The sequence below is a fragment of the Rhinoderma darwinii genome, chromosome 11 (assembly GCF_050947455.1).
Source record: "Rhinoderma darwinii isolate aRhiDar2 chromosome 11, aRhiDar2.hap1, whole genome shotgun sequence".
Lineage (NCBI taxonomy): Eukaryota > Metazoa > Chordata > Amphibia > Anura > Rhinodermatidae > Rhinoderma > Rhinoderma darwinii.
The window spans coordinates 21,462,345-21,534,433 of NC_134697.1; the positions used below are offsets into that span (position 1 = coordinate 21,462,345).

The 72,089-nt window shown below is 43.2% G+C and overlaps 2 protein-coding genes across 5 annotated transcripts in view; both read left to right on the forward strand.

Annotated features, from left to right (window-relative positions):
- PTPRE (protein tyrosine phosphatase receptor type E) overlaps positions 1–2,237 on the forward strand; it is a 170,802-nt gene extending 168,565 nt beyond the window's left edge. For all 4 annotated transcript variants that reach the window (XM_075843127.1, XM_075843126.1, XM_075843128.1 and 1 more), the window contains 2 exons: positions 791–926; positions 1,877–2,237. In XM_075843127.1, the coding sequence (XP_075699242.1) occupies positions 791–926; positions 1,877–1,951 (211 nt within the window). In that variant the 3' untranslated portion in view covers positions 1,952–2,237. The remainder of the gene's footprint in view (positions 1–790; positions 927–1,876) is intronic.
- Positions 2,238–17,344: 15,107 nt separating this feature from the next.
- Positions 17,345–47,720, forward strand: MKI67 (marker of proliferation Ki-67). The gene is made up of 21 exons (XM_075843135.1): positions 17,345–17,641; positions 21,570–21,678; positions 21,771–21,852; positions 23,126–23,241; positions 23,323–23,389; positions 23,476–23,506; positions 24,546–25,382; positions 26,958–27,196; positions 27,691–28,960; positions 29,043–29,152; positions 29,234–29,405; positions 30,772–30,903; positions 31,552–32,312; positions 32,688–32,724; positions 33,270–33,347; positions 38,884–39,009; positions 39,951–42,980; positions 43,939–44,166; positions 44,333–44,440; positions 44,527–45,942; positions 47,052–47,720. Exons 2-21 carry the CDS (start codon positions 21,587–21,589, stop codon positions 47,159–47,161), a joined length of 9,042 nt encoding a protein of 3,013 aa, XP_075699250.1. The 5' UTR covers positions 17,345–17,641; positions 21,570–21,586; the 3' UTR covers positions 47,162–47,720.
- The last annotated feature ends 24,369 nt before the right edge of the window (positions 47,721–72,089 follow it).

The window sequence follows — 72,089 nt, forward strand, 5'->3', positions numbered from 1 at the left end:
GGGCCCTACGATGGAGTTTAAGGACCCCACAATGTGTTGGGTTGACCACCGCTGGCCTATACACACAGTGGTAGAGGAGGAAGAAGATGATATACTGTATTGCTGCACATCTGGCCAGATATGTATCAGATTGTGTAGGAAATTGGACAATTTTACTTTAGTGTATGTTGTAAATGGAAAAGCAGGAGATGAATGATTAAAGAAAATGCGCTATAGTCAAATACACTCTAAGATATGACTGTGGGAAGTAGTCACAGAAATAATATTGTAGAGGAGAGAAAAAAACTTTTACATTTTTAAAAAAACGTAGTGAACCATAGTGGCGCTGCTGGTATAAAGTTTAAAAGTAAATAAGAGATATATGGATATCATAAGCGTTAATGTAAGTGGCTACGCGTTTCAGGCCTGATGATGACGCTTGTTCAGCGTTGAAACGCGTAGCCACTTACATTAAAGCTCATGATATCCATATATCTCTTATGGTTCACTACTTTTTTTTTAAAAAAGTAAAAAGTTTTTTCTCTCCTATACAATCCTCCCCAGCGGTAAGTATTCCCAGTTTCCGTTTTTTGGGTACCTGGCTGCAGCGGTTTTATGGACTTTTCCAGAATTATACTAACATTGTGTTCTTGGCTGCACAACCGCAAGATTTTATCTGAAACCTTCCTGGAGATCTGTACCACTATGGCGCCGTGTGTTTCTTGTTGCTCCTTTTAGTTTACAGAAATAATATTGCAGGGTAGAGTACGGTTTTGCAGTTTTGATGTTTGATTTGTTTATTACTTTCTAGTGCTGGAGCTGGCAGAACGGGGACATTCATTGCCCTCAGCAATATCCTGGAGCGGGTGAAAGCCGAAGGGCTACTTGATGTTTTTCAGACTGTGAAAAGTTTACGAATGCAACGGCCGCACATGGTGCAAACACTGGTAATAGGAGGCCCGCTTTACTCATTATTTTTAACTCTAGTAAATAGAATTTCCTCTGTAATCCTAAGGAACAACATTGGTCATTAAGGAGGACTTGTCACTTGTTGAACTGGTCAGCTGACCTGAATAGCGCTGTCTCCAATGTTCCCGTTCCAGAGATATGGCCCACTCTTGTGTTGGCTCCCCATATGCTAATTTGCTGTAGTTAGCCAATGGGGTGGAACTAGCTTTGTTGCATCTGATGCTGAACAATCAGCTGAGGCAGCTTGAGGGTAGTTCACGCCCAGTTTGCTAACTACAGCAAATTAGCCTATAGGGAGCCAACACAACAGCAGGCCATATCTATGTAATGGGGGGGTCCAGAAAAAAACAAAACAGCTGGAATCAGGGAGACAGCGCTATCCAGGTCAGTAAACCAGTTAAACTTATATGACTTAGTGACAGGTCTTCTTTAAGGGACCTGAAAGCCATACACAAGGTAGTTTTTGGTAAAACACTGGCACGATCCTTTTTTCCCCCAATGGCAGAGAATCAGGAAGCCCACATACCAATGAGAAATCTAACAGCTTTACTCAAAATTCAGATATGACTAGAGCTTACATATCACCCAAGTGAAACTTTACATTATGTGTAACTCTACCACCTCGGCCTATACCTAATGCCATGCTAATAAGTCAGATATGTGTTACTGCCCACATCTATAGTTAGAATAGTTGGACCATTAGACACTCTTTGGCCCTGCTCCTAACATACATTTCATAGGTCAGCAAGAAATAGGAAACAGATGGTAAGGATTATGATTACAGAATCAGACTACACAGGGTTTGTAGTCTGTTACCATGGAAACACATACATTTGCATAGGTGCTGTCTGCACAATATAAAATGATACTTTTAATCAAGACTATGTGCAAAGTTGCTTCATATTGACTCCTGTTTTCTCTTTTGCAGGAACAGTATGAATTCTGTTACAAGGTGGTACAAGACTTTATTGACATATTTTCAGATTACGCCAATTTCAAGTAAAGGACTTGAGCCCAGTTTATACAAAGAACTAATTCATATTATATATTTTGTTGTTAATTTATCATGTTTCTGGCTCTCTGCTTTTGTATTCTTCTTTGCTACCAAATAACAAATGCTTTACGCTTCTGGTTTTACATTCGGTATGGTAAGACATACAGATTCCATTACAAAAAAAAAACCTTCCTGGTGTGAAGGAGATAGCAGATAGATGTAAAGTAATGTATATATTTATTTATTTACAATATGGCATGTATATTACCGTACCAGTTTCTTATACTTTAGGTTTTTTTTTTTGGGGGGGGGGGGGGGGTTGGCATAAATGTGATGGGGGAGGGACTGTCTTCTCTGTACAGCCTCTGATTTTCATGCTGCAATTCAGGCGTTCCTAAGGCTCCTCCATAAAAAATATCAAAGGTGGTCCAAGCTTCATCCCCTACTGGAGTCACGTTTAAATTATATATCATTACATATATAGCAATTTTCTAACGTAATTGGCCTCATATATAAGATTTAGAGCAGGATAAAAAGGCGGAGCATTGTCTATAGCAGCCAATCAGGTCACTGCCTTATAAAAATGAGAGCGCCAATCTATGCTATGGGTAATGCTTCCAATTTTTGTCTGTTCTAGGTCTAATAAAATTGCTCCTTTTTAGAAATAGGCTCATAATGGAATTGCAAGTTTCCAGTGACATCCCTGGCGGCCTGACTGCAAATACGACTGTCTGCAGTGCATGGATAGATTAAACACGAACGCATATTTTTGGTCTACAGCAAAATATTCCAACCTGTGGTTCTCTAGCGGTTGCAAAACTATAACTCCCAGCATGGTGGGCATGCTGAGAGTCGTAATTTTGCAACAGCTGAAGAGACAAATGTTGGAGACCACTCGTCTGCAGTGTGAAATTTGCCCTGCACAAGTAACTACCAGAACGCTTCTGTGGCCAGGGCTGGACCTTGGGTAAACGAGGTAGGCTGCCGGCTAGGGCACCATTGCAGGGAGGCACAATATATGGTTTTAAAAGATATTACGAAAACACTGCTCTGCCTGTACAACCAATTGGATGCCATGTCCGAGGAGCTGGGATTTAGTGTTTCCCATTGGTGCATGTAAACGAATGATTGTCCATCTGACAACTATCATCTTGTCTGGTGCTAAAAGGAGCATTTTCAAGAATAACATTGTATTAGGGAATTGTTATGAAAGCAGTTCCCTCGTATTTTATTTAAGGTGGCTGAAAAAGTTGGAGTGTTACTTTTAGAAAAATGACTATATAATATTTTATAGAATAAAGAATGATTATGTGTGTACTTTTATAATAAGTCTGCAGGATATATGCTTACATTCCATCATTCAATGCTAGCAGTTGGATCTAAGTTTTGGCAGCAAGGCGGCATTTTATTTACATTATATCGGTGCCAGTCAGAGCCTAATTCACAGAAAGCCATATATTTATTGTTATTACAAATGAACTATTAAACCCGTCATGTGTCAGATCAGAGGGTCTAGCAGTTGGGACTCACTACTCATCCCACATACAATTAGGTTGGACTTCTGTTTTCAGTATAGAATTTTCCACACATGCTCAATCAACCTGCCGTTGCAATAAATGGAGGTTGCAGCAACCAAAGAGCGATAGAACTCGTAGGTTTCCATTACTCCCATTTATTTTAGTGCAGAGAAAACATCCATGTTCGGCCACCAGTAGCGACAGGGGTGGACTTAGAATTATCTGGGAACCCTGGTCAATTCCATTCACATTAAGAGAGGTCTGGGCCGTAGTGACCTCGTTTCCATTGTAAAGTCACAACTTATGGTTGCATCGTCCATTTGCTGCCTCTGGACTTTACATGCCAACGGACGCAGCATCACTGCATTGAAAGTAAACCAAAGCTTACAGCCATTGGACAAGACAACCAAGTGACATATGGACTAGTACAGTGGATAAGTGATCATATCAGAGGGCAGTATATTTCAGACTTTTTTTTTTAAGGTTGGCAGGGGGATTTGTGGTCCCAGAAATCGCACCATATAAATTTATAGGGGATTACAGATGTTATTCTTATACAGGGCTCCAAACCCCCCTGCTTCTCTTCACACAGCCAGAGTTAAAAATTGTGATTGCCTGGAGCCACCACTAGGGGGAGCCGAATGGATATGGATTCATACAGCTGCTATTGAACTCAGTACTAGATGTATAAATCTGTATGGGGAGAGCCCCCTAGTGGTGGCAGCAGGCAGACAGCATGTTATAATTTAAACAGAACTCTGAGCCCCATAAAGATATTTGGTTCAGTTTCTTGGTGGTGCGCGGTCAGCCCCTCCAATGCCTTGGGCTGTACTTGATTGACCGAATAGTCAGTCTGCGCCTGGTAGCAGGACCCGCTCTTCTTAGGATAGGTGGGGTCTCTGCTACTTGTCGCCCCCCCCCCCCTCGCAAACTGACTTTTATAACGTGTTTGATTAAAAAGTCCATTCAAAGGGAAAAAGTATAGAGAAAATGTCAATTTCTACAAACTGATTGTGTATATAGGATTAATGTTATAATAGAGTAATATTCTATTTTATTATATAGTAAGGTAGCAGAAAAGCAGAGACAGGTTGTTCAGTCTCACTATGATCAGGATGAAGAAATATTTTTAGAAGTTCTAGTTTAGCCCAAGTGGCATCAATGTTGGGCTCTATTCACACATAGTTCAGAAATATACGTCTAACGTAGCCTTTCTATTGGTCAGACGCGTTCCAAAAGAGTATCCTTATGGCATACAGTATACGTCGGTATATCTTTTTTTATCAACTGTATATTGGTGTATGTTGTTTTATTTTACATTGGAGTCTATGGCAGAAGTATGCAGCAGCACCGAGGTCTAGGTCTGGGACATATTCAGCAGTTCTGTTCAAATGTAGAATCTGAACTTAATGTGAACAGAGTCTCAGCTGCAAATTTGCATTTATTACAAATCTGGAACTAAAAACGTTATAGGTGAAGTCATTTTCTTACCAACAATATTCCGCTATAGTGAGAAAAGAAAGTTCCTAATTATTTAAATCTACACTCTCCGAATGGATAATAAAGGGTCACAGGCCAATGTAAATGAAAAGAGGATAAAGTGATGATATAATTATACTGATGAAAAGCACAGAATTATGAGGATAAGCAACGTATTCGGGAATGTTGTGGGAGGGCAGGTTATAAACGTGTATTCAAAGGAGACCAAACACGATCGATTTATAAAAAGCCCTTTAGTGTACATTAGAAATGTATTCTTTTACTTTTATTCTGCAATATAATTGTTTGAAGTTATAGGCCCAAAGCCTGAGGCTGCACTACTGAGATATTCTGGTGACAATGTGTGCCCTTTCGTATTTATATCAAGTGCAGTGTTGTTATGGAGACCATGTGTGGATCCAAATCACCAATCATAACTGTATATAATATCTGGTTTCTACTTTGCTTGAATAGATGATGATTTCAACCCTCAGTAGGTCTCCATGACAACACTGCAGCTGACAGAAATCAGAAAAGGAGAGGTCATTGGAATCTCAGTAGTGCAGCCTAAGGGTATGTTCACACGGCCAAATTTCAGACGTATACGAGGCGTATTATGCCTCGTTTTACGTCTGAAAATACGGCTCCAATACGTCGGCAAACATCTGCCCATTCATTTGAATGGGTTTGCCGACGTACTGTGCAGACGACCTGTTATTTACGCGTCGTCGTTTGACAGCTGTCAAACGACGACGCGTAAAAATACAGCCTCGTCAAAAGAAGTGCAGGACACTTCTTTGGACGGTTTTGGAGCTGTTTTCTCATAGACTCCAATGAAAACAGCTCCAAAAACGGACGTAAAAAACGCCGCGAAAAATGCGAGTTGGTAAAAAAACGTCTGAAAAGCAGGGTCTGTTTTCCCTTGAAAACAGCTCTGGATTTTCAGACGTTTTTGTTGACTACGTGTCAACATACCCTTAGGCTTTAGGCCTATAAATTCAAGTCATCATAACTCAGCGTGTCGTGACATATAAAAAAATGGTTTTCATGTTTTTAATGTACAATAAAATGACTTTTATTCTGGCAGGTTTCCTTTAAAAAGGGATCTATAGGGTAATAACTTCATGTTTCAATGAAGTATGCTTCAACATAACTGGTTTGGGAGACTGGTATCTCTAGTTTTTGTGGGGGCCGTGCTTGATACAGGGATTCACTCTTTGGTGTTCCTGTGTCATGCTCCACCCCCTCAGAACTCCTTTAAATCTAATATGAATGTGGTAAAACTTGTATGTTTATCTGGATGGTAAAGTAAAGGATAGAAGGCAAAAGCTTAGCGTTGTAGATAAATAGCTTGGTATTGCCGTGCAGAAGAGAGAACATATGATGCTAGAATTACTGTTACATCCCTGTAAAGAGAACTAGATAATACTATGACTTTCTGGTACCCCTAGTGCACAATATTATATGGACCTGACAAAAGTTGGGGAGCGGGCTAAAGTGCTGCTGGTTGGGGGAACACTGATCTCAGAGCTCCTGGGTCCCAATGCATAATCTGAAACAGGACCCCCACCTACCATTTATAATATACTGGTGGCTTTTTATGTGGCAGATAGGCTTCCGGGCACCTCAGTCACCTATGCACACGCATTACTTTGTTCTCCTGACTGATCTATTATAATACTATTATAAATTGACTGCTTATCAAAGCTTTACTTGTTAAACTTGCAGACAAATTATGCATACAGCAAATTTTATATAAAAAATATTTATTGACAATTCTCCCTTAGCATAGTAAAAAAATCAAAAATAATACATACATATTAACAGCACAATATATTGTTTTATTCTCAGACCCTTTGATGTATAGAGCAATTCAGTGAACCTCAAGTATGTCGTTTTTGTTGATGCATTTTATTTTTCAGGTACTTTTATTGCATGTCGGTGAGGTCACGTCTAACATTTTCAGGACAGTGCTTTTTGTGCCTGTGCAGTAGCGTTTTACAATAAACTGTAAATTACTGTAACATAGATCTGAAAGATTATAAAAAGATATATTTATTGCAAAAAAAACAAAACCAAACGTCTAATTATGTTGCGAGAAGTGTAAATTGGGATGATACCACTAGGTAGTGCCACTTGCCCTCTTATTACATGACCGTGTAGCATGTTGGTTGCCCAAATAAGGATTTTTCAGAGAGTTTAAAGTGAAATCATATAGGTAATACATGTTGGGACTCCCTTTCCAATGGTCAGAACATCCAAATGAATGTCCAGTATTCCCTGGAATTTAATTCTAAATTTAATTCCATATTATGACATAGATATCAAGCTGAACGGCACTAAAATTAACCATTAATTGATCAAATCGAGAGCTCCTGCTCTGATTTTTCCTGTATTCAAATGACCAATGCCTTACGTTGATTTTATCAGTCATTTACTTCACTGCCCCTGCACATAAGCTTGGTCTGAGTGTGTGAACCAATGCAAGTACCTGAAAGGCTTATGTCATATTATTCCAATGATTCACTATGTACATCCAGCCTAAATCTGTGGCTCTCCAGCTTCTGAACTACTACAAATCCCAGCATGACCCATAGTTCACACCTCATGTACAGCCAGTTTACTTACTCCTACATTGGAGCACATTTATACAGAACTGATGTTTTCCCATCAGTTTCCGCAGGATTATAAAATATGCTTGACTATTGGATGGTCTATCGGGTCCTAATAATAAAGAGATCTACTTAAAATGTATTTCATTACCGGTTACGTCCACATGCAGGGAACCCCAACCGATCACTAGAATGGGGGTCCCAAGCCCCGGTTCCTCCTGCCTGCACAATTGCAGTAAGGAGGATTTTCAGTGGAGCAGCAGGCGCACACATCCACTGCCGCTCTAGTCAATATCTATGGGGCCGACAGAAAGAGGCACAACGCACTAATATTTCCGTCATGTTCAGTGGAGGTCCCGGTGGTGGGCCCCCAAGCTATCATATATTTATGTGATTCGTGGGAAAACCCTCTAACTACTACAGATCCCTTATACCCCTCAGAGATTTCTACATCAGGACACTGGTGTCGACGCAAAATTTCCACCCTTAATAGTACGCCTGTAGTAGTTAAAACGGTTTTCTCGTGAAGACCTATGTCCATATGCCCTACTAGAGAATATCAACCTCATAGGGAGGTTCCCCTGCTTGGGACCACCCTCGATTTGCCACACTAAGAGCGGCTCTCACTCTGGCAGACTTGGCACAACCTTGCATTACATGGATCTCCATTAATCTAAATGGTCGGCATGTAATGCTACATCTCCCCTGTAGTAGCTGCTGCAATGGAATTGTATAGCCAGGAGCAGCTTTCCCTGGCATAAACAGCTGATCACCATAGGTTAGGGAAGACTGATCTGCAGCGATCAGTTGATCTCCCACCCAGCTTCCATTCAAAAATTGGTTGTACCCTTCAGTGTAGACCCCTGCATAGGGACTCGGTAGAATTTAATTCATTTTAGGCAGATCTATTATTATTATACTCACCAGGTCCCTCTCCCCAGTCCACCTGCCGTAAGGTTACAGTTTGGATAATCTTGTTCCAAACAGATTATCGAGATTTCTGAACCGTCGGGTGCCGTATTAATGAAATTTTACTCATTACACATATGCCTTTACTGTTACAGTAAGCACAAAATCGTATTAGAATGGCCCACGTCTTTTAAGAAGAAAAAGATGATAAAAGGGATAAACTTTTTGTAAAATAGCTGTACATTTAAAACCACATTTTGCATGGGATTGCAATAATTCCAGATTGTGATTGGAAAATGTTTGTTCTGATCTGTTCGCTATTTTTTGGTCACTGGGTGACTAACTTTTCACTTTGGTTTGTATTAAATACTACAGAATGCACATTGCAGCTACCTGTGTTCATAACGTATAATATTTTATGTAACTATTATGGAAATCTGTAGGGAGAAAATGACAAAAATCTGTCTGCAATTATAATACAAGACTCCATACTGTTTCAACGCCAGTAATGAACTGTCTACAATTTGTTGGTAGATGGGGGTTTGACCCGTCCCATACTTTTTGCTTCATTGCCTTGCATGTGATTTATATGGGGCTTTTTAATATATAATATTGTACTATATTTTGGACTTGCATCGATCGTTTTACTTTTACATTTGTAATTTGAATCTTGCCGTGATCATGATGTGATTTTATTGCTGGTGGGGTGTGATCAGAATTCCTGTATAATAAATAAATGAGAGATCTGAAGCATTATAAAGCAAAAAATAAACCGATATGTTCATACTTCTGTGTTGTTATTGGTACAATGGCTGCCTTGTTGAATTTCTGTGTATAGCATTCTGTAGGTAGACAGATCTATATATAGATAGATAAATAGATAGATATTAGATATATAAATAGATATGATTAATATGTATTTATTAAATAACATTGCAATATTTTCTTTCTAAAAATATAGGAATATTTGCAATTTAAAGAAAATACAAAGTGAAAGGTAATAAGAAGGAATAAGATAAGTAACACACTGTACTTTCTAGTCTCAAACCCATGATATTGTGGCCAAGCTCTAACAACTGTCCCATTCAAGTAAATGGGACAGTGCTGCAATATATCGCACAGCAGCTACGAAAGAACGACCCATGAATGTACAAACAGAAATTAAACTTATGTAAACAATGAAGAGGACCCAGCGCTTGGCAGGGGTGCCAAGAGTTGGACCTCCACAAATCTAATATTTATGGCCTCTCCTAAGGACAGGCCATCAATTTTAAAATCCCAGGTAACCCCTATAACACAGTTGGATAAGCCTACAGTTGGGTGACAGTAGTCAACCAGAACTGGGTATACTGTACGGTATGTTCACACGAGGTCATTACGTCCGTAATTGACGGACGTATTTCGGCCACAAGTACCAGACCGAACACAGTGCAGGGAGCCGGGCTCCTAGCATCATAGTTATGTACGACGCTAGGAGTCCCTGCCTCGCTGCAGGACAACTGTCTCGTACTGAAAACATGATTACAGTACGGGACAGTAGTTCCACAGAGAGGCAGGGACTCCTAGCGTCGTACATAACTATGATGCTAGGAGCCCGGCTCCCTGCAGTGTGTTCGGTCCGGGACTTGTGGCCGAAATACGTCCGTCAATTAGGGACGTAATGACCTCATGTGAACATACCCTAACAGGTAATTCAGCAGGGTAGTCAGATGAGCCGAGGATTCGTTAGTGGTTTTTCAAGCAGTGCCAGGTTTGTGGTACAATAGGGAGCGAGGCAGGAGGGGAGTCAATCCATGTCAAATCTAGAGACAAAATAAGGGCCGGTTCACATCAGCGTTCGCTTTCCATTCAGGGGTTCCATCTGAGGTTTCCATCGGGTGAACCCCTCAACGGAAAGTCAAAGGAAACCTTAGCTTCTGTCTGCATCACCATTGATATCAATGGTGACGGAAACATTGCTAATGGTTTCCGTTTTTTCGATGGAATCAATAGCGCAGTCGACTGCGCTATTGAGTCCGTCACAAAAACGGGAACCTGCCGGAATGGTGACAAACGGAAACCATTAGCAATGTTTCCGTCACCATTGATATCAATGGTGATGCAAATGGAAGCTAAGGTTTCCTTTGACTTTCCGTTGACGGGTCCACCCGATGGAAACCTCTGACGGAACCCCTGAATGTGAACCGGCCCTAAAAGGAACTCAAATTCATTCTTGGTTGCATTGACATGAATAATTTGTGCAAAAAAAATAAATGGTGCCCATCGTCATTAAATTTGGAACATTTACAACACCTCTTCGACGTCTCATCTATAGAGGTAGGCGTAAAAAGTGTCTCAAACGCATTATGTATTTACATGTACTACAGGTCTTTTTTTTCAATTTTCAACAGAAATCTGGCACATTTCGCTTAGTAAATCTCTCCTATGTCTTTATATCTTTCAAACAGCTTTGTAAAATACGTGTCTGCCAAGCTAGGGCTGCTACTCTGATTTACAAGTGGCAGGATACTCAGTTGGGTGCAGCGCCATTCAAACTCTAAACCACATTATTGAAACCCATCACATACAGCACATCGTTGGGCAGTTCCGTATAAGGTTAAGGCCACACGGAGCGGCCCTGACATGGTCGCAACGTGGCCAACAACCGCGCTGGCATGTAGGAGCGGCTGTCAAATACCTCGTTAAGGAGTATTCCAGTTACATGCGCACTGCCCGCCCAAGTCCGGAGCCGACGCTAGCAGCCGTTATGGCTGCTACAACGTGACGCCACTGAACACTACAGCAGAGCAGGGAGGTATCTCCCCGCTCTGTCATTAAAGGGGTTGTTCCTACAAAAGACATGTATCCCCTATCCACAGGATAGGGGATACATGTGTAATCTCTGGGACCCCCAGCAATAAGAAGAACGAGTCCCCCGATGTTCTCCATGAGAAACCTCGGACTTCCGGGGTCTGTGTCAGCAGCCCTGTAGAAATGAATTGTGCACCGGTCGCGCTTGTGCGCATGCATGACCAGCGCTCTTTTTATTTAGCTGCGCAGACCACGGAAGTCCAAGGTTTCTCATGGAGAACTTCGGGGGACTTTCGGTCCCCCGTTCTCCTTATTGCTGCCAGCGATCACACATGTATCTCCTATCCTGTGGATAGGGGATACATGTCTTTTGTAGTACAAACTGTAGACCGTTCTTTTGGGAGGGGTATGGCGTTATCTACAAGGAAGGGCTGTATGGCGTTATCTTCAGAGGGGCTGTATGACGCTATCTACAAGGGGGGCTGTATGGTGCTATATACAGCGGGCCGTATGGTGCTATATACAGGGGAATCTATAGGGAGGCACTATCTACAAGTGGGGGTTGTGTGACACCCAGGGGAGCCCCAGTCAAAAGTTTGCTATGGGGCCCAGTCTTTCCTACTTACGCCCCTGTACATACTAATACAGTTTCATACAAAGGGAAACAAAAGGAATCACAATCCGCCCATGTTTACAATATGAAGAGAAGCTGCAGAAAGATGTGACTGTAAGGCTGGATTCACACGAGCATGTTACGTCCGTAAAGGATGGAACGTATTTCGGCCGCAAGTCCCGGACCGAACACACTGCAGGGAGCCGGGCTCCTAGCATCATAGTTATGTACAACGCTAGGAGTCCCTGCCTCGCTGCGGGACAACCGTCCCGTACTGTAATCATGTTTTCAGTACGGGACAGTAGTTCCACAGAGAGGCAGGGACTCCTAGCGTCGTACATAACTATGATGCTAGGAGCCCGGCTCCCTGCACTGTGCTCGGTCCGGGACTTCTGGCCAAAATACGTTCCGTCCATTACGGACGTAATGTGCTCGTGGGAATCCAGCCTTAGGCTTCGTTCACATCTGCGTTGGGGTCCCGTTCTGACGTTCACTTGGTGAATCCGTCAGAACGGAACCCTGAACCGACACAAACATTTCAATGGTGACGGATCCGGTGCCCATGGTTTCCGTTTGTGTCTGTTGTGCACTGGACCCGTCGTTTTGCTGGAAGCAATAGCGTAGTCGACTACGCTATAGCTTCCGGTAAAACGACGGATCCGGTGCACAACAAACACAAACGGAAACCATGGGCACCGGATCCGTCACCATTGAAATCAATGGTGATGGAAACCTCTGGTTTCCGTTCGTGTCTGTTCAGGGTCCCGTTATGACGGAAAGCTCCGACGGAACGTCAGAACGGGACCCCAACGCAGATGTGAACGAAGCCTTAAAGTATTGACACCTTAGCAATCGTAATATAAACATGTAGCTGTATGTCCTCATGCACACGACCATAATTTTTATCTGCAATTACGAATCCGTAATGGGCCACGGACACCTTCCTGAATATTTACTGGCTTGATAAAGACCCATGTTGGGTGGAAACATCGCAACTGTTTTTATGCTTGGTGAATAAAACACATTTTCGTTGTATTATCCTGAGAGCTGCAGTTCCTTTCTTCAGTTTGTATACATTTACTTCCCTTGGACCGGCGATTCGCTCTGCTGCGTGCCCCACTCATGAATGGGGAGTTGTCCTTTCCAGGTGGAAATTGACCGGGTTGTGCTGCTGATCTCGAACACCCACGTTATCCCTATGTCGTATTACACAGTGCCTATCGACATCAACGGCCAACCCTGTATTACATGATTGTGCCAGGACCATCAGGGGAGAGACCACTTTGCAGACGCTTTCTGCTCTAGCTAAAAGATGTTGCGGTCAATTCACATTTTTTGCTAAATCGCAGCAAGCCGACTTAGTTTTGCCAGGATTTTCTGAAAATTGTGGCAAAGAATGAAAACTGATCACGACGTGTGAACACAGCCCAGCACGGTATATGGGCACAGGTTATCTATAAAAAAATATATATCTCTACGGTATTCTACAATCATTACAAATTACACATATCATTGAATGCATAAGTATTCATTCCCTTGTAGGTAGGATTTAGCAATAATAAATGCACACGCAAACCATATATAAATATCTATCACACACATACTGGTGTATACATACAGTGAAGGAAATAAGTATTTGATCCCTTGCTGATTTTGTAAGTTTGGCCGCTGTCAAAGACATGAACAGTCTACAATTTTTAGGCTAGGTTAATTTTACCAGTGAGAGATAGATTAAAAACAGAAAATCACATTGTCAAAATTATATATATTTATTTGCATTGTGCACAGAGAAATAAGTATTTGATCCCCCACCAACCATTAAGAGTTCAGCCTCCTCCAGACCAGTTACATGCTCCAAATCAACTTGGTGCCTGCATTAAAGACAGCTCTTACATGGTCACCTGTATAAAAGACTCCTGTCCACAGACTCAATGAATCAGTCTGACTCTAACCTCTACAACATGGGCAAGACCAAAGAGCTTTCTAAGGATGTCAGGGACAAGATCATAGACCTGCACAAGGCTGGAATGGGCTACAAAACCATAAGTAAGACGCTGGGTGAGAAGGAGACAACTGTTGGTGCAATAGTAAGAAAATGGAAGACATACAAAATGACTGTCAATCGACATCGATCTGGGGCTCCATGCAAAATCTCACCTCGTGGGGTATCCTTGATCCTGAGGAAGGTGAGAGCTCAGCCGAAAACTACACGGGGGGAACTTGTTAATGATCTCAAGGCAGCTGGGACCACAGACACCAAGAAAACCATTGGTAACACATTACGCCGTAATGGATTAAAATCCTGCAGTGCCCGCAAGGTCCCCCTGCTCAAGAGGGCACATGTACAGGCCCGTCTGAAGTTTGCAAATGAACATCTGGATGATTCTGAGAGTGATTGGGAGAAGGTGCTGTGGTCCGATGAGACTAAAATTGAGCTCTTTGGCATTAACTCAACTCGCCGTGTTTGGAGGAAGAGAAATGCTGCCTATGACCCAAAGAACATCGTACCCACTGTCAAGCATGGAGGTGGAAACATTATGTTTTGGGGGTGTTTCTCTGCTAAGGACTACTTCACCGCATCAATGGGAGAATGGATGGAGCCATGTACCGTCAAATCCTGAGTGACAACCTCCTTCCCTCCACCAGGACATTAAAAATGGCTTGTGGCTGGGTCTTCCAGCACGACAATGACCCGAAACATACAGCCAAGGCAACAAAGGAGTGGCTCAAAAAGAAGCACATTAAGGTCATGGAGTGGCCTAGCCAGTCTCCAGACCTTAATCCCATCGAAAACTTATGGAGGGAGCTGAAGATCCGAGTTGCCAAGCGACAACCTCGAAATCTTAATGATTTACAGATGATCTGCAAAGAGGAGTGGGCCAAAATTCCATCTAACATGTGTGCAAACCTCATCATCAACTACAAAAAACATCTGACTGCTGTGCTTGCCAACAAGGGTTTTGCCACCAAGTATTAAGTCTTGTTTGCCAAAGGGATCAAATACTTATTTCTCTGTGCACAATGCAAATAAATATATATCATTTTGACAATGTGATTTTCTGTTTTTTTTTTTTATATAATCTATCTCTCACTGGTAAAATTAACCTAGCCTAAAAATTCTAGACTGTTCATGTCTTTGACAGTGGGCAAACTTACAAAATCAGCAAGGGATCAAATACTTATTTCCTTCACTATATATATATATGTGTGTGTGTGTGTGTGTGTGTGTGTGTGTGTATCCTAAAGGAGGTAGAAAAAAGGGGATATGACTACGGCGCTGCTACTCAATAAAGATGCAGGAATTATTAATAGTGTTTATTAGTAAGAAGGCTACGCGTTTCAATGCCGCACCGGCATCTTCCTCAGGCCATATAAAGTTTATATGGCCTGAGGAAGATGCCGGTGCGGCATTGAAACGCCGTAGTCATATCCCCTTTTATCTACCTCCATTTGATAACATTGCACGGTAACCCATTGGCGTGACCGTTTGGGATTTCGGCAGCAGCACTCTCCACGATCTACATTTAGTTCTAAGCGATTGATCTATCCAGCTGTGGTAAGCATCCATTCGTCATACTCTGACTGTCGTATTGGGTTTACTCACACTATGTGGCGCCGTGTTTGTTTCTTTGTTTTATCTGTATCCTAAAGGGGACACCCAGTGGTTCTCAAAATGAAGGGACAGGCCCGATTTTGCCTGCTCGGAACTCCAGTCAAACTTTTATCTACACGCGCGCGTTGCATATTTTGCTGTGGAAAACAGTTGTTTATGTTTGTTCCTCTAGCCACTATTTTGCCGCCATAACGAAGCCCTCTCGTCTTTGTTTGAGGGAACTGCGCGCTTTTCTCCCTCCTTCGAACATGCCCACCCAAAATTGGATTGGCCACTCCTCTAATCACATGACGCATCCCTGCCAATCGCTGAGCTTCGCGCCGCTTTTCGAACATTTTTTAAATTTCATACATATTCATGTATCCTTGAGCCGCATGAAATAGTTCACTGGGGTGTTATTTATCCTTTTTTGTTACGGGGATCACGTGGATCGCAGGCGCAACATTGCTGATATGGGTAAGTTTCTGACTTAGGGGCTCTCTCTGGTACTTGCCGGACGGGCCCTTTTTGTTCACCATTGGATACATACACGGTATATTCCCCATGTGATACCTGATATGGGGGGTCCCCCTTCTTTTTGTTGGGAAAACCTTTCTAAAAGTCACTAAGGGGGATTTTCATGATATATGGGAACATGTCCAGTGCTTTTGCTGTAACGAGCTAGTCAGTAGACTGTGTGTAACGTACATCTGTGCAATATACGCACTGATCACCTGATCTTCCATTCATTTGTAGTGTCCACTACATACATATTCTTGTGGATGGGTGGAATATATATCTTGTCATGTTTTTGACCAGGTGCTTATATGCATTTTTTCCCTGCGATTTGGCCATTTTGCGACGTGATCCAGCTATTACATGTCATCTTTTAGATACCTCGTTGTGTTTTTATCATCATATATGTTATATTTGATATGTTTATGTATTTATATGCAATAAAAATTGTCTTTTTTATTACATGTAGCCTTGTGACTCATGTTTCTCATTGTTTTTGTATGATATAGTAGAGTCCTGCTACTCTGTGATGTAACAATTTGGGGGTACTTTGTACACATGTGCTGATTGGTACCTAACCACTTACTTGCTCCTGTGAGACATCTATCTATAAATCGCAGTAATGGAAGTAACGTGCCAGCAAGCTGCAGCGACTTGATAGTCGCAATTAAGTCCAGAAAGCTTAGATTACTTGTGATGGTCGCAGCGAGCAACGCAGCCACATCCAGGGATGTACAAACCGAAGCTGCAATCTTTGGACGGAGCATCTATATATATATATACACACACACACACACTCAGCTTTGAACTACAAGTAGCAGCATCTCCTCTAAGGCAGCTGGACCTAACACAAATTAGTTTGGAGACGAATATCTGATATCCGACTCCATCTTTGAAGCTCCACGCGTCCTCGATTTCATCACGGAGGACTGACAGCTCTAACCACAGACCGCCTGTACCCGACCGACACCCGACGCGGGACTACCGTCATATGACGACTCTAAATATCAGCGCGACTGGAAACGTTATAGCAGCTCCGTCATTCCGCGCATACATTGTCAGTCTATTAGACGACATGCGGGCGACACGTTGTTTATGTTTGTTCCTCTAGCCACTATTTTGCCGCCATAACGAAGCCCTCTCGTCTTTGTTTGAGGGAACTGCGCGCTTTTCTCCCTCCTTCGAACATGCCCACCCAAAATTGGATTGGCCACTCCTCTAATCACATGACGCATCCCTGCCAATCGCTGAGCTTCGTGCCGCTTTTCGAACATTTTTTAAATTTCATACATATTCATGTATCCTTGAGCCGCATGAAATAGTTCACCGGAAAGACTCCCCTCACGGCTCCGCTGGACATTATCAACTGGATTACGACTGGCGCGTGTTAAAGGAGAGGATCAGCACCTATCCCAATACGGGTGCCCACGATTCCTTTCCGTTCGTGTCAAGGCTGCCGGCTCGTGAGGCGGCGGAAGGATACGGAGAACGCTAGACTGCGGTGAAACACTTGGCACCGACTTCGCGCATGCGTGTTGTTGATTCCGCGGAGGCGCCGATTTTCCAGTAACGGACGGCGGGCTGTTGGGATCGTGTACGCCGGCGGTAGCCGAATCTCTCCTCATTAATGGACTGAGCGCTCCGCCTCGGAAACCTTTTTCGACTGCTCAGGTCTGTAGTGACGGGTTAGTAGCGGGGTTGAAGTTTGTTATGTTGGAAGGTGGTAGAGAGCCCGCCAATTTGTTTTCGCGATGCCTAGTCTGTCGCGCAGTCTACCTCCAATCTGGCGCTCGCCGTAGGGTTCTTGTACGGAAAGCGGACGGAACCAATATTGTACCATGTTCGTTGCTGAAAGCCTTCCCATGTACAGGTTACATCGCGGCTGCTGGGGGTACAGGAGCTGGGACTCTGCAGTATGTCAGTGAATAGGGCTCTGTGTCAGTAGTGGAGCATGGGTGATGGAAGACATCAGTGGTATGGAACATGTGGCTCTCCAGCTGTTGGGGAACTACAACTCCCAGCATACCCTGACAGCAGCCGGCTGGGAGTTGTAGTTTTAAAACAGTGGGAGAGCCACAACTTTTAGCTGGCTGCTGTCTGGCCGTGATGGGACTGGGAGTTGTAGTTTCAAAACAGCTGGAGAGCCACAACTCCCAGCCTGTCGGGGCACGCTGGGAGTTAGTTTTGGAGCAGCTGGACGGCCGCATGCTGCAGAACAGGCGTTTGTTGCCTAACTTGTTTTTTCAACACCATGGACAGCGTGGTCACAGCCATCAATCTGATCACCGGGGTTTCTGTTGTATTGATTGGGCAACTTTGGCCGCAACCAAAGATCACTGGCCACAACCTAACCTTGGCAGTAAAATCCGAACCTGTGGCTCACGGGCCATATTGACTATTCTTCCGTACGATGGACAGAAGTTGCGCGGCCACGTATCATTATCGCAGTGTTGCGCTGGCTGCATCACCGTAACGATAGTCAATGTGGCTGCGTTACAACCCACAGGTTGCCGCGACACGCCAATTGCAAGAAATCCAAATTTGTAGAATTTCGTAAGACTGCCATGATAAACCTGCGGGTTTAATCGCAGCCACGTTTCGTTACCGCAATGCATCCAGAGCCCTGCGTTGATCCTTGGCCGTGTGAGCCGCGTCGTGGCCAATTTCGCCTTGTTATCCTACCCTTACTGTCACCGACCCATGAGCCAGCAGGTCTGTCAGGCTGGTCGTAGATGCTGATGATCATTGCCCTCCGTACCAATGACTTGCGGGTCTAGGGTGGATGACGGTCGTTTCTGTTTGGTAATCTGGGTTGATCCAGCCCGCTCGATCTGCAGAAGTTTAATTGCACTGGTTTTTCCCCTGATGATCCGTGGCACGGACACCCTCCTGTAAACATACGGAAAGGTGTCCATCGGCCATAGTAATTAATGGGTCTGTAATTACGGACAAAATCTACGGTCAAGTGCATGGGGTCCGATTTCTCTATAAACCTCCTGTCCAGGACACCAGGCTGAGAGCTTTCGCCTGCATTGATACATTGTAACAAACTGCAGCTGTGTGATAGTAGGATTAGGTCTGTACACGTTTCCTTTCACTGACTATAAGTAAAGATGATAGTGGTGAAGAATTGATGCTGACTGTATATTGGGAAGCTGCAGAACTTTCCGTTATACCACTATAGGGTATTCCTTCCTAAGGATTTTTTACCATTCCACTGGATAGATCATGCTAGATCGGTGGTGGTCTGACCACTGGGACCCACAGGGTCGCCAGAAAAGGAGACTCCGATCCCTCCAGCTGCAAGATAGCGGCTAGGAGAAGTTTGACTGGCGTGGCGGCCAGACATGCGCCCTGCCACGTCATTCAGTTTATGGTACTGACGGAAATGGCTGCGTACGTCCGGTAAATAGTATTGTAGGTAATTCTCTTAGCGGGTGCTTTATTGAGGAACTATCATTTGCGGTCCTCCATTATATATCGTGACTATCAGAAGTCTACAGGGTCTCCATGCACTCCAATGGGACGCTCCATGTGAGTTTCATCGGAACGTATAGAGAGCCTTCCAGTCCGCACTGAAGACGCAGGCTTCATATAGTCAGTGTGTGAGTCACGTGATATAACGGCGGACTAACTTTTACCGACTGTACTTTACAAAAGGAGGCAAAAAATAAAATCCTGGAGTGCTTCTTTAAGGAGCTGATTCTTAGAGTTTGGGGAGCTGCTGGCACCATCTGTCGGAGAACAGATAAGTCTGTGGTCATAGTTTATCATAGTGGTTCCTTGCGAAACTAGCACTCCCAGCATGCCCTGACAGGCACATATTAGGAGTTGTAGTTTTGCTACAGGTTGGTGATCACCGGTTTACCAGGACTGGCACAGATATCAAGTGTTGATGTTTGCAGTGTCAGGTTGTGGGCATCTTCTGATTTTTGCCCGGCACGTGCTGTGTTCTGGGCGAGGGCCTGAAGGCTGTGGGCATGTGCGGCGGTGACAGGCCGGTCACTGTAGATGACACTCTATATATAGACTGTGGAGACGCTGCCGAGTCACGTGGACTCTTATCAGTGTCACGTCTGCAGTGTCGTCCCTGATGGCTGGAGAGGATTTCTCATGAGTTCTTCCATACTTTTTATCAGTTCCTGAACAGATTTGGGTTTTCTAATGTGATATTATTGAGCTGTAACTATCCGACTGCAGCCACGTTTTCACTACTTGCAGATAGGGGGGGGGGGGCTCAGCGATTGTCCCTTTCCTACAGTCCCCTCTGCTCTTTTATAAATGTTGGTAATAGTCACACTTGGGTGACGCTCCTGACACCTGGCTGCTTTTATCTATGAAAGTTTTTAGTTTTTTTTCCTGGATATTCAGACCATGCTGGCGCATTGTGTTAACTAATTGCCTTGTAACGTTCACTGTATGTCGTGTATCCCAACCATGGAGATTATTGCTGAAAGATGATTTAACTGTTTTGCTGCTGCGACTTTTTCAATACTTTTTGACATGCACATTAAACCTGAATTAGAAAAGAAAAAATATTGTCCTCCTACCTATATATTTTCTGAAAAAACACCTGGCACATTTTAAAAATGTCACCCAGCACTTCATGCCATTTTTCTTTAGTGTGTAACCTTTGATAAAAAAAAATCATAAAAGGTCATTTTTGTGGTTAAAGGCTATGTACACCTATAGAAGATATATATTTTCATCCATCATTACGGAGTCGCATGATCACTTCTACGGCCCGGACACACATCTGTAAATATATGGAAAGGAGTCCGTGGCCAATAGAAATAAATGGGTCCACAGTTTCATCTGTAATTACGGAGGACATTGTGGACCCATTTATTTCTATTGGCCACGGACTCCTTTCCATATATTTACAGATGTGTGTCCGGGCCGTAGAAATGATCCGCAAAATATAGAACATGTCCTTCCTATTCCTGTCTGCAGTTACGGCACGGACTCACCCATACAAGTCTATGGGTGCTTCCGCAATTGCGGACGTGTAGCCACCGGATACGTATTTGTGGACAGTAAAAACAATTGCAGTCGTGTGCAGGAGGCCTTAGAAAGCTGAGTGACAATCCATGTCGGCTCCTTTGGTGCCCGTACTTGATATGGGGTCTTTTCTCCCACAAAATTACTATAGCTAAGAAATGACTGAAGTGCCGTGGATGGGGTCAATCGGCTGAGGGGGCCGTGACATGGGCATATTGCCCACATCCTGTTTTAAAGATGGTGACTAGCATAGTAGCACCCGCTGGCTAAAATAGTCTACCCAGCGGAGTCCATTAGTGTTTTTGTTTTTAACATGGGAACCTGTGGGTGGCAGGTGTCACTGTATGGCATCCGTTAGACTTGTGTTGGGAACTTTTCCCTGCGTATGTTAAACGAAGGCAAAAAAAGTGATCTAAACATGGCCTTATGTGGGCAACTTTTATACAGCATGCTGTGCTTACTATGCCACACTTGTGGTTTGTGTGACTCTAAAGGCATCAGTACAAATCTCCTACAATACAGAACACAATCCGCTGATGGTTTTAGTTACGTAGACGTGACTAGGTTGAGATCTAATTATTTTTCTTTTTTTCTGTAGGTAAGTTTGTTATAAAGATGCCTCTACATGGTGAAATTGTTGTAATAAAAAGAAATGGTACGGACGGAACGCACTTTCCGTTGACTGCGACGTCGTGTTTGTTTGGAAGGTACGTACGTGTGCGTTGCGGTGTTGTATAATTATGATGTCGTGATTTTCTCACGATTTGGATGAATCTTATGCACCTTCTTTACGTTACAGGAAAGCAGAGTGTGACATCCGCATTCAGCTGCCACATGTATCCAAAGAACATTGTAAAGTGGAAGTCAAGGACAAAGAAAGGGTAACTAATGCTTTCATTTCTGGTTCTTGTAGTAACGCTATCTGGTTAGAGCCTGTTTTTGGGTTGTGGAGATCCCAGATCAGGACCCCATCTATTAGTGAGAGCAGCTAGGACTGGCCCAAGAGAAAGGAGTTGTTAGATGCCCTTAGAAAAACAATTTGGTCATCTAATTTCTCACCATTTCCAAGAGATACTTGCTGTCAGTGAATAGGAACATTCATGATTTACATTTAAAACATGTCCCTACATAATACTGAGTTTGCAACAATTGTATCTAGTGTAGGCAATCCACTGCAAGCTACATAGACCTGTATGATATAAAATGTATCATACCGAGCGATCTGTCTCCGGCTTAATGCACACGACCGTGTTTGGTCCGTGATACAGACCGTATGTCAGACGCATTTCCCGGAACAAACACTGTTCAGGGAGCCGGAGTTCCTGCGCCTCTGCGGAAATACTGTACTGTAATCATGATTTCAGTACGGGACAGTATTTCCGTCAGGGAGGCAGGGAATCTTGGCATTGTACATAACTATGATGCTAGGAACTCCGGCTCCCTGAGCTAGGAACTCCGGCTCCCTGAACGGTTTGGTCCAGGATATGCAGCCAACATGCGATCCGTATATCACGAACCAAACACTGTCGTGTGGATGAGACCTCACAGATCTCATGCTGATTGTCACTATCTCTGTCGTAAAATGTATCTCCCTGGTGTCCAGGCTGGTATTAAGCTCATGGACTGGATACAAGTTTAGTTTCTCTCTGAGCACATACTACTTGTGAGAAGGGTGTTTTTTTTGTGGGACACTATAGGCGTTAAATGTTAGTTATCAACCTTAAGGAGTTTTCCACAATTTTTATACTGATTGCCTATCCAAATATCAGATCATCGGGGTTCGACGATCAACAGAGTGAAGGGGCCGCATCACTCTGGTCAGTGCCTCGTCCCCTTCATTATTTAGCAGGAACATCGCCTCACATTTTGTAGTGGCTGTGCCTGGTACTGCAGCTCCTTTAAGCTCAGTTCCATTCAAGTGAATGGGACAGATGCAATACCAGCCACTGCAGCTACCAAATGTGCGGCGCTGTGCCTGGTAAACAATGAAGGGGATGTGGCGCTCGTCAATACGCTGTGGTTCCCTCTGTCAGCTGATCGGTAAGGTGTTGGGAGTCAGGCCATCAATAGATTGTTTTGGGGGTCCTTTTTAAGGATAGGCCATCAAAACCTTTTTGAAAAGTTTTATAAGACCGTGCTGTTATTTCTCTTTAGGTGTTTGTTACCAACTTAAGCTCAGTAAACCCAACTCGGCTGAATGGAACCATTGTTAAACAACCAGTGCGCCTCAAACACGGAGATGTCATCACCATTATCGATCGCTCATTCAGGTAGGCGGATGCAAAATTGATATTTTGGATAATAGACAAAAATATGAAACTGCTTTAAGTAATAACGTTCTATACTTACAGATTTGAGAAACCTCTTGCACAGCAAGGAAAACGACGGTCAACAGGGCTTGATTCGGAAACCTTTAAGGTAAATCTATTGAGCGAGTCATTTTGGCTCAGCATTTTTAGTGATTTGTGAAGTACTCATTTTTTATTATTTTTTCCCCCCTCCAGGTGTTTGCAAGTAACCAGCCTTCAGACACAAGTATGTAACTTATACTTTATTTATTTTTTACTTAACTGTTATTACATTATTAAAGAAGTCCTGTCCACTTGTTAGACTTTGCAAGTTCACCTTAATGTACGTTTTAAAATACAATGAATAGACTCTGGTATTTTGATATATCTGTGTAACAGACACCATAAAAACGTAGTGATGACCTCTGTTAAATGGATGCCATATAGCGGCATCCGTCACCCTTGGGCTCCCATGTTAAAAAAACGTATACCGCACAGTTAAACAAGCTGGACAAACGCAGTGTGTAAAAGGGGCCTTCTGCAGAGACCCATTTCATTGTTAAGCCCTATTCGCACAGAAGAGCTGTAAGAGGCCACGCAGACCCCCCTACCGCAGCAGCAGTGACTGCCTGGGTTTGTTGGAGATATTCTCCCCTTGAAGCAAATACTTTTGGGACAAGACATCTACATTATGGCATGTGTTGGAGCATGCCACCAGCTTAAAGGGGTTATCTGGGAAGTGACGTTTTTTTTGCTTAGGGGCTACAAATGAAATAAAACAAAGCAGTACTTACCTACCCTTGACCCCAGCGATGCAGCGCTGACGCTCCGGCGGCACTCCTGGTGCTCGTTTACATGCATGTAACATGTAACCGCTGCAGCCAATCAGAGGGTTCAGCGGCCATATGTTGTATTTATTACTATGCCAGACATATGATTAGTCGCCACTGAACTTCACTAATGCCCTCTGATTGGCTGGAGCAACAGCGCAGAATCCCCGAGGGCAAGCATAAGTAAGTATTGCTTTTTTGTATTTTTAATTTGCAGTTCCTAAGAAAAAAAATTCTGATAACCCTTTTAATGCCTCTGTATGAGGTGTGGTAGGGCCCTGTGGACCTCATGGACCTATCCTACAACTTTGTGCAATAGGCCTGAAATTGTTCGTTCACATCACTGTGGGGGGCACTGAAAATACTTCTGTGTTTATATAATAATGCAAAAAAATAATTTGTATGAATGAATATTGGGATGCTGGAATGTGACCAGTTTATTCATATTTTACTTAGATGAAACCGTGCGGATTGAAACTCTACTAAGCAGTAAAACGCACCGCAAATCCGAAGGCAATATCCCCAAAACTACTCATTCACGCCGATCACTGCAGATTTCCTCTTCGTCAGAGCCTAGAAATGATCTGTCACCCTTTGGTGAATTGTATGAAATGCTTAAAAGTGAAGTGGCGTCTCAAAAAGAAAATAGTAAAACCCCTGTGAAGGATAAAAGCAGCTCCCCAAATGTAGCGCTAAAGAGGAATCTACAAATACGAGACCGTTCCCAATCTCCTGTTGCGCCCAAGCGTAATTCTAGGAGAAGTCAGTCAAGCGATAGCCCAACAACACGTCCCAAGAAAGTCGTCGTGGAGCCTAGATCCGCTTCTGCTGGAAGAGTCCCAGAGGCCTCAAAGAGTCCTTTAAGGAGTCCAAGAACTTCCACTAAAGAGTCCTCTCAAGAAGAAGCTGCGCAAGAACCTGAACAGACGCCAAAGAGAAGCTCTACTAAACGGCATTCAGTGTCTCAGGAGCAAGTTGCTCCCAGTGTAAATGGTAACGTAGAGAAACGATCTCCCAGGAGACCTGCAAGCGCTGAACAAAGCAAAGTAATGGCTCCGGTATATTCTACCCCTAATAACGCCAAAACGCCTGACTCTTCACCTCGACGCCGAAGCAGTCCGACCGTCCCTGAACAGCCGCTATTAAAGAACCAAGAGAATTCTCCCCGAGTTAAATCCCCGACTCGAGGACGACTAAGTGCATCTCAAGATAAATCGCCCAGAGGAACGCCAGATAAATCGCCAAGAGGAACGCCAAATAAACCATCTGTGACCGAGGAAAAAATGAGCGAAGGTACGTCTTCATAGTCCTGCTGGCATTATCTTCGGATCTTTGTCTATATCTGAATTTGGATCTTTGACATCTGGTCTTATAGACCTAGTTGCAAAAGCTCATTCAGTTTTGGCTTATTTTTTTTATATATATTTTAGTGTATTTAGTCTGTAAACTCTATGGCACCAGAATAACATGACTTGTTCTCGGTCTCTTGGTTTGCTGTAGTACTATGGATCGTACCATATAATCCACAATTGTAAAAAAAAATACTTGAGCAAGAATTTTTGGATTAAGTTGCATATATCCTGTAGTGTAGGCGCCTCTAGTAACAAGTGTCCTAATAAACTAATCACATCAGGGGCAAATTGGTTAGGCTGTGAACAGCTTCTCTAATGCTTGACTGTTAGGCTGCTCGTACATGTAGCGGTTGTGCTGCCGTGCTTGGCAAACAAAACACTGATTGCTGTGGTTTTTTGTCAAGCACAGGGGAAGCACTTTTTTTTTTTCACCTGTATTTGCTGCAAAACCGCTGCAATTTGCGGTTAGCAGCCTATAGTTTTTTTTCCCTCCGTTCACGGCTGCATGGCAATTACTGCGGCACAGCCGGTATGTGTACGAGCAGCCTTAAGGGGGTTGTCCAGGAATGAGGTGGTTTTTAGTACTAATGACCTATCCGCAAGATAGGCCATCAGTATTTGATTGGTGGGGGTCCGACACCTGGACCCTCCACCGATTGGCTGCCTCCGGACATCAGATGTTATGCAGTGGTCGGCGCCGGAAGCAGATGGCTCCTGTCACAGTATAGCGGCTATGCTGGGTTTACTGCAGCTCTGCATCTATTCACTTGGAATAGGAGCACAGCTACAGCAAGGCTATACTGTGACAGGATCCATCTACCTCCGGCATGGACATCCGGCTGATTCCAGGCAACAAAAAAGCTGCTCGGTGTTGGGTCCGGGTATTGGACTCCCACCGATCATATACTAATCACCTATCCTGTGGATAGGTCATCAATACGAAAAACCGCCACATGCTTCGACAACCCCTATTAAATGGGATTTTACATGGATGGGAATCCTTACTAATCTGGATAAAGGGGTGGCAGTTCTGCTAATAAGTGGGTCTCCCGGGGACCCCCACTTAGCACACATTGGTGGCTTATACTATGGTAGCCAGTAGAACCCCTTTAGGCTGGAATCACACACGCAGTTTTTGCAGCCAAAGCCAGACGTGGTTCAAATTGGTACGAAACGTTCTTTTAAATCCATTCCTTTCTTTGGCTTAAAACAAAACTACATGTTTGATTCCATCCTTCAATGTGTGGTCTCATGACGATCACCCCTGTCTATAAGCCCTAATGCATTGCACATCATGGAGTCGGAACGGAGAGCCATTCTCAACGAGCAGCTCCCATTCAGGCAGGCTCATCTGACGGGGCCAGGAGCTCCGGAGACAACACCTTTAAGTTGGCAAAGACCATCTTTCAGGTGTATGGCCAGTGCTTGGTTTATAGAAGCAATCTTAGTGGAATGGAGTTTCAAAAATCTTTTTGCATTTTAGTGAAACTTGTGGTTTTTTTTTCTTTCTAAATAGCTGAACCTAGGAAATCTCAGAGGAAACGAAGAAGTGAGGAACTTTCCCTTCCTGAACCGCCATCCAAAAGAAAGAGGGTCTCATTTGGAGGACATCTAAGTCCAGAGCTCTTTGATAAAAGACTGCCTCCCAATTCTCCCCTTAAAAAAGGAGCAATGCCTGCCCGACGGAGTCTGTCCCTCCACTCTCCTCGCACCGTTATACGCAAAAGCTTTGGCCTTAAGCAATCTTTAGTAAGGGTAAGAGCTTTTAATAGTATAGACTGTCCTTAAAATTTTAGGAAAATGCTCTAAATCCATCGCATTGTGGAGGATTTCATTATAATGTGAATAGGGAGAAACTCGTTTTAGGATAGACCATCAATGTTTGAACGTTGGGTGGTCTGACCTCCGGGACTTCCACCGATCAAGGGGTCACAAAGCTTTTTCGCCTTCAGTTCTTACACATGCACAGCGGCTTGTTCATACATTTGCTCCATTCAGCTGTTGCTGGTGAGGCTGTAATGAGTCTCGCTAGTTTCACATCTTGTCGACATAATATAGGTATGCTTTTTTTTTTTTTGAGAAACCTGTATATAGCAGCCAGTTCACTCCCTTGTCTGTTCAGTGTTTAAACAAAATGGTTATTTCTTTCAGCAGAGACGGTCAGATATGCCATGCTATTTTATCAGGAAGCTCCCAATGAGTGTAAGAAAATTAGTGGTTTTTTTCATTTATTTTTAACCTTGTTGCAGGAGGTTTTGGAAAAATCAAAAGGCTCACCTGTTAAACCTTCAACACCAGCCAGAGCATCTCATTCATCTAGTCCGGCAAGAAGCTCTTCAGTAAAAAGACAAGTCTCTAAGTCACCGGCCAAGACATCGGCCATAGTAAAGACACCGGCTAAAAGTCCATCTCCAGCTAGGACATCTGAGAAGTCACCAGCTGTAAGAACACCTGCTAAAAAGACTCCAGTTAAATCACCATCCACAACTTCTACCAAGATTTCCCCAGTTAAAAAATCTCCGGCCTTAAAGTCCCCAGTGGCCAAGATGCCTTCTCCGGCCAGGAGGTCCCCGGTGGCCAAGACGCCTTCTCCGGCCAGGAGGTCCCCGGTGGCCAAGACGCCTTCTCCGGCCAGGAGGTCCCCGGTGGCCAAGACGCCTTCTCCGGCCAGGAGGTCCCCGGTGGCCAGGACGCCTTCTCCGGCCAGGAGGTCCCCGGTGGCCCGGAAGCCTTCTCCGGCCAGGAGGTCCCCGGTGGCCCGGAAGCCTTCTCCGGCCAGGAGGTCCCCGGTGGCCCGGAAGCCTTCTCCGGCCAGGAGGTCCCCGGTGGCCCGGAAGCCTTCTCCGGCCAGGAGGTCCCCGGTGGCCCGGAAGCCTTCTCCGGCCAGGAGGTCCCCGGTGGCCCGGAAGCCTTCTCCGGCCAGGAGGTCCCCGGTGGCCCGGAAGCCTTCTCCGGCCAGGAGGTCCCCGGTGGCCCGGAAGCCTTCTCCGGCCAGGAGGTCCCCGGTGGCCCGGAAGCCTTCTCCGGCCAGGAGGTCCCCGGTGGCCCGGAAGCCTTCTCCGGCCAGGAGGTCCCCGGTGGGCCGGAAGCCTTCTCCGGCCAGGAGGTCCCCGGTGGGCCGGAAGCCTTCTCCGGCCAGGAGGTCCCCGGTGGGCCGGAAGCCTTCTCCGGCCAGGAGGTCCCCGGTGGGCCGGAAGCCTTCTCCGGCCAGGAGGTCCCCGGTGGGCCGGAAGCCTTCTCCGGTGGTCAGGACGCCTTCCCCGGCCAAGAGGTCCCCGGTGGCCAGGACGCCCACCCTGTCGTCTCCTGCCACTCCATATATGAAGGGTCGATTCTCTGTTTCACATATAGATACACCACCACAGGAAGTTTCAAGCAAGCTGCCAATTTCACAGACACCGAAGAAAGCTCGTAAATCTCTATCCGTAAAGAAAACTCCTCGAAGAAGCAGGAAACTTGAAGCTTTTGAACTTATTCGTTCCAAGAGGAGAAGCGGTGCCACAGAAGCCAACTTGCTTGGTAAGTCTTTTCTAAGCTTAAGACATACGTAATGGTAAAATTAGGTTTGCTCCTGGCTTCAATTTGGACGTTTAATTTTTAGTGTCCAGAACATGGGCTGATGTGGTGAAAATTGGAGTTGCAAAGTCCCAAAAGAAGATTAATAAACCTGTGCAGAAAGTAGTGGCCTCAAAAAAGAAACTAAAGCATAAGGTATGACCCGGTTTTTGTTTGTTTTTTTTACGTTTCAAATTGCAATTTGTGTGTTGTAAATATGAAATGCTTTGTTTTCAGACTCCAATGAAAAAAAAGAAGGATCTGACAAGCACAGGTCATGCAGACTCTCCGGCCACAATCCTTGTAGGAAGAGCTCATACGAGAATAATCAACCTAACTGGATATGTCCCTAAAGTCATGAGGAACCAGGCTGTGAAACTTGACGCTGCCCACAATGAAAGCTTTAGTGGTAAGTATTACTGTTACTATACTGGTAATGATTTACATGCGAGTCCTGTGTTCACAACAGAAGACACAACTCAGTAGCGCTCCATGCTGTGCTATTCTTGCTGTCAAATGTGACAGAACAGAGCCCCTAATGGCAATGGCCTTAGAGACTCTGTCACCACATTATAAGTGCCCTATGTCCTACATAAGGAGATCGGCGCTATAATGTAGGTGACAGTAATGATTTTTATTTAAAAAAACGATCTATTTTCACCACTGTATTAGCGGTGTTAGATTTATGCTAATGAGTTGCTTAATGTCCAAGTGGGCGTGTTTTTACTTTAGACCAAGTCGGCGTTGTACAGAGGAGAGTATGACGCTGACCAATCAGCATCATACACTTCTCTCCATTCATTTACTCAGCGCATAGGGATCCTTTTAGATCCTTATGTGCTGTCTTATACTAACACATTAACGATACTGAAGTGTTTAGACAGTGAATAGACATTCCACGGGATGTCTATTCACAATCCCTGCACTTCGTTACGGTTTCTATGGTAGTTACAGCAGAGCAAGCGTAATCTCGTTGTAACCTGTCATCTACAGCGTAATCTTGCGAGATTACGCTTGCTCTGCTGTAACTACCACAGAAAAAGTAACGAAGTGCAGGGATTGTGAATAGACATCCCGTGGAATGTCTATTCACTGTCTAAACACTTCAGTATCGTTAATGTGTTAGTATAAGACAGCACATAAGGATCTAGCAGGATCCCTATGCGCTGACTAAATGAATGGAGAGGAGTGTATGATGCTGATTGGTCAGCGTCATACACTCCTCTGTACAACGCCCACTTGGTCTAAAGTAAAAAACACGCCCAGTTGGGCATTAAGTAACTCATTAGCATAAATCTAAAAACGCTAATAAAGTGGTGAAATTAGATCGTTTTTTTTAAATAAAAAGCACTGCTGTCACCTACATTATAGCGCCGATCTTATGTAGGAGATACGGCACTTATAATGATGTGACAGTCTCTTTAAGGTTGTCATATACATTAGATGACTATCAGCTGTACACTTGGATTTCGGTGGGACTGGACAGCTTTCTAATGTGCATGGCAATGTCCCGACTCACCATTGACGGCAGTTTTCAAGGATAAGATGCATCGAGCGGTTGGATTTCTACATTGTTCATAAGGAGCGAAGACTCTGGCAGCCACTTCTCCCTATTAAGAACTCCTGCACGCTTGGCGGGGCATGTGACTATGGGGTCTTGGTAGAAAGGGCTCTTTGGCCGACTATTGCTGGTCAGTTCAGTTTTAGTGCAGCTTTATACTAACTTGAGTCCCTATTTTTGTTTAATCTTCTCTTGCCTTTTCTTTTCTCTGAAGGTGTAGCTGAATTAATGAGCACCCCAGAAAATGACAAGCAGAGGAAAAGTAATCGGCCGGAGATTTCTAAAACAAAGACTCCAAGCCCAGTGGTCGTTGAGATGTCGGCGATGCAGACTCCAGAGGAATCCGGTTGGTTTTCAGAGGGCCGTTGCTTGCATTTTGTTAGGGGAAGGGGATATGTTGTGAAATCCTTCGCCTGTGACTTCTAATGTCAAACTGCGTTACGGTGACAGCTTTTATGGGCTTTTCGAGGGAACTTGTTAGTATATATTCTATTTGCACCACTGTTTGGTTTGTAGCTGGGGTATTTTTTTGTACTATGTCCATAGTTGAATTACTTTTGTAAACTCATATAGCAAGGCTATGCATGCCCATAGCGTCCTGTCCATTTGCCCTGTGAGGGCATATAGACATCACGGTAGCACATATGAATAGCTGCCGTGTAATACTAGAGCTGCTGTAGGGGAAATGTAAAGACGTGAAAAACTCCCCCCAACAGAGTCCACTCCTTAGGGTCTCAGCAGCTGCAATATGGGGGGGGGGGGGGTTGTCTGTGATGAGACAATCCCTTCAAGCATACACTGCAGATCTGTGGTTCAACAATCTCTGCTCAGGAATCGTGAATGAAGGAAACCATAAGGTGGCATTACTGGGGCGTCCGTTGTAAATGGTGTAGAATGTTACAATTAGTGACTGGATATTTGGCATAGGTAAATGTAATGTTTCAATGGCTTATGTTTCTAGACAATGTGTTTAAACTTTTTCCTATTCATGCAGGTGAGATGGTGGTTTCACCACTAGACAGTCCTAATACTACACGGCGTAAGCAGTACAATCGGGACGCCGTATCTAGGCTCTTGCAAAATCCTTCCTCCCCAGAATTGCGTAAGGTTGGCACTGATACATTTGAGTTGGCAGAGGAAACGTCAAAATCAAAGAAGGATAAACGGACATCTGTGGGTCTCTCTGGCATCAAGCACATAATGAGAACGCCAAAACATAAAGGGGGACCTATTACTGACCCTCATGCAATAAGAAAACTGTTGAGGACACCGAAAGAAACTGAGTCCCCTCGGGCTTATTCTCGTAGATCCTCCAACCATGATGTGCTTGGCATTGACAAAATTGTGAAAACACCCAAACAGATGAGTACGCCTGTGGAAGATTTGATTGGTGGTCGAAGAATCATGAAGACCCCTAAACAGAAGGGGGAGCCCTCGGAAGATCTTGCCGGTGTCAAGAGGATCATGAAAACTCCTAAAGAAAAGGTACAACCAGTGGAAGATCTGGTTGGAATAAAACGTTTAATGAGAACTCCCAAAGAGCGTGGTGAGTCAGTAGAAGACATGATTGGAATAAAGCGCATAATGAAAACGCCAAAAGAAAGGGGGCAACCAGTTGAGGATCTCGCTTTACATCATTTAATGAACACACCCATGGAAAATGTCCAATCAACTGAAAGTACCCGTCCAATAGAAGAAATATTTGGAATAAGAAACTTAATAAAAACACCACCAAAGTCTTCTCTTATCAAAAAGGTAATATATACTGGTTATTAAGTCAGTCCTAAAAAAGGGGTGCTCTCATCAAGTCACCCCCTTTCCATATAACCTGTTAAAATATGTCAGAAATTAAGGTCTAAAAGGGTTAAAATATTCGGCTCAATGGTAATATCCCGAGGGGCAGACACCCAATGTTCGTAAGGATGGGCCATCAATGTTGTTTTTTTTGTATTTTTTTTTTCTTCCTCCCACACCATTAAAACTTCTTTAGGCTCAAGTCTCACTAGTGACGGTATATCAGGATTAAATGTAGCTGCTTAGAAGGCCCCTTTATTTTACAGACACTTGTTTGAATTTATGTTCTGGCTTTGTTTGCACTTGAAACAAACACTTTTTTTTTTTTTTTAATAGGTTCTATCAAAAGATCCGAGCAGTCGGTCTGCAAAATGTAAGTAGGACGACCTTATTTATAGCCCATTGATAAGTATATGAAAGATTAGAACCGATTTGCTTTATTCCCTGTTTGACACCGCCATGTTCAGTCCGTGCGACTGTATGTTTTCCATATTTCCTGCACCAAACACAGGTCAGGGACCCAGGCTCCTAGCATCATAGAGCTATGAATCTAGGAGTGCCTGCTGCTCCGCGGGAATACTGTCCTATATTGTGGTGGTGTTTTCAGTAAAGGACAGTATTCCCGCAGGGAGGCAGGTACTAGGAGTTCGGCTCCCTAAACGGTTAGGTCTGGGAAATACAGCCGACATACGGTCCATATCTCATGGACCGAGCACTGCTGTGTAAAACCGACCTTAGAGCAATAATGCTTAGAGGGTATTCCATTTATGCCATAAAGTAGATGCGGCTCCCAGGTCTGTTTGGCTCCTTTAAACGAACAGGTTTATTTTATAGGCTTGTACTGCAGTTGTTTTGTTTTTTTAATAAGTGACCATAGGAAGTCAAGGCAATTTTTTTAGATTGCATTTTTGTCTTTAGCATTAGGAAACACTTCTTCTCCCCGAGGAAGAGGAAGATCTGCCAAGCGTTTGAGCCTTCTAGTTGACACTACATCAGGTATAGTATATTCATTGTATTGCAAGTGAACACAATCCTTAAAGAGTAACTACACTAATCCGCAAACTTTGGATATGTCAGAGACCTATATATCAAAGTTCGGATTGTTGGGGGTCCAGGTGCTGAGAACCCCACGGTCAATGAAATGAAGGTGCAGAAGCGCTCAGCCCTGGATCTTCGGCTGTGAGCGTCGCTCCTAGATAGTCTACAGACCGCTCACATAGACTGGAAGTGTCTGGTGTGAGACTCAGTGGCCAAACTGCAAGATTTTAGGATAATTTTTCTATATACAGGCATTTCTCAATGAATTAGAATATCATCAAAAAGTTAATTTATTTCAGTAATTAAATTCAAAGTGAAACTCATATATTCTATGGATTCATTACACACAGAGTGATCTATTACCAGCATTTTTTTTATTTTAATGTTGATGATTATGCTAGCAGTTATTGAAAACCGTGTCTCAGAAAATTACGATATTATATAAGCCCAAATTAAAAAATGATTTTTAATACCGAAATGTTGTCCTATTGAAAAGTATGTCCAGTATCTGCCCTCAATACTTGGTCAGGGCTCCTTTTGCATGAATTACTGCATCAATGCAGTGTGGCATGGAGGTGATCAGCCTGTGGCACTGCTGAGGTGTTATCAATGCAGCGTGGCACGGAGACGATCAGCCTGTGGCACTGCTGAGGTGTTATCAATGCGGCGTGGCATGGAGGCGATCAGCCTGTGGCACTGCTGAGGTGTTATCAATGCGGCGTGGCATGGAGGCGATCAGCCTGCTGAAGTGTTATGGAAGCCCAGGTTGCTTTGATAGTGGCCTTCAGCTCGTCTGTATTGTTGGGTCTGGTGTCTCATCTTCCTCTTGACGATACCCCATAGATTCTCTATGGGGTTTAGGTCAGGCTAGTTTTCTGGCCAATCAAGCGCAGTGATACTGAGGTTATTACACCTGGTATTGGTACTTTTGGCAGTGTGGGCAGGTGCCAAGTCCTGCTGGAAAATGAAATCCGCATCTCCATAAAGCTTGTCAGCAGAGGGAAGCGTGAAGTGCTCGAAAATGTCCTGGTAGACGACTGCGTTGACTCTGTACCATGCAGTAATTCATGCCAAAGGAGCCCCGACCAAGAATTGAGTGCATATACTATACATACTGTTCAGTGGGCCTACATAGTTAGTATGGTCGAAAAAAGACCTGTCCATCAAGTTCAACCAAGGGACGGGGAAAGGGGAATGGACGAAACAAAAATTCTACACATTCACATAGGAGCTGATATTTTTTTGTTCTAGGAAATGATCTAAGCCTTTTTTAAAGCCATCTACTGTCCCTGCTGTGACGGCTCCTGCGGTGACTATTCCATAGATTCACCGTTCTCACAGTAAGGCCTGGTTTGTCGCCTCTGCAGGTTGAACCTTTTTTTCTCCAGACGGAGGGAGTGCCCCCTTGTTTTTTTGAGGGGGTTTTACATGGAACAGGATTTCACCATATTTTTTGTATGTGCCATTCATATATTTGTAGAAGTTAATCATGTCCCTTAGTTGTCAAGGCTAAATAGGTTTAATTCTGAATGTTTCCTCATAACTTAGATTCTCCATGCCCCTTATTCTCTTCGTTGCACTTCTTTGTATTTTTCCTCCTTTCTATGAACTGGAGCCCAGAACTGAACTGCATATTCTAGATGAGGCCTCACTAATGCTTTGTAAAGTGGTAATATTACATCCCTGTCCCGTGGGTCCATGCCTCTTTTAATACACGACAATATCCTGCTGGCCTTTGAAGCAGCTGATTGACACTGCATGCTGTTATTTAGTTTATGATTTACAAGTACACCCAGATCCTTCTCAACAAGTGAATCCGCCAGTGTAGCGCCCCCTAGGACATATGATGCATGCAGGTTGTTCATACCCAGGTGCATAACTTTACATTTATCTACATTAAACTTAATTTGCCAAGTGGACGCCCAAACACTTAGTTTGTCCAAATTAGCTTGCAATTTATTAACATCTTCCATAGACTGAACTATATTACATAGCTTGGGGGTCATCTGCAAAAATAGAAATAGTGCTATTAACCCCATCCTCTATATCATTAATAAATAAGTTGAATAATAGTGGTCCCAGCACTGAACCCTGGGGTCACCACTAATAACCGAGGACCATTCAGAGTAGGAATCATTTACCACAACTTTCTGGATTCGGTCCTTGAGCCAATTCTCAATCCAATTACAAACAATACTTTCTAAACCTATAGTCCTTAATTTACCCATTAGGCGTCTATGGGGGACAGTGTCAAATGCCTTTGCAAAGTCCAAAAACACTATATCCACAGCGGCCCCTCTGTCTAGGCTTCTGCTCACCTCTTCATAAAAACAGATTAGGTTAGTTTGACAACTTCTGTCCTTAGTAAAACCGTGCTGGCTGTCACTTATAATGCTATTTATTGTCACATAATCCTGTATATAGTCCCTCAATAGCCCCTCAAACATTTTCCCCACGATGGATGTTAAGCTTACTGGTCTATAATTACCCGGGGAAGACCTAGAGCCCTTTTTGAAAATAGGCACCACATTTGCGCTGCGCCAGTCCCCTGGCGCTATACCAGTCACTAGAGAATCTCTAAATATTATGAAGAGGGGGACAGAAATAACTGAACTAAGCTCTTTAAGAACTCTAGGGTGTAACCCATCTGGTCCCGGGGCCTTGTGTACATTTAATTTAGCTTGGACCATATCTATATTTAGCCAATTCAGTATATCAACTGATATATTAACAGCACTGGCACCGGCTACATCAGCTGCTCCTTCTTCAGTTGTATATACAGAGCTAAAGAACCCATTTAGTAACTGCCTTCTCTTGATCCCCTGTGATCAACTCCCCATTACCATTATCTAGGGGTCCTACATGTTCAGACCTGGGCTTCTTTGCATTTATATACTTGAAGAACTTTTTGGGATTTCTTTTACTATCCTTGGCCACCTGCCTTTCATTTTGAATTTTTGCTGATTTTTTTATTAAGCTCTTTATATTTTACAAAGGCTGCAGCTGTACCCTCAGATTTGTATTTTTTCAAATGCCTTTTTTTTTGTCATGTATTGCCCCTTTCACAGAAGGTGTAAGCCATGTGGGGTTTAATTTACCTATAGGAATACATTTTGCAGTATAATTATACAGAGTGGATTTTAAAATCTCCCATTTATCATTTGTCCCATTATTGGACATTAGTTCTTCCCAGTCTATATCCTGAATTGCAGCCCTCATCCTGGGGAAATTGGCCTTCTTAAAATTAAGTGTTTTTGCCCTCCCAGCCTGCGTTTACATTTTACCTTTACTGTAAAAAACAACTATTTCGTGATCACTGTTACCGAGGTTTTCACGATCATTGACATTCCCAACAAGATCTGCATTATTAGAAATTACCAGATCCAAAACCGCTTCACCTCTAGTCGGGGCTTCCACAAACTAGCCCATAAAATTTTCCTGCAACAGGTTGAGGAAATGTCTCCCCTTCACAGTTGTAGCTGAACCATGACACCAATTAATAGCCCGGTATTTAAAATCTCCCATTATCACTACAGTACCTGCCTGTGCAGCCCGCTCCATCTGTTTATATAGCTGAACTTCCATCTCCTCAGTTATATTGGGGGGTCTATAGATTACACCCAAAAAAAAAACTGTTTACCTCCCTTTGTAATTCCACCCACAAGGTTTCAACCTCCTCACAATCTTCACCATCTAATGTCTCTCTCACACTCGCCTTCATATCACTTCTCACATACAGACATACACCAGCGCCTTCATATCACTTCTCACATAGACATACACCACCGCCTTCATATCACTTCTCACATACACCACCGCCTTCATATCACTTCTCACATACACCACCGCCTTCATATCACTTCTCACATACACCACCGCCTTCATATCACTTCTCACATACACCACCGCCTTCATATCACTTCTCACATACACCACCGCCTTCATATCACTTATCACATACACCACCGCCTTCATATCACTTATCACATACAGACATACACCACCGCCTTTCCTATTTGTCCTGTCTTTCCGAAACAGTGTAAAACCCTGTAGATTTACAGCCCAGTCATGAGAAGAGTCCGGCCATGTTTCAGCAACACCAAATATATCTATATGTTCCTCCAGTACCAAGGCCTCCAGCTCCCCCATTTTGCTTGCTAGACTTCTGGCATTTGTGAACATACACTTTAACTTGCCTTTCAAATTGTCACGTTCGGTATCAGAAATGTGATTATTGGACATTATTTGGGCATTTTTTATTTTCAATGCTGTTTTGTCCTTATCATGTTTAGTCCTCTCCCCACAGTCTATATTTCTCCCCCCACCAATATAGTCTGACCCCTCTCTAACCGGACTACCCCTTTATTTTCTACATTGACCTCCCTCCTCAGCCCTAGCTTAAATACTCCACCAGCCCAGCTAGAATTCTCTCCCCCAGCACAGCGGACCCCCTTCCATTTAGGTGCAAATCATCTGCAGAATACAGTTTGTACCCCAATGAAAAGTCAGCCCAGTGCTCTAGGAACCCAAAGCCTTCTCCTCTACAGAGACTTCAGCCATGCATTTAACTCCCTGAGCTCCCGCTGTCTTTCCTGTGATGCGCATGGCACAAGCAGTATTCCTGAGAATACAACCTTGGAGGTCCTTCCCTTCAGCTTGTAACCTAGTTCTTTAAAATTATTCTTAAGGCTCCTCCACCTACCATGTATTCTGTCGTTGGTACCCACATGGACCACGACAGGTGGATCACCAGCCCCTACCAGCAATTTATCCACCCGTTCCACCACATGCCGAACCCTGGCACCAGGGAGACAGCAAACCATTCGGTTGAGGCGGTCTTGGCGACAAATTATTCTATCCGTCTTCCTAATTATGGAATCCCCTACAACTACTAATTGTCTTTCCTTACCTGCATTACCATCCCTCCCTCCTACATTTCGGTTTTTCATTTTTGAAATTGGGCTTATATAATATTCTAATCTTCTGAGACACTCAATTTTGGGTTTTCATTAACTGTTCGTCATAATCAACGTTTAAAATAAAAAAAAATGCTGGAAATGGATCCCTCTGTGTGTAATGAATGTATAGAATAGGAGTTTCACTTTTTTAATTACTGAAATAAATTCACTTTTTGATGATATTCTAATTCATTGAGAAGGACCTGTAGATCATGAAGGGGGAAAAAAAACATAATTCTAGATAAAGAAACATACTAACTTGATTTAAACAATTGGTCATCTTCTGATGACAACTTCCCTTCAAAGGTGACGCTTATCAGACGATGATTTTAACTGTGAGGTCGTCTCCATTACGGATTACTAGAATGATTGGGCTCTATATTGCCTCTTCGCTTTGCTTTATATATAATCTCAAAAGGTCCTTTTAATTCCATTTCTCCTTCATAGTAGTACTAGTCAGGGGACCAGAATACTGGGTTGTGCAGATTACTATAAATGACTTGCTAGGAATAATAATTTTCTATTTATAACCACAGGTAACAACTCCCATGTAGTTTTGCACTCACAGGTTGTGCAAGTTTCTGTTATGCAAAGCAACCAAGAAGTTAAACCTACTCAAGAGAGAGGCCGACCTTCCACGAGCAAAAGCATGTCTTCCTCAGGTGAGTTGGCAGTAACTGTATGTTCCCGCGTAGCTCTAGAAAGGTAGAAACTGTTCTCGGGCCAGATGCGCAAGATAATGCGGGTTTGCTACGCAAATTTTCATGCATTAAATCCGCAGTCTAATACAGTAATGGCAAAGTAAATTAAGTTTAAAGTGATGTCCTCTACAAGTTGCAGAATTTTTCTGCAAATAAGGTAAGTGGTTCTCCACATACTAAGTATTAAGAACCACGTAACAGATAGCTATAAAACAAACCTTCACATACACTTTTTGAAAGATCTTGATTTCGCCTGATCGCAACTCCGGTCACGTGACGCTGCCCACGTCGTAATTCTGGACTGTTCAGTGCTCTTCTGCTCTTCCGTACGAATGCCTCTTCTGGCCGGTGCAATGAACGATGCGTCATCAATGACACCCGTTCACTGGGTTCTCCCGGTCAACGAGGCATCATCTGTATACTTGCGCAGTTCAAAGAACCTCTGAACCAAGCATGCTCAGTAGAGTGAGCTTTGATTACGGCGCACAGCATGTTGGGAAAGAACAAGTGCTTGCTGGGAGCTGAGCTGAGCCGAAAGCAAAAATAGAAGTAATAGACGGATGTAAACAAATTAAGTTTTTATGATGAAAATTACTTTAAAAGTTAAAAAAAAAATAAAGGTTGTGGGGAAAATTAAGGCAGCCAGAAGGGAAATGATTGGAGAGTTGCTTGTAGCGCTCCATTAATTCCTAAAAAAGTTATGGAAATGGCTGAGCAAGTGCATGAGGTGGGTCAGATGACCCCCGTTCTCAAGATTAGTTCCGGTCTCTGGATATGCCATAAATGTATAAGGATGGAATACTCTAAGTGGTAGACTAGGTGCAGTCTTGACTCAGCACAAATCAAGCTTGTTTAGTAGGTAAATTGTCATCAATGTTTTAACACTGATATTTTGTTTGCAGAAGTGCGTAAGGAAGATCTTGTATCTGGTGGTGAAGTGACGTCCCCAAGACGTAGAGGAAGACCAAGCTCGGCTGCTAAAGCTCCTAAAGAATCGCCTTCCGCTTCTGATACTGTAGTGACTTCCCCAACTCAAAGTGGAAGAGCTAAAGTTATGATAGAAAAACTCAAGGAAGCTGTTCCAATTGCTGATGGAAAGGTGACATCGCCAGCACATAAAGAAAGACCCAACACTGCAGCTGAAACTCCAAGTGAGGTGACATCCCCAGGTCGTAGAGGAAGACCAAGCTCTACAGCTAAAGCTCCCAAGGAGTCTGTGGTCAGTGATGTGACATCCCCAAGTCGTAGAGGAAGACCAAGCTCCACTGCTGAAGCTCCCAAGGAGTCTGTGGTCACTGAGGTGACATCCCCAAGTCGTAGAGGAAGACCAAGCTCTACAGCTGAAGCACCCAAGGAGTCTGTGGTCAGTGATGTGAAATCCCCAAGTCGTAGAGGAAGACCAAGCTCTACTGCTGGAACTCCCAAGGAGTCTGTGGTCAGTGAGGTGACATCCCCAACTCGTAGAGGAAGACCAAGTTCTACTGCTGAAGCTCCAAAAGAGTCTGTGGTCACTGAGGTGACATCGCCTAGACATAGAGGAAGACCAAGCTCTACAGCTGAAGCTCCAAAGGAGTCTGTGGTCACTGAGGTGACATCCCCAAGTCGTAGAGGAAGACCAAGCTCTACTGCTGAAGCTCCCAAGGAGTCTGTGGTCAGTGAGGTGACATCCCCAAGTCGTAGAGGAAGACCAAGCTCTACTGCTGGAACTCCCAAGGAGTCTGTGGTCAGTGATGTGACATCCCCAAGTCGAAGAGGAAGACCAAGCTCTACTGCTGAAGCTCCCAAGGAGTCTGTGGTCACTGAGGTGATATCCCCAAGTCGTAGAGGAAGACCAAGCTCTACTGCTGGAGCTCCCAAGGAGTCTGTGGTCAGTGAGGTGACATCCCCAAGTCGTAGAGGAAGACCAAGCTCTACTGCTGGAACTCCAAAGGAGTCTGTGGTCAGTGATGTGACAACCCCAAGTCGTAGAGGAAGACCAAGCTCTACTGCTGGAACTCCCAAGGAGTCTGTGGTCAGTGATGTGACATCCCCAAGTCGTAGAGGAAGACCAAGCTCTACTGCTGAAGCTCCCAAGGAGTCTGTGGTCACTGAGGTGATATCCCCAAGTCGTAGAGGAAGACCAAGCTCTACTGCTGGAGCTCCCAAGGAGTCTGTAGTCAGTGAGGTGACATCCCCAAGTCGTAGAGGAAGACCAAGCTCTACTGCTGGAGCTCCCAAGGAGTCTGTAGTCAGTGAGGTGACATCCCCAAGTCGTAGAGGAAGACCAAGCTCTACTGCTGAAGCTCCCAAGGAGTCTGTGGTAACTGAGATGACATCCCCAACTCGTAGAGGAAGACCGAGCTCTACTGCTGAAGCTCCCAAGGAGTCTGTGGTCAGTGATGTGACATCCCCAAGTCGTAGAGGAAGACCAAGCTCTACTGCTGAAGCTCCCAAGGAGTCTGTGGTCACTGAGGTGACATCCCCAACTCGTAGAGGAAGACCAAGCTCTACTGCTGAAGCTCCCAAGGAGTCTGTGGTCACTGAGGTGACATCCCCAACTCGTAGAGGAAGACCAAGCTCTACTGCTGAAGCTCCCAAGGAGTCTGTGGTCAGTGATGTGACATCCCCAAGTCGTAGAGGAAGACCTAGAGCTGAAGCTCCCAAGGAGTCTGTGGTCACTGAGGTGACATCGCCTAGACGTAGAGGAAGACCAAGCTCTACAGCTGGAGCTCCTAAGGAGTGTCCTGCTGTATCTGATGTAGCAACTTCACCAACAAGCCATAGAAGATTTGCAAGCAAAGTACTAGTACCAGAGGAATCTGTTCCTATTGCTGACATCAATGGTGGCGCTGATGAAGTGACTTCCCCCAGGCGTAGAGGAAGATCAAGCTCCACTTCTGGTATTCCTAAAGAATCTCCCTCTGCTGAAGTGACTTCCCCAACTCAACGTGAAAGATCTAAAGCTGCGGTAGAAAAATCCAACCATTCTGTTCCTATTGCTGATGACCAGGTGACTTCCCCAACAAATAAAAGAAGACTTGGCTCCGCAGCAGAAGCTTCCAAGGGCAAGGAGTCCATGTCTGGTGCTGTCATTGAGGTGACATCCCCAACACATAGCAAAAGATCAAGGACCTCTGCACGAATTGCAAATGAATCTGTTCCCTTGATTTCCCCATCCCGTAGGGGAAGACCTAGCACCACTACAGAAGTACTCGAAGGATCTCTTCCAGTTTCCAAAGTTACTGTCCCAACTCTCCGTGGAAGACCTAAAAAAAGCCGAGCACAAGTACCGGAGGTGTCTGTTCCTGTTGCAGAGAGCAAGTTGACATCCCCAGCACGTAAAGCAAAACTCAACACCCCACAGCAAATCTCTGAGGAGTCTGATTCTGTCAATGAAGTAACCTCCCCAACTCGTGTTGGTATCGCCAAGGTTTCTACTCCAGTGGCTGAAGGCAAGACACGCAGGGGAAGACAAAAAGCCAAAGTAGAGTTGCCGGAGATGGAGGTAACTCGTGGAACAAAGTCTAAAAGCTCTGCTAAAACAGAACCAACTATTGCAGTGGCTGATGAGTTGCAAACCACCCAGACACGCAGAGGAAGACCAAAAGCCTCGTTACTAGTTGTTGCTAAGGAGTCTGCACCAACTCGTGGAAGAAGAACTAAAGATATTGCAGATGTAGCCGGGGAATGTCCTCCCGCTATAGAGGAGGTGACGTCACAGAAGCGCAGAGGAAGGCTTAGAAAGGCGGATGCGCCCAAAGAATCTGTTGCCGTTGTTGAAGTAACTTCATCTATGGAGGAAGCGAATTCTAAAAGCACAGAAAATGGTGTTTCTGGGGTTGCCTCACCCACACGCAAGGGTAGATCTAGAAACACAGAAGTGCCCCAGGAGACACCTGTTTCTGATAATGTTACGTCACCTAAACCAAGACAGAAACCGGAGACTACTGAAGGTGAGTTGTGGTTTTCCTAGAGCTTTTAGTGTTGCACATGGTTTTTCTTTTAATCTGTGCATTTAATTTTATTCTGCACCCAGAAGTAGAATGGTTTTAGGAACCATAGACCAACAGTTGGGGTGAAGACACATTGTGTAACTTTACGACACAGATTTGACTTGTTTTACATGCAGATTTTGATGCAGACTTCTGCAGATTTCACCCATGGCAAGGCAACAGATTTGTTGCGGTCAAATCTATGACGTAAAATTACACCTTGTGTGAATCTGCCCTCAGAGGGGTATTCTCATCTCAGGCATCTAGGTTTATTTCCATACTCCATTCCACCCTGTAACTCCGTGTCCGGAGAGCAACGGGACATGGTAGTACGATGTAGATGGGCAGATGCCACATCTATCAGACATGTACGGCATTGTGGATATGCCATAAAGGTCAGAGATGAGAATAACCCTTTAACAACCGCATGTAATGCTCTATCACGGTGCTCTCCATACTCTTCCTATTGATTTTACACCAACCAATCTGAAAAAACACATGTAGTGTAAAGCATGACACAAAGTTTATCTTTGAACACCACTTAGCTTTTCATGTAAATACTTTGCATATGAACTATAGAGTAACTCTGTAAATACTTTACATTACTTAACTGATACTGATCCTGAGTTGCAGCCTGTTCTATAATCCAGAGCTGGATTCAGAGTTCTGCTAATTGCCATTGGAAATAGTTGACAACCTTCTCTTCAGCCACATCCGTAACTGATTAGCCAATCTCTTGTAATGCAATAGTTTTGAAGCTTTCTCTGCGGCTAGTTACAAAATTCAGATCACCAGGCACAAGCTCTGTGAATTTTCGAAAGACCACCGCAGGATATACACTTTAATGTTTCTAGATGTAAGTATTTCTGTATGTGCGATGCCAAGACTGTTAATTTGACTAAACATTTCTTCTCTGTAGGAGAGTTGGATTTATCTCAAAGACCGTCTGAAGATGCAAATGAAAAGACTGCAAAATCGACTAAGAGAACTGCTCGTCAGAATGTTAAGTCCTCAATGCAGAATGCAGAGGAACTACAGACCTCACAACCTGAAGAGTCCACAGCTCTCCTTGCTGAAACAAAAACCCAGCTACCTCCTGTAAGAGGGAGAAGAAAAGCCACACAGAAGGAACCACTGATATCTGAAGGTAACATGATTTACATTTCTTAGTACGTTCGTTTTTATATGGTGAACTTTACTTTTCAGCGTGTTGGGTACTGAGTGTTGTCCTCCCATGCTCCAACTCTTATGGACTATGCTGATAGTTTGCTTCATTGCTCTTCCTCATTGCTTGTTTTTCTACGTGGTTTCAGGAATTCCTAATTTAAGTTTGGAGAATGGACAACCAGAAGGGTTAACCATTAAAACCTCACCTGTGTCCAGAAGAGGTGGAAGACGTCGCACCGCAGAAGAACATTCAAGTTAGTTCAGATTGCTCCAAATTAGTGAATTTAGACCATGTGTATGTTGAGTTTGCCTAAAATAATTTATATATTTTTTTTTCTAGATATTAAGCCTGATGTTACCAAACCAAAGACATCCAGAAGTAGAGTCCAATCAAAGTCCAAGGATTTAACAGAGGTTGTAAAAGAAAAAACAGATTCAGCAGTTCCAGACGAGCCTGTTGAGATCCCAGAGCCTAAATCTCCAAAAAGACCCACCAGACAAATGTCTGAAGCTCCTGTTGAAAGCCAGCCTAAGGCTTCACGTGGACGGCCAAAAAAAAGTAAAGATCACTCTCCTGAGGCAAATCATTTGGCTAGCTCTGAAATCGTGGTAACTGAAACTGAGGTCCCCCAGAAGGCCGTACCTGCAAGGGGGAGATCGAAGACTGCAAAAGGTGTTAAAATTTCTGATGCCCATGAACAGGAAAAGGGATCTGGTGCCCCAGTTGCCAGACAACAAAGAAGTTCAAGAAGGAATCAAAGTTTATACGAAGACTCCGATGCAAGTCACGAGGAGCAGACTAAACCTTCCACTTCAGATGATACGGACTCAACCAGTGTCTCCCTTGTGGAAAATAAAACATCTGACACTGATGAACCCCATTCATCGCCTGAAGTAAAGCGTAGCAAGAATGCAAGAGGTAAAACTGAAAAAAAATTTGCTAAACAGTCCAAGATAAAATCTGTACAATGGCACCCTCTGCTGGCCACTGTGGTTCAAAACACAACAGAAGCAGAAACTGTTCAGGATTCTGAAGAGGTATCCACCCGAGGTGGTAGGTCTAAAGGAAAGATCCGACCTGATACATCAGAGTTACAAGTCCCTGCTAAGAGATCTCGTAGAGGAAACGTTAATCAGGCAGAATCTGAGGAGGCTCCAGCTTCAACCAATTCGGGATCATTGCCAGATGTTACGGAAACTGCACCTCGTAAAAAAGGAAGAAAGGCAAATGTGCAAGAGAAAGTGGAGTATGCAGATGTGAAATCAACAAGCAAGTCCGACAGCACAGAAGTTGTTCATACAAGTCGTCAACAGGGCCGACGAGGAGCATCTTCTAAGGGAGTAGATAGTGAAAGTAATGAGGTTAGTAATGTTGCCGAACCGTCCACTTCGAGACGACAGAGGGGAGCAGCTATTAGTAAGACGCCTTCAGAAAATGAAAGTACCCAGTCCCCTGTTAAATCTAAAAGCCAGAGAGGAACCTCTGGTAAAGATAAAGCTGAGGAAAAATCAGCGAAGTCTACAAGAGGAGTAAAAAGGAAACTGCCAAACACCGAAGCAAAAAGTGAACGTCTTGAGGAGCCTGAAACGACTTTCCAAGCAAGTGAGTCCGTCCTAGTGGAAACTAAAAATATTGCTGCTGGTCGTGGTAGGAAAAATCAAAGAAATGCCAAGACACAGAAAGGTGAAGCACAAGAAGTATTACCCGAAAAGCCAACGGTGACCCCTGAATCTCCAGCAAAGAGAAGGAAAATGGGTGAGTGCCTGTTAGTTTTGCATAAATCCTATAGACTGGTTAAAGGGTAACTAAGATTTCCGAAAACTTCTGACATCGCAGAGTGACATGTCAGAAGTTTTTATCGGTGGGGATCTGAGCACCGAGACCCCCAATGATCGCTAAAACAAAGTGGCTGAGCCGCTTCGTCTCTAATCGGATTTTTTTTCAGTAAGCGAAGCAGCTGGTGTACGGGCTCAGACTTTCTATTGAGTCCGTACCCCATTACCTGTGTATTCTATATATCTTATCTATTGGAAATGGCAATATCTAGATTTAAATAATGTTTTTGAACTGCTACATCCGTGCTGACAAAGGTGTAGGGATGCCGCCTATTGACAAGGGTAATGGCAATACTCAGTTGCCAACATATTCATACATCTCCAGGAGGAATAAAAGAGGAATTGCTCAATGCAGAGTTCTAAAAAAAATGTTTTCATTACTAAAACCGACCAGTCAGAAGAGCAGACAGATCATCTGTTAATTCCGTAGTTTGTATATTTGCTTTATACTTCATGGATTGCCTTCCCTAGAGGCTCCATGGCCTAGTTAAAACAAGAAAATCATGCGAGCACAGCCTGACCCCAGCGAATTGCATCATCAAAGGAGTAGGAGATTCCATCTATTAGCCCATTGGCGCACCTCTGACACGATCACAGGATGCCAATGGGTTACCGATGCAGCCAGTGGCCTACCAAATGCCCCCCAGGTCTGCCATAGGTATCTGCCTTTATTAGATACAGGCCTTGGGCTGACAAGCATTTCCAGGATTAGAAAAACATGGCTACTTACAAAAAGCGTGCCACACCTGTCCACGGGTTGTCTGCTATTGCAGCTCAGCTCTATGGAAGTGAATGGGACTCATTTGCAATACCACACATGACCTGTGGACAGGTGGCGCTTTTTTTTTCCCAAAGAAAGTGGCCATGTTTTTCTAGTTTTCTAGTTTTCTAGTAATTGTAGACTGGATTTGGGATTACTGCATTACACGAGATCACGGCTTCCCAATCACTTTCTAAAATATGAGCAGGATGAAAAGTTAAATGGAAAAGAGAGCGATTTTTAAAATCTATCTCTTCTTGTTTCTTCAGAGGCGGCTGCAGCTCAGAGAAAGATCTCAAGACAACCGACGTCTAAACTCGAGAATGAGAAGCCTCCTGCAGCGTCCAAGACCAGAACCAGCACACGGAGCAGGAAATAGCCAAGCAGCCCCGGCACCTCGCTCCACTTTTAGAAACTTGTAAATTAAATTATGACGTTTTCAAACATCACTTAAAAAAAGGTCTTAGGTGGTATAACAGATTTCTAGATGGTTTTTAATTCCTTAGCACCACTTCTTAATTGTATTCAATAGAATTGTAAATTTTTTATATTCAAAACTTTTTTTTTTTTTGTCATAAAAAAAAAAAAAGTTTAAGCTTTACATTTTATGCCGGTGATTGTGACTGGAAGAAAGGGAATGAATGCTTCATGACCATTGCCTACATTTTTTTTAACATGGTAAAGTGTTTTTGCAATGTTCATGTTAGGTGGGTGTACATGTTGAATAAATTGAATATGCCAGTCTTTGTTTTTATATATTGCTTTTGTTGTGGTTTATAATAAAGTATTGGAATTATTTTTATTAACTTGTTACATTTATAGTTTTGCTTAAAGTAATGCAATGATTGTAATTTAATCATTCCAGTTTGTGGCTTTCTGAAATCATGCCAAGCACGCTATGTCTTAAGTGTCTCATTCTTAAACCACGTATGGATTTACATTTTTGTTTCTTTTGTATTCTTAATATGGAAGGTTTACTCTCTGTAATATATCTGGACACGTTGGATTTAAAAAAAAAAGTTTCCCCAAAGGTAACAAAGTTTACTGCTGTCTGCCAGCTGATTGGGAAAGTGGGCATGCAAATTTAAAGGGGTTGTCTAGGATTAGATAGACATGGCTGCTATCTCCAAAAACAGTCCTACACATGTCCATAGGATATGTCTGATTTTGCATCTTAGATTCTTAGAAGTAAATGGGGCTAACCTATAATACCATTTTTTCGGACGGAATTTCCGCTGCGGAAGAAAGCCGTTCAGCCATTGAATTTTAAGGGGGAAAACCCGCAACAGAAAGTCAACAAAAAACGCAGAATTAAATTCTGCACCGCATGTCAACCTAACTTTTACGCTGTGTATTTTTGTACCGCAGCGTGGGCATGAGATATTCTAAATCTCATCCGGTTTGCTGCCACAATAAATGCTGTGGACTTTTCGCACAGAATTTAGTTGCAGAAATTCCGCATCGTTTACGCTGTGTGGGAACCCGGCCTTAGTCTCCTTTTTTCTTCCAAGAAACATCACCACTTTTATCCACAGGCTGTGTCTGGTATTGTAGTATTAACCTGTTCAAGTGAATGTGGCTGAGCTGAAATATAAGTCATAGCCCATAAGTAAGCGAGGTGTCCTGAAAATTGTATGAGGACAGCATCCTTCAGCACGCCAGCTGTTGTGAAACTACAATTCCCAGCATGCACTGACAGCCAAGACTTTATTATTTCAGCAAAATGCTGTCAGGGCATGCTGGGAATTGTAGTTTCACAACAGCTAGCGTGCCAATGGTTGCTGACCCCTGTAGTAGACTGTCCTATTGGATAGCCCCGTTAAAAAAAAATATAAATCTACATAATATAAAAAAACAACTCATTTGTAATTTGTGGCTAATGTGATTATTGTGCACAACTTATTTTTTAATTTAAATATTTCCTCAACCGCAGCAATAAAATACGAGGGCAGCCCAGGGATTGTTAAAGGGAATGTGTCGCTAGAAAAATAAATATATATATTTTTTTAGTTAAACAGCTAGTATATAAATGATTACACGTTCTAATTTTTTTCACAAGTCAGGTAATATTATAAATTAGATTCTAATTTATAAAATTTCCCTGTGCTGGTCACTAGAGGGAACAATTCCCAAAATTGCAGCATGGTCACTGTGGTAAAGCAACCTCATTGCTTTATGCTGCAAAATTGAAGAAGACACACTCGTTCTACTGTCCTCAAACAATCCCCCCTCCTTTATCCTGGCTAGTGCCAGGAGAAAGGAGGGGGTTGAATGTTCAAACCTCCTAAACTGTGTGCTGCCATTTTTTGAGTGAATGCACAGTGTAGGAGGATTAGATACAGTGGGAATCAGACAGTATAACACGAACATACACAAACATAACTTACCTGCCGCTGCCTCAGCTTCTAGTCCTTGCTTCTGAACATATGGCCTTAAGTAGTCCTCTTACTGTCCGGCCGCGGCTTCCGATCCACATGAAAATGTCGCTCTGTCGAAGACCTTCCTTTTGGACTGTGTGGGAGCAGCGCATGCGCCGTTCCCACACAGACGGCGTACACTATAGTCAATGAAACGGCTCCCGTTCGCATTGTCTATGGGGATGTATGTGCCGTATTCCATCTCTGTATGTGTCGTTAATCGACACAGAGATGAAAAAAAAAATGGCAGCCCCCATAGAGAAGTAAAAAGAAAGAAGTACAACACACGAATAAATAACAATTATTTTAATGACCTACTAAAAGCAATAACATAAAATTTTTTTTTTTACGTGACCCCTTCCCTTTAAAGAGCAACGTGAGCCCTGTATCCACAAGACTGTAGCTTAGGTCTTTTTACTTCATGTAATGCCTTTGGTTACCATGTGGCGGCCTTTACAATGAATTCACAGGTGGAGCTCTTTAAAAACTGGTGTATTTACAATGCCAAGTAATGGATAACATTTTATTTGTTTTAATGTATTTAAAAAAAAAAAAAAATGATAATTAAAAAGCAGTCTAAAGCAAACTTTATTTATTCTGGATTTTTTTATTTTCTGTCCCAGAAGTTTTGAGAGGAATTAAATAAAAGGCTTAAATGGGTGCAAAATTAGACCAGCTGTTGTCAACACAACATATTGTGAGGACCTCCAAAAGCAGCCCCATCCAAGGGCCACACATCTTCAGCCAGGGTTGGGTCAAAAAGTAAACACTTAATTTTTATATAGCTGTGTATCTAGCTGATTTTGAGGGTTTTCTTTTTTTGTTTTTTTTTTTTTAACTTGTTTTTTGTTTTGTAGCACAGCATGGTAATTAACCCGTTAGTGACCGGCCCATAGTGTTTCTACGTCGGTCACTAACGGGCCTTATTCTGATGCCATAGACTTTTTACGTCGCGGCATCGGAATAAGTAAACAGCAGGGAGCTGTCAAATCTCCCTGCTCATCTGCCAGACGTGGCTGGGAGCGTCCCTGCTCTGCCGGGTGAGATCGATATCCGTATCGATCTCACCCGTTTAACCCCACAGATGCAGTGCACAATAGTGAGCACCGCATCTGAGTGGTTTTGGAGAGAGGGAGGGAGCTCCCTCTCATCCCACCGACACCCGGTGATAAGATCGCCGAGTGTCTGTGTCTCTGATGGCAGCCGGGGGCCTGATAAAGGCCCCCAGGTCTGCCTGTGGTGAATGCCTGCTAGATCATGCCTCTGGCATGACCTAGCAGATGCCTGTCCGCTTTACACGGACAGGCATAATACACTGCAATACAAAAGTATTGCAGTTTATTATAAATGCCATCGGACCATCGCATAGTGAAGTCCCCTAATGGGACTAGTAAAAAAGTGAAAAAAAAAAAATTGAAAAACCCACTTTTTCCCCTTACAAATTGCTTTATTATTTATTAACAAACAAAATATAGTAAAAAAGTTACATATTTGGTATCGCCGCGTCCGTAACGACTCAGACTATAAAGTTCTTACATCATTTAAACCACACGGTGAGCGTCGTAAAAAATGAAATAATAAAACATTCAAAAATTGCTGTTTTCTTTGAATGCAGCCTTAAAAAAAAAAAAATTTGATAAAAAGTGATCAAAAAGTCGCATCTACGCCAAAATGGTACCAATAAAAACAAGTCGTCCCGCAAAAAAAAAACCCTCCTACAATTGCATCGGCGAAAAAATGAAAACTGTTACGGCTCTTTAAATATGGAGACACAAAAACAAATAATTTTGAAAAAAGTGTTTTCACTGTAAAAGTAGTAAAACATACAAAAACTATAAATGTGGTATCGTTGCAATCGCAACAACCCGCTGAATAAAGTTATTGTGTTATTTATACCACACGGTAAACGGCGTAAATTTAGGATGCAAAAAAGTGGCGAAATTTCAGATTCTTTTCTATCCCTCCTCCTCCTCCCCCCCCCCCAAAATAAAAGTTAATAAAAGTTAATCAATAAATAATATGTCCCCCAAAATGGTGCTATTGAAAAATACAACTTGTCCCGCAAAAAACAAGACCTTATACAGCCATGTCGACGCAAAAATAAAAAGTTAGAGCTCTTTGAATGAGACGATGGAAAAACGTAAAAAATTGCTTGGTCAATAACGTCTAAAATAGGCTGGTCATTAAGGGGTTAAAGGGTATGTGCGGACCAAAAATTATTAGCAGTGTAGTCACTGCAGTATGTAAGTGTTCGCTAATATACATTCCGGTCCCTCGTCACGCTGATTGAGATTTTCATATATTTTTATAGCGCTGCCGGGGGATCGGTGGTCTAGTGTCAGTCGTCTTTGATGACGATACGACTGTCATGTGACCGGCCCCACTGTACTCTATGTAATAGATGTACTATTGCTCCTGCTTGTACAGTGGGGCCGGTCACATGACAGTCGTATCGTCATCAAAGACGACTGACACTAGACCACCGATCCCCCCGGCAGCGCTATGAAAATCTCAATCAGCGTGACGAGGGACCGGAATGTATATTAGCGAACACTTACATACTGCATGTATGGCTCTCTAGTTCTATGATAACCAAACGCTAGAAAGGGGGTAAGAAAAAAAACCATAAGTTGTCGTGGGGTGTCCCCAGATCTCAGCATTCATAGATCCAGGCCAAACTATGGTACTTGAGCCTTTGTCTACAGCATCAGGATCCACCCATGAATGTCTTATTGGAGAGACCTGACCCGCAGAAGGGGGAATGACCACTCTGCAGTAGCTCGGGGAGAAGAGCTGGGGCCGTTAATTAGGGCACACCATGTATGTAACTAAAGGTTCAACGGCCAAAGCTTTGAAAAAGTATTGGAGGTCAGAGGATTGGAGCGTCGGGCACTGTAGCTCGCAAATTAGATCACAGAGTCGAAGTATACGGAATGCATCCCCAATAACAGTTTGCAGAAAGAACCTGGGACCCCTCTCAATTGTTTAATGTTGTTTTTCCTTAGTTGTGATTCTGGAAATGGGGCACCAATGTCTTTCGAACAGTGCCCGCATTACTAATTGCGTACGCCTCCACTGTATTTTAGCCCACAAAATATGGAGCAAGCAAGGCGATTCCTGAAATCTCCAGGTGTTGGGCTAGTGCTTCTAAATCCCCCTTAGTGGGAAGCAGTGACATTAGATTTTGAAAGATGTAATTTTAGCCTTAGTAGGCTGGACGTGTTAGGGATAGTAAATTCGGGGGACATCGGTTTTAGTTGGGCGTGTGTCGTGTTGGATGCAGCAGAAAATGTTTGCAATTTCTCCTTGTCTCCTGAGTAAGAGTCATGCGAGCCGGCCAACACATCCGAAGTGCAAGCCAAAGGTTGAGAAAGGCTTGAAGATCATGGTGGCACCAGTGTGTGGAGCTGGTACTTGAGATGAGAGGAGCAGGACCTTCCATGTCATGAAGTGGAGACTACTTTTGTGGTGGCTGTCGGCAGTCCAGAGGAGACAGCGGAGTTGCTGAGGAGGATCAGTCTGATGGATCTCACGGCTGATGTTGGCAGAGATGGGAAGTTGGCCTCATAATCTTTTGTGGTACATTCGTGATTTGCGTGCTTTTCCAAGCTGGTAGGTGGTCGTGAGGGCACCGTTTGTAATCCTGTTTTTCAAAATCTTGTCCAATTTAATGCAGAAAAAAAAGACTTGTTTATTGCCCGCCAAGCCACTTATTTTCTCCAGATATCTAACTAAAAACAAGTTTGAAGGATTTTGAAGAAAATACAGATATTCCAAGATTTGTTTTTGGCAAAGCATGGAGAAAAAAAGATCACATGTATATCACAAGAAAAAAAATGCCTACATAGCTAAATAAATATGCAATGACTTTTGAAGATGAGAGAAGCCAAAGTGTTCCCTTACCAGAGGAGAAAACGTGAACTCTTTCTTTGGGCAGAGCGCTCTGTACAGGAGCACGGCCTGATCATTCGCTTGGGGAAGGAAGGTGTAACATATCTATGTCTTTCCCTGGGAGTTGCATATAAGGAGAACCAGTTGCACGTCGATGGATTAGAGAAAGAGCGGCTGGGGCTACACGGAGACGTATTACTCTGAAAACGTCCATAGGTTTGCATCCGTTCAATTGATATTTGCTTACAGTCAAGTGACTCACTCGCAGATTTTTTTTAATTATTTTTATTTAATATATATTCTTGGTGCGTTTTCTGAGCAATTTTTATAAAGTAGTAACTTCTTTCCCCTCTTAATATACAATATGGACCCAAGTGTATGGACATCTACAGGAGCTTTTATGACATCCCATTGTAAATCCAAATATGTGGTTGGTCCCTCGGCCGCTAAAACACCCTCCACTCTTCTGGGAAGACTTTTTACAAGATTTTGGATTGTGTCTGCTGGAATTTTTGCCCATTCATCCAGAAGAACATGTGTGAGATCAGACACTGATGTTGGCGGAGGAGGCCCGGGCTCGCAATCTCTGTTTTAGTTCATCCCAAAGGTGTTGGATGGGGTTGAAGTCAGGGCTCTGCAGTCAAGTTTTTCCGCGCCAAACTGAATTCAATGATTAAGAGATGTGTCCCAATACCTTTGTTTATATAGAGTATCCTTAAAAAAAGTTTCTTTCTGGAAGTCTAGAGGAATGTGTGTGGCCATCAGGCTTCTCTACCCCCTGCAACCCCAGCCAAACCTCGACTTTGTCGAGTGGTGGACACTAGGGTGGAAGCCAGGAGCAAGACGGCTCTCCCCAAGATTCGATCTCCGACCATCGAAGGCTCTTCTGGTTTAGAAGGTTTGCAGGGACCCTTCTATTTATTTATTTTTCTTTATCAAAGTTTATTAAATTTTCAATACAAACAAATAACAACTTCAATGCATTTGAACGAGTGGCAGTTCAACTGAACCACTTTACATAAGATTTTTGCATACAATGCGAATGTTATACATGTTAACCCTTCTATTTTTGAAGATGGATTGTGACGGACCTCATCCTTGTGCCATTTTTCTTGTTTCATGCTGCCATGTTGCACTTAGAACGTACTCAGGCTTTTTTTTTTAAATATATATATATATATATATATATATATAAACCGTGCTATCTAAAGATGGATCGGTCTTCCTTTTGGAGGATTGAAATATGGAGAAACTGAGCCTTAGACCTCATGCGCATGAGTTTATATCTGCTCTGTAGAATCTTGTACAGAGCCGTAAGACAGCTCTACCGGTGTTTCCTATAGGTGCGGTTTTGTTACTCTTTTAGGAGTGAATATACTTAATAAGGCATCCATATAAAACGACTTAATGCAACACAGTTCCATATTGCGCACCGTATTACAGGCTGAAATGCTTCGTCTTGGAATGTTTCACCAATGTAACATGAACTTTAGCAATATGGAACAGGGACCCCACTGAAAGCCCCCCCCCCCCTCCCCCAGGAGCTCAGGGTTGTGACCCTGGGTACTCAATGTCAAACTTTTCTTCCATTTAGATTATGGCTTCCTTACATCTGAGGGGATAAGGGACGTCCCAGCAGCTAAACCCCTTGCGTTCAGCTTATTTCGAGGCTGGCGAAACCCTGCCAGTTGAATTTTCCAATGTGATGCTGCACTTTTCCTGTAGTGTATTCTTGCCCACGCGTTTCATACCCATTTGTATTTCTAGTATATAACAGAAATTGCATTTCGCGAGTATGCAAATGTCCGATTTGAAATATTAAGACTTTTTTTGTGTCGATTTATACTATTGGTATTTTGAGTGGTTACCCTTTAAATTACGGGGGTTTTCTTTAAGTCTATAGGAAACTTCTAAAGGCTACACTGCAAGTGTTCTGAAATACGATGCAATGAGATATTTTTAATAAGCAAATGGAGCATTACAACTACTGAACAAGGAGGGAGGGAGCCTGGGTTTTATTTAGTAGCTAATGTACAGCATCCTTACCCTGGGGGACTTGTATTGCTACCGTCAATCCCATCCCTAATTAAATAAAAACATTAAACCATCACATCTTAAGTACCTGATGTAATGCTGTGTAATTACAATGCATAATCTTGGCCAGTGTTAGCACGCAGTTTGTTTCCTTCCATGAGGGAATGACCTGTACAACTTAGCATTCGCAGTTAGAGATTTATCGGAATAAAAATGATCCCACAGGGTCCCGGCACATTGTAATTTAGATCACCTGGTTTCTGAATCCTGATCTGTAGTACAAGATTTTGCACAAAACTGCTCATTGTAGTACAGTCAGGTTCAGAGCACTAAATCATATGGGAAATGTATATTTTACCAATAATTAAAGCAAAATATGCTCTGTTTGCAATTAGCATTTATTTTTCCTTTATACTCCTCTTAATGGATAGCCGAGCAGATCAGAGTTTTATTATGTGCTGGAACTGTGGCTCATCTGGAAATTTGCATTGTATAGTAATACACTGAAGGGAGCTAGTGTAGCGTACTTTATACTTTATAGCAGCTATGATACAACATCCATCAGAAAACTCTTCCCTACTAATAACCACCGCGATGTTCATCCATCAGAAAGCCCTTCCCTACTAATATCCCCAGCGATGTTCTATCGCAGTATATCTCATAATGGCTGAACTGGTGGAAAGTCTATAAGGCTGCACTACTACTCTCACGTAGAGCATTGCCACCTGAGTACTCGACCTATACTGATGAATCTTGAGAGTTTCGGAGTCTGTATATCAGTGTTCCTCAACTTTTTGGGCCCTCTGCATGTGGCTCTAAAAACTTATTGTGCCCACGTAGCTCCAGGTACCATGATATTACTGAATCTTGCGCTAGGGTTGAAACCATATCACTGACGGTTAATTCTAGGGTTGTATGACCCAATCATATCTTGAATAGACTTTACCATACGAAGTAGCTCAACGACCTGTCATATTTCAAAGTGGCGCGCCAACTACAAAAGGTCGAGGACTTCTGCAACTACAAGGATTCCAGGCAAGGATTACAAGTGGCAAAACCATGATCTTGTAGAGCCAACTTTGTTGGACAGGTCATTATACCAAAATGCTTCATTCACATCTTCCCAGACATGGTCTCTATTCGCAGCTGAGCCAAGACCGGAGAACGTTGGGCGGAAACAAAAATAGATTTTTTTTTCTTTACGTTCGTGAAAATGAGTCTACAGGGCGGGACGTAGATCTGACTGTGTCTGGTTGGTGGACTTTTTCGATTCTGAAACAACCGAAAGCATGCTTTCAATTGTGGGCATATTAGGCTCTGTTCACATCTGAGTCGGAGGCTCAATCGCAGATTACATCACATTTGACAGGTAAAAAAGCGCTGCGTGCAGCGCTACTTTTCCTGTAAAATCGATGTACACTAAGCTGGAGCTCTATGGACCCCTTTACTAGGGTCAGTTCACACAGAGTTCTTTGAAGTTGATTTTGACGCGGAAACCGCTTCGGAATCCGCAACCCCCCCCATTGATTTCAATAGGAGACAGAAGCAGCATGTCCTTTCTCACTGTGGTTTTGGCCTCTGACCACCCACTGAATCAATGGGAGGCTGAAAAAATTTGCGGTCTTAGTTTCTGACCATTTTTTGTCCTTGCCGCAGGCGAAAAACACAGCGAAAAAAAAGGTGCAGGCAGTTCAACATCTGAACACGATATATAAACTTTTCAATACTTGTCCACATACATAGCTTGCATTGTTTTCTCCAGCTTTGCTTGGTTGGTGTCTCACTTTATTTTTTGCCTTGCCTTGGTTTTATGCTGTGGGCTTTTTTCTTTATTTTTGCTTTGATTATGAGTAAAATTTTCTATTTTAAGTGCAAATCGGAGGGCTGCTGCCACTGTTTTTAATACACTTGAATTTGTTCTGAAAACGAAGGATGAAGACGTGACGGGGAACACATTCCATTATTTCTAATCAATAAATAGAACAGTGGGAAAAAAAGGAAAGGGTTTGGACAGACCTCACACTGCAGGATCTATGCAGACAAGCCGCTTAAGGCTGAGTTCACATGGGGCGGATACGCTGCGTAAAAGCATGCTGCGTATCCGCCCTGTGCGCCACAAGGAATTCTGGGCGAAAAAGCGCCCAAAATGTCCGCTTCGGAAGACTGCAGCATTTGCCGGCCTTCTAGCTGGACGGCCTCTTGGGGTGACGTTCCATCCCAGGAGACCGCTGCAGCCTGTGTTTCACATAGGATGAAGCGTAATCCCAGGAGACCGGCCCTCTGACGTCATCCAGGCCGGCCTCCTGGGATGATGTTTTATCCCATGTGACTGCCGCTACAGCCTGTGATTGGCTGTAGCGGTCACATGGGATAAAACGTCATCCTAGGAGGTCGCGCTGGAGGGAGGAACACAGACTTCTGGGTAAGTGAGATTTTTTTTTTTTCTGTGTTGCGTTTTCTGCGACGGAATTGTTGCGAACCCAACCCAAAAAACGCAACCACTTCCATTTGTTGTTGGTTTTACCTCCCATTGAATTCAATGTGGAAAACCTGCAACAAACAAGCAGCATTTACACAAATATAATTGACTTGCTGCGGAATAAAATTCCGCACCGCAGGTCAATTTCTGAGCATTTGTTTTAGCTCATCCACTTTGCTGCTACTGTATTTGCTGCGGATTTTACCGCAACTAATTCCGTAGTGGAAAAACCGCAGTATTTACGCAACGTGTGAACTGACCCTAACAGGTCCCTAGGTTTGTTCTCTAGAGTCATGGCTCCTCTCATGATCCTTCTCCAGTGGCAGCATGTAGTCAGATATTGCGATCTGCACTTACTGTTCTTAGTATTTGCAGAATGTCAGTCACATTTGCTAAAGTGAATCGTTAATCCCCTATATTCCAAGACAACACCTGATGATAGAGTGGTGGACATTGGTTATTACTGCAAATTGCGGCTATATAATGGTTCTATTCATAATGGTGGTGTTGGGGAGGGGTAGGGGGGCCCAAGCTGAACTCTTGCACCCGGGCCCATGAGCCTTTAGCTACGCCCCTTCCTGTTCATATATGGACAGTGAGATCAGGGGCTCCTGAACCAGAATCCCCGGCCAGAGCGTTGAACATCTCCACTTGCACTGAAATGTTAGCAGAGGAGGGAGTAACTATCCTATGGTCACAAACCATCTTTTCTCCTACAAGGAATGGCAACAGATTGGGGTGAACAAGTGCCTGACCCTCATGTTCTTGGATAATGGGGTGGAGTGGGTAGTGTTTGAGTAAAACTGTTCCAAGAGGGTTAATTTTGCTATGGTTACGCCTCATCCATAAGTAACTTTAGTCCATTTTTTTTTTTAGTTATTAGGTCCGAATTTTAGTTGTTAATGATAGTGGAGGTAAAAGATGTAGTAGGATTCATTTGACCCATGGGTCACAATGCTCAGAGCTAGTGTAGAAAACCCACTTTCAAATAAACTATTAGGGAGTTCTGCATTATTAGATGGGATCCCCGTTCTGGACCCTCATCTATCAGCCAGAGCACAGAAAAGCTATAAAAAGTATCTCGCTCTGGAGGACCCAGCTTGGCCATGCATTACATAGACAGTGCTTTGATTTGAATGGGCAATGTGTAATGCTTCATTTTCCCTGTGGTTGCGCTTCAGGAAAATCGAACACTTTCATCTAGGTTTCCCAACAGATTACCACTGATCATTGGGGGTCTCAGCAGTGGGACAGGGACACTTATAATAAAAAGGCATTGTCCAAAGTGGACAAACCATTTAATAGCAGGCAAGGGCCAATAAGTTGAAAAAAAAAAAAAAGTTGCCTACAAAATCTGTATCTCAATGTATTTCATCTCAGTCTGCACTGTATAACATCCTCAGCCCATAACTTTGTCAGCAGTATTTACCAAAGATATTTTCAAGCGCTCCGCCTTGGGGGGCGAGATATTGTCCTCCACACAGGTGTTTTATCGTCACAATAAAATTATTAGCCTCTAATTTAATTTTTAAACAATTATTAAGCTAATGGGATGCAAATGAAAGAAAATGAACCTATAAATATATGTGTTTTTCTCAAATTTGTAATTGGATTTTTTGATGATCTTTTGGCTTTGACTTTGATAAGCGGCTTCTCATAACAGTCTAATTAGACAATATGTAAACTTTGGCATTCGGTTCTGTCCTAGTGGCTTTTTCAAATTATGTTTGTAAAATTTGCAATTTCATATTACAGATTAAAAATTAAAAACTGCAGGAGGCTAACATTAAAATGAGAATTCATTTCAGGCAAAGCCCTATAGACAAAATCCACCCTAATAGAATTGTGCATGAGGGGCTGCAAATCATGATCTATAGTTACACTGGGGAGGGCTTGTCAAAGCCGGCATTGTTGGCCTGTAGTTCTATTCAGAGCATTTAAACCATCAGTGAAGTCACTTTGGGGAAAATCTGAACATTATCAAAGAACACTAAATTAGCAAGAAATTAAAGCATATACCCTTGCATTTTCAAAACAAAAGACCCCTTCATTAAAAACCTTTCATCAGTGGTTTAATATTCATAGCAGTAATTTGCATAACTAAATCAGTTTTCACTGATGAGAAACGAGTAAAGTTTTCCCACTAATTTCTTTTTTGAATGAGAGCTCCAGGTTTTTTTTTGTTTTTTTTTATTATTATTAAAATTTCGCACCAGTCGTACAGAAACTGAATACATGTCTTCAACATATTGCCAAGTATCATTCTTCCCCGTGTCAAGCGAAGTATCTCTTAGGAATAAAACATGGAGCGGGCTGACATAAGGCTCAGTAGTTTTTCACCTATAGTACCAGTGGATGTGCGGTCCTAGCTTGTCCTCTTCAGTTTGAGCATATAAAGTTTTGGGCTTGGCCTTATAGTTCTTTTATGCTTTAGTCTTTGACTTTTTGCTTTTATTTGTTTGTTTTATCTTAAAAGTTGTACTTATTTTATGTTAAAAAAAAACAAGGAATTTCCCCATATATGGTATTTATTCAGGAATGCATTCAGGACCCCTCTTTAAATACAAGATTAGGGGACAAATGGAAAATTTAACATCTTGTAATTTAGATGTTTGTTTTTGCCCTGCCTCATTTTAAGCTCCCTAAAGGGCGTGGAAGACGTATCAAACCAGTGCTTCATGTGTTTCTGCCTAGTGAAACAGAGAGACATATTGGGAAGATCCATCATAGTCGGCCTCATCTATGTAATCCTGAATTTAGTGGGTATACTTGTGAAGTATTGATGTTTTCTAGGCCAGTCTCAGGGGGGTTCTGCTGTCTATTCCAGGAGGTCTTTTTGGTGAGGCCCATTATAGTAGATACCGGCAATTAAGGTGGCCATACACCTTCAATGAGTGTTTAGCTGACAGCTTTTCCTCCCAACCTTCCCAGACACATACATCTTATTATTTCTGGTGTTACGTGTGACCAGGGTCGGACCGGCCCACCAGAGTACCAGAGGATCCTGTGGTGGGCCCGAACTCTGACCCAATATTGGGTCCCAAAAGGTCTAGCACAAGCCAACTCCATTTGGAGCTAACTTGGGAGCCACCACAAGGGTCTATTTCTTATGAGTGATTCACAAATAACCTATTAGAACTTATTGACGATATGTCGTATGTGTACAATGATAACAACTAGTGGATGTGCACATATTCTGTAGAGATGGTGGGTGGGCCCTCAGAATCATTCCCTCTGGTGGGCCCAAGGGACCCCAGTCCGACGTTGAATGTGACTGCTAGATATTAGCTATGTGACCTACTTTTTTTGAAACTTTATGTAAAAAAATAATATTACTGCTCTGTAATGTTGGCTCTTAATAAAAATAGGTGTTTTTTTTAAATGATTTTTTATTAGAAATTCTATGTTTTCGAGGTGCGAAGTTAACCTCATTCATGCCACATTGGAGCATTCAGTAGAAGTTATCTTTTTTTTATTCGCCTTCTTGCATAAGACTATAACATGAGTTACTGGTTTGGAGTTTGTTCTGCTCCTACACTGTGCCAACTGTGCAACTTTAGAGAAAAATGTAATAGTGTGCTACTTTTCAACATGTCATAAAGCAAGTGTTTAAAGTGTTTTGCTATGTGCACATATGTGCTCTGAATTCTCTTTCACACAATAGTTGCCCCAGGGTATTGTTTATATGTTTAGTCAATCATAGTTATATAGTTACATAGTTGGTAAGGTAGAAAAAAAGTTCAACCTAAAATCCTACAAAGGAAAGCAAAAACCCCATATGAGGCAGTGGCCAGTTGCCCCATATTACGGGGAAAAATATCTCAATAAGAAAAAAAAAACCTCTGGATCAATGACCCATCTCCAAAATCTATTACTGATAACTTGTGACATTATATATTTCAAGAAATGCATCAAGGTCCTCCTTGAACTTGTTCATTGATTCGATCATCACGAGATCGTGTGTCAGAGAGTTCCATAATCTCACTGCTCTTACAGTAAAGAATCCTTGTCTGTGACGATGGTGAAAACTTCTTCCGTAGAGAATGAACCCTTATCATAGTTACAGGCCTAGGTATAAAAATAATCATTAGACAGCTTTCTTTACTGTCCATTCATATATTTGTATATTTTAATAAGATTGCCATTTTTTTCTAAACTGAATAATCCCAAGTTTGATCTTTTCTTGGTACTTCAATCCACTCCAGTTCAGCCATGTCCTTCTTATACACAGGTGCTCAGAATTGTATACAATATTCCATGTGTCATCTGACTAGTGATTTGTATAGAGGCTAAACTATATTCTTGTCATATGCATATATGCCTCTTTTGATGCATTCAATTATTTTATTTGCCTTGGCAGCAGCTGCCTGGCACTGGTTGCTAAAGTTAAAGAAGCATTCCCACACATTTGCTTACCTGATACAGTAGTAAGTAATACTTAACGAGCGCTTCATCTTCTTTTTACAGCTTTTATTTGGGCGTTCCATCAGACCATGTGACCCTGCTAACCAAATCCTACAGCGTATGCTGTGTAGACAGGAAATCTGACTATTCATTCCTATGAGAGCCTTGATGTGTGTCCCATAGGAATGAATAGAGAAACTGACTTCCAGTCCACACAGCAAGCACTGTAGACTTCGGTTAATCAGGCCGGGGTCACATTGTCCGATGGAAGGAAGTTGTAGAGAACTGACGGTTCTGTGCGGAGTGCAGTAGTTGCAACAGTAAATCCTCCACATTTGGTCAATATTAAGAAAACAGAGACAATAACTGGCATCCAATCAATAAGCCATTTGGAAAAATAAAGTTCTGCATTTTTGGTGCCACCAAAACTTTACATGATTGTGTAACTGACAATCCAGGGACAAGGTTGACCATGATGTGGAACTGGAAGATTTTCAAAACAATTTAATGTTTTTGACATCCTGTCAAATTGCAGAGCTATGTGATGGATTGCTCGGCTGACAACTATTTCTGCTGACTACACCCCATTAAAAATTTTGTCTCAGATTTCCTGTAAATGAAAGATCTAAATGATGGTGCCTAAGGGGTTCAATCATTGCATAGAGCACTGCAGCCCATTTATTTGGTGACATTAGTGGTGGTCACAGACTCCTCCAATGTCATCTTCTAACATGTACAGAGAAGATCACTTTTGGCTGGATTTTCCCTGATGTCATTGGTTCCACCTTTTTTCTTTGCTGGTTCTCAAACTGCATATCAACAAAAAAATATCAAATATAACCAAAGTATAAAAATACAGTAATGTGTTTTTTCAATCAAGTACCCTCTACTCAACAAATTACATCAAAGGGACCCCATGGCTACGATCATAGACTGTGCCGAGCCTATTTAAAGCACAGCGTGAAGTCAGTGCAAGTATCCCCTTAACCCCATGTCACGTACTGGTGCGCCACAACCGTTAAGGGGAAGCGTGGAGCGGGCTCACGGGCTGAGCTAGCTCCGTACACAGCGGGTGACGGCGGTGTTACACAGCCAACAACTCACTGCAACGGGCAGAATCAAAGATCACTTTGATTCCGCCCGTTTAACACCTTAAATGCGGCGATCAATCGCGACCGCGGCATTTAAATTGTTAGAATCATGGAGGCGCCCCCTCAGACACGCCATCGCGCACCCTCGCGGCACGATCGGCCGTTTACAGTGGTTGTTATGGCAGCCTGGGGGCCTAATAAAGGCCCCCAGGTCCTTCATCTTTGTACTCCTTTGAAGCTTTGCCTCCGGTAGGGCTTCAAAAGAGACGGTCAGAATCACGATATATTGCAGTACATTAGTATTGCAATATATCATACAAGCGATCCAACGATCGCTGCTTCAAGTCCCCTACGGGGACTAGTAAGAAAACAGTTAAATAAAGATTTTTATAATGTTCCAAAAAAATAAAATAAAATATTAAAAGTTAAAAAAAAAACCTTTTCCCATTTTTTCCCTAAAGCAACATTTAAAAAATAAAAGTTAACATAACTGGTATCACCGCGTCTGTAAAAGTCAGAATTATCACAATATAGCGTTATTTAACCCTCTCGGTGAACGACGTAAAAAATGATATATATAAAACATGCAAATTGCTGTTTTTTGGTCACCTTAGCTCTCCAAAAAAAAGGAATAATCAGTGATAAAAAAAAAATCGCATGTCCCCCATAATGGTATCCGTACAAACTACAGCTCGCCCCACATTTAAGCGCTCACACCGCTAAATTGATGAAAAAATAAAAAAGTTATGGCTCTCAGAATTTTTTATTTAGCAAATAGTTTTATTTTTTTAAAAGTGGTATTTTTTTAAAAGTGGTATAACATAAAACAAAACATATAAATTTGGTATCGCCGTAATCGTATTAACCTGTAGAATAAGGTGAATATATAGTTTTTACCGCCTGATAGATGTCGTAAAAACAAAACCCCCCAAAATATGGTGTAATCACTGTTTTTTTTGCCCATTTCACCCCACAAATAATATTTTTTCACATCCCCAGTACATTATGCGGTACAATAAATGGTGCCATGAAAAACTACAACTTGTCCCGCACAAAACAAGACCTCATATGGCTATGTCAACGAAGAAATAGAAAAGTTATGTCTTTTGGAAGGTGGGGAGGAAAAAACGAAAATAAAAAACTCAAATTTGCCTGGTCTTTATAAACAAGTGACGCCTCCTGAGAGTCACTAGGATTATTGGAACTGCAGATATTTTATTTTATTTCCCGTTACTTATAACGCGCCCTCATATTCGGCAGAGCTGTACGGAGATTGTCATTACTCCCATCCGAACCTGCAAGACAGGAAGCCGAAGACAAACAAACATAAAACTCCTTCTTGTTATCATCTTCCTGAGTTCAGTTGCGCAGAGTTTGGTGAAGAACAGAATATCAAGCTAGAACGAGACAATATCGCATCTGGAGAGGGACGAGGCAAACAGGTGAGTACATACTCCGGGGAGTGAGCCTTGTGATGTGCGCTGACCTGTTTATTGAGTTTGAATTGTATACAAGCCACCAGGGACTGCTCTCTCTATTATACACGGACCACAAGAGAATGGGGTCTGCATTGTATACTGGCAGAGGGACATGTCTAGTCAACACAACCCCAATGACCTATGAGTAATATAATTATTATTTTATTTAAAAAGCTTTTTTCTATTTTTTGTATCATTTTTTAAATTTCTTTTATGTTTATAGATTGTAAGTTCTTCTGTGCAAATGCAGTGGTGGGATGTCATCTCTGGTATTTTATCTTGTTAGTTTTATCTTCTCCTTGATAAGTGTGCTGCAGATACCGGAAGCTTTTTGTCTTTAACCCCTTGCCGCATAATGACGTACATGCTCGGCGGGGAATGCTGTGCCTTGCCGCATTCCGACGTACATGCACGGGATTCTGTTAAACTGCTCCCGCACTAAATCGTGGGGATGGCGTTTAACAAAAACTGCTGACAGCCCCAGGCAACAAGTGTCCCTTGTTGTAAGGCCGGATTCACACGAGCGTTGCGTTTTTGCGCGCGCAAACAACGCAGCGTTTTGCGCGCGCAAACACCATTTGACAGCTGCGTGTGTCATCCGTGTCTGATGCGCGGCTGCGTGATTTTCGCGCAGCCGGCATCATAGAGATGAGGCTTGTCGACGCCCGTCACTGTCCAAGGTGCTGAAAGAGCTAACTCTTTCAGCACCCTCGACAGTGAATGCCGAACACAACAGCGAAAAACCTGTTAAAAAAAAGATAAAGTTCCTACTTACCGAGAACTTCCCGGCCGTTGCCTTGGTGACGCGTCCTTGGTGACGCGTCCTTGGTGACGCGCCTCTCTTGACATCGGGCCCCACCTCCCTGGATGATGCGGCAGTCCAAGTGACCGCTGCAGCCTGTGCTTGGCATGTGATTGGCTGGAGCTGTCACTTGAACTGAAGTGTCATCCTGGGAGGTCGGACTGCAGGAAGGAGACAGGAGTAATCGGTAAGTTAGAACTTCGTGTTTTTTTACAGGTTCATGTATATTGTGATCGGTAGTCACTGTCCATGGTGCTGAAACAGTTTAACTCTTTCAGCACCATGCACAGTGAATGTCTCCCGACGTCGCGGACCGGAAATTTTTTTGCCGGGTTCGGCCAAAACTAGTTTGGCCGAACCCGGTGAAGTTAGCTTCGGTTGTCGGGGTTCGCTAATCGCAAAGACACTCCGTTTGGATGTTCGGAAACAGAAAAGCACGTGGTGCTTTTCTGTTTACATTCATCCTTTTGACAGCTGTTGCGCAAACACGCAGTTCGCACGGAAGTGCTTCCGTGCGACATGCGTGGTTTTCACGCACCCATTGACTTCAATGGGTGCGTGATGCGTTGAAAACGCTGAATCAACGGACATGTCGTGAGTTTTTTGCAACGGAGCAACGCTGCGCAAAAAACGCTGCCATGTCTGCACGGCCCCATTGTCTAATATAGCTACGGGCAACGCACGTGAAAATCACGCGCGTTGCACGCGCGTATTTTACGTTCGTCTGAATAAGCCCTAATTGTTATTGGTCCATTTCTACAGCGGACCCATCACAATGAGGACTGTCAGAGGAGGCGGTCTCTCCAGCTCCGATCCTCTTATTTCTGAGAGAGAAGAGGTCGGAGCTGGTTGACACAGACTATGGAGAGACTGAAAGAGAGAAAAAAGTAAAAAAAACATATAAAATTAAAAAAATACAAAAATAATTTACGTTACAAATTTAGCCCTGTAGTTAAATTCTCCTAAACAGTGGAGAAGTGCATTTTCTGCTGTCATTCTCTTTATCTTCATCTGATTCATAAAGTGATGAAGTGCCCCCCGTAGACGCACTAGGGTCAGCGTTCAATCAGTTCTCCCAAGTGACCCTGACTGGACCTCCGCTAGTAATTTTTTACCCCAAGTGCCAGACTTTACAGCCGCTGCGGGAATTCGTGTGAACACTGCAGGGTTCAAGGAAGTCGATTTCTTTCACTTTTTTTTTTCAGAAGAATTAATAGAGATGATAGTGGAGCAAACCAATATTTATGCCAAGCAGTTTTTAGCTGCCAACCCCAACCCATATTTTGCAAGGCCCCGTCAGTGGACTCCCACCAACTCAATGGAAATGTAAACATTTTGGGGTCTACTCCTCAATATGGGAATAATAAAAAAGTCCACAATAAGGTCATATTGGAGCAATGACCTTTTATATCACACTCCACTGTACCGCAACGTCATGCCCAGGGCTCTATTTCAAGTGTTGCTAAAATTTCTGCATTATAACAACAATGCACATTGCCTACTCCCTAATTTGATCGCTTATTTAAAATTTGGCCCATTATAGACCACTATAATCTTACATTTCCCCAGATATACAGCCCCCACAAGCATGTAGCCAGAGATGAATCCCTAGTTCACTTTAAGGGCAGATTACATTTTTCGCCAATACCTGCCCAACAAACGGGCCAGGTATGGCGTACAACTTTACAAATTATGTGGGAGCACATCTGGCTACACACATAAGTTTAGAGTCTACGAATGGAAGGACTCCAAAATAGAGCCCCCAGACTGCCCCCATATCCTGAAAATAGCAGGCAAAATAGTATGGGACCTACTTCACCCCCTGCTAGATCGAGGGTACAATTTGTCTAGGTACAATTTGTATCTAGATAATTTTTTTTACAAGGGTCTCGCTACTGAAATGCCTGTTTTCCAGAGGTACCGTTGCCTGCGGAACTATCAGGCGAAAACAAAAAGATTTGCCTAAAAGTTTCATAGAGTGGGGTGATGAGAGCCGGGAAAGTAGGACGGTGTGCACTGACAACATAATGCTTGTCAAGTACTAGGACAAGCGTGAGGTCCTTGTACTGACCACCATACATTCTGACAGATCCAGCCCCATCCTAGTCCGTGGAAACAGAGAGCCGGTCCCCAAACCTGTGTGAGTCCGGGACTATAATAAGTTTATGGGAGGGTTGGATCTGTCAGACCAGGTGCTGCAGCCATACAGCGCTCTTTGCAAGACTCGGGCGTGGTATAAAAAACTACCACTGCACCTGACCCAAATAGCCCTTTATAATTATTTTGTGGTCTACAAAAGTGTAGGAAACAGGGGGAGATTCCTGCAATTTCAGGAAAAAATAATAAAGAGCTTTATATTTGGGGAACAGGAAGGAGTGGGGAGCAGGGCCTCAGGAAGAAGGGGCAGAATAAGTCCAGAGCTGCATTTCCCTGGAGAAGTTCCCCAAACATGGACAAGGAGGAGGCCACAAAAAAGGTGTTGGGTATGCCCCAAAAATGGAATTAGGAGGGACACCCCACACCATTGTGAGACCTGCCCCTCAAAGCCCGGTCTTTGCATACAAAACTGTTTTGAAATTTACCACACCTCAGTTGATTTCAACTAACCTGCCCTCCATTCTGTCATTTTCTCAAATAACCCTTGAAATAACTTTTTTTTTAAATTATTCTTTTTATTACCAATAGTAAAGTAGAAAACTACTTTATTCAATAATTTAATTCCCCTCTTTTCCTATTACCAGATTTCCAGCATTTCAATTGGCAATCTAGTAAAACCCCTAAACAAAACTCAAAATTCTCAAAGTAATGAGAGTAAAAATTAGGCCACATAATGTCTTCCCTTCTAAACCCTGTTATGTTTGCTGGTTTTTCTGTCCTGCTATATAAGGCTATGTTCACATCTGCGTGAGGGCTCCGTGCCGACGTTCCGTCTGAGCTTTCCATTGGAACAGAGCCCTGACTAAGGCTGGGTTCACACGAGCACATTAACGTCCGTAATGGACGGACGTATTTCGGCCGGAAGTCCCGGACCGAACTCAGTGCAGGGAGCCGGGCTCCTAGCATCATAGTTATGTACGATGCTAGGAGTCCCTGCCTCTCCGTGGAACTACTGTCCAGTACTGAAAACATGATTACAGTACGGGACAGTAGTTCCACGGAGAGGCAGGGACTCCTAGCATCGTACATAACTATGATGCTAGGAGCCCGGCTCCCTGCACTGAGTTCGGTCCGGGACTTCCGGCCGAAATACGTCCGTCCGTTACGGACGTTAATGTGCTCGTGTGAACCCAGCCTAACACAAACTGAAACCAAAGGTTTCCTTTTCCATCACCATTGATTTCAGTCAGGGCTCCGTTCCGACGGAAAGCTCCGACGCAGATGTGAACGAAGCCTAAAGCGGTTATATTAATTCCTATTACTGTTTGGGGATATCGACCTGAACGCAGGAGAAACTGGGCAATGAATGTTGGGGTGCGTTTCCTCAGTTTCATGTACTATGTCCAAAAAATATGTCCTATAAATGACGCATTTGTGGAAATAAACAATTTTTTTATTTTTTACACCTACTTTACATTAATTCTTGCATAAAAACGATGAACTCAAAAAACATATTACACCCCCCATTGAACACCTTGTGGTGTAGTTTTTAAAATGCTGTATTTTTTGAGGGGATCCTTATGTTATGGCACCTCTGAGCCTCTGCAAATTTTGCTTGCTGCATGAAAACAAAGTGTTCTTCAAAATTACCTTTACATTTTTAAGCTTTGTAATACATTTAAAAATGGAAAATATTTAGTAGACATATGGAAATGTAAATTTTATAACACATTAGTACAGCATGTACATAAATATGTGAGATCTTAGAGTTTGAGATAGAAAATAAATGATTCTTTCTAAAATTTTTGTGTTTTAATAAAAAAAATACAAACTGTATCGGCGTACTTTTACCACATAAATAGAGCACAATATTTCACAAAAAAAACAATGTCAGAATCACTTGGATACACAAAGGCATTACAGAGTTAGGCCTCAGGCACACGAACGTATTTTTTCCCCCCGTAAATGCTGGCGTAAATACGGGTACTTTGTCATACGTATTCGACCCGTATTCCACCAGTATTTACGGACCCGTGCCCATAAATGCGGGCCCGTTGTCACCAGTATTCCATCCGTATTTATGGACCCGTTTTCTCTGCAAAATTGCATTGCACTAATCGGCAGCCCCTTCTCTATATCAGTGGTGGATATAGAGAAGGGGCAGCCATTTCGGGCAGAGTTTCCGCAGTGGAACGCAGCGATTGTAAGTAAAAGTTTACGTACCCCGGCCGTTGTCTTGGTGATGTGTCCCTCTTTTGACATCCGGTCCGACCTCCCTGGATGACGCGGCAGTCCATGTGACCGCTGCAGCCTGTGATTGGCTTGTGATTGGCTGCAGCGGTCACATGGGATGAAACGTCATCCTGGGAGGCCGGACTGGAGGAAGAAGCAGGTAATACTATTAACTCCAGCAGTAGTCACTGTCCCGGGTGCTGAAGGAGTTACTGCCGAACACTTAACTCTTTCAGCACCGTGGACAGTGACTATCCCCTGACATCGCCTAGCAACGCTCCCGTAATTACGGGTGCACACACGTAGACACCCGTAATTACGGGAGCCCCATAGACTTCTATGGGCCTGCCCGTGCAATAATTATGGCCTGAAATAGGACATGTTCCATATTTTTCAATGGCACGGGCACCTTCCTGTAAGCATGCGGGAAGATACCCGTGGCCAATAGAAGTCTATGGGCCCGTAATTACGTTCGTGTGCATGAGGCCTTATTTTGCAAAATGTTCACACATCCCAGGCTCAGCCCTTAAAGGGTTAAGGTGGTTTACCCGGCCTCACCTGGACCATGTAAATGAGTGCCGATCAACGAGACATCTCTTTGATCGGCTCTCGTTGCTCCCTTCACACGGAGCTATAGATGGGGACGAGCGGTCGTTAGACGTGCTGCTGACAACGATAATATTTTCGGCATTTAAAACTATACAATCAGCTGATGGACGTTTGCGCGTTCATATGCTGATCGTTGCCCTGTTTACAATTACGGTGGAATTATCAGGATTCTGTGAACGCTCGTTTGCCCGCTTATTTGCCAGTGTAAAAGGGCCCTTAGTCTTGGGTTAAGGCCCTATTACACAAGCCAATGATTGGGCTTTGCCCTGTGTAATAAGGGCAACGATCAGATGATAAACGAAGAAACACTCGCTCATCGGGTGATCTGCTCTTTTATGCAGAAGTAAAAATCATCGTTATCGGCAGCGCATCTCCCTGTGCGCTGCCGACATGATGAAAATATATAGGGATTAGCGACCGGAGTAACGAGCGCTCATCCCCAATCATTGCTCCTTGTGATAGGAGCAAATGAGCGCCGATCAGCGAGCTGTCTCGTTGATCGACGTTCGTTTACACGGCCCATGTCAGGCCGAGTAATGGGACCTTTAGGGTAAAGTACCACAACTGTGCAGTTCCATGTAACAAGTTATTATGCTTCTAATGGATTTACATAGCTGTAACTCGGTCACATTACGGCTGTAACATCCGGACCATCCATGGTATTATGGAATCAAACGAAGATCACCATAAAATCTTAAAAGGGTTTTCTGGAACCTTAAAAAAAAGGATACAAAAGAATATTTTTTTTTAGGCCCTTGAAAACCCTTTTATGTCTGGCTTCACACGCAGCGTTTTCCATGCAAATCTTTTTTTCCTATGCAACGTTTTTTGTGGCGTTTTTACTGGCATTTTCTATGGTGTTTTTTTGCGGCAAAAACCGCTGCGTACAGATGTTAGCTTAACATTAATGGGGAAATATAAAACGCACTACAAACATGGTGTTTTTTAGGTGGCTTTTATTTTGTCTTGTATTTTTCGCGTCAGTTTCTAGCAATGTATGGGGACATCTGTGGCACTGTATTGGGATTTTTCTGGCACTGTATGAGGGTGTCTCTGGCACTGTATGGGGGTATCTCTGGTACTGTATGGGGGTATCTCTGGCACTGTATGGGGTATTTATGGTACTGTATGGGGGTATCCCTGAAACTGTATGGGGTGTCACTGGCAATGTATGTGGATATCTCTGGCACTGCATGAAGGTTACTCTGTCACTGTAAAGGGGTAACTTTGGCACTGTATAGGGGCATCTCTGGCACTGTATGGGTATGTCTCTGGCACTGTATGAGGGTATCTTTGATACTGTATTGGCGTGTTTCTGGCACTTTATGGGGGTATCTATTGCACTGTTTGGGTATATCACTGGCACTGTATGAGGGTATCTTTAATACTGTATTGGGGTGTTTCTGGCACTTTATGGGGGTATCTATTGCACTGTTTGGGTATATCACTGGCACTGTATGAGGGTATCTTTAATACTGTATTGGGGTGTTTCTGGCACTTTATGGGGGTATCTTTGTCACAGTATGGTGACATCTCTAGCACTGTATGGGGACATTTTAGAAAACACAAAAGCCAGGCACTCTTGGAGTCATTAGTGCATCTTAGCCTGACACAGATTGTTAAAAAAAAATCTTTTTCACTTACTCTCAAGAATTTTGGGGCATAAAAAAATTGAAAGAATTTTTTTTGAATGGCATGCAGAACTTTCGCTCTGTTGGGGTATGTTATACCTCTTTTCTTTTTTTCAGATGTTGAAGGGTATGTTATCATGAT

What these genes read in the sequence shown, in the direction of transcription:
- MKI67 (XM_075843135.1), top strand. Translation starts at nt 21,587, where the DNA reads ATGCCTCTACATGGTGAAATTGTTGTAATAAAAAGAAATGGTACGGAC. An exon ending in ACGTCGTGTTTGTTTGGAAG is followed by an intron (nt 21,679 to 21,770) that starts GTACGTACGTGT and finishes TTTACGTTACAG; the next exon opens with GAAAGCAGAGTGTGACATCC. An exon ending in GAGCAGTCGGTCTGCAAAAT is followed by an intron (nt 32,725 to 33,269) that starts GTAAGTAGGACG and finishes TTTTGTCTTTAG; the next exon opens with CATTAGGAAACACTTCTTCT.